This window comes from Phlebotomus papatasi, chromosome 1, assembly GCF_024763615.1.
Source record: "Phlebotomus papatasi isolate M1 chromosome 1, Ppap_2.1, whole genome shotgun sequence".
In the NCBI taxonomy this organism is placed as follows: domain Eukaryota; kingdom Metazoa; phylum Arthropoda; class Insecta; order Diptera; family Psychodidae; genus Phlebotomus; species Phlebotomus papatasi.
In genome coordinates, this window is record NC_077222.1 from 109999805 (window position 1) to 110056409 (window position 56605).

Here is a 56605-nt window from a genome sequence, read left to right on the forward strand (position 1 = left end):
ACTCGGAACATTAATAGTTTACAAAACATTAAACCAAATACAACTAGATTTGGATTGAAATCAATAAAGTTTTCTGCAATTAATGCCTACAATAAGTCTCTAATAAAAAATCCTAAACTAAAAGATATTAAAGGATTAAATGCTTTTAAAAAAAACTTTTAATTGAAATAATGAAATAAGCTTTCCTGTGTCTAAACAACTCTTGTGCTGCTTGCTTTTTTTATTATTTTCAAACTTAATCGTTAAAGTATATATTGTATAGTCCTGTTTGTTATATTATGTAAGCTGGGCATCAATCAATAAATTATTATTATTATTAGCCCCACAACTCAAAGTAGCTCCACCTCCCCCTACGCGACTTATTCGTTTTATATTCTGAGCTGGTGATCTCATCTTTATCATCCATTTTCCCAGAACGGAATCGTTTACACCACCGATTTACTGTTGCACCAGATACTCTATTAGGTCCATTGAAGAGTACCATTTTTTTGATCGTCTACTTCGTCTTTTTATCTTTGTCGTAGCAGTACTGAACTGAAGCACATTATAGAATTTTCTCTTGTTTTACCTTGATTTTCGAAAAACTATCTATAACTTTGGAAAGCCAATGAAAAATGAACATTTTGTGTTCAGAACTTTACTGTTCTCAAGTGTATTATCGACATTTTTTGTGTTGGTTCCTGTCTCTGTTATTCCTTCGTGTTTGTCGTCCTGGTTCCTTCCTATGTTTGTGGTGGTTTTAGAACGCGATGACGATTGGAGAAAACAGTCGAGACAGAAACCAACACAAAGAAAAGTCGATAATGCAGAAGCAGTTGAGAACAGTGAAGTGCTAAAGTAACTGTTCATTTTTCATTGGAATATCATCTTTAGGGGGAAGTGGGGCACCTTTGAAATTGGGATTTTTCACCTATTTTTAAATAAAATTGAGCCTTATCGTGATATAATTTAGCTACACAAACAAATTGAGAAATATTTCCCAAACGTTACGACTTTTTTTCGAAACAGACAGAGTATTAATCTGTAAGAAGATGATTTCGAAATATAAATGCTTTATCTTTAGTATTTCTAGTACAGTGACTGAATGGGTTGAATCAAACTCAATCAAAATGCCGGGATGGTTCATAGCTTCTTCATTCTACACAGAAAAATATATTTTGTAGAACTGTTCGTAAATGTTTGTGAATTCCTATGGGGGAGTTGCGAAATGCTCGTGAATCGTATAACCCACAAAAAAGTTCGTAAAAGTTTGTACTTTTTTCACAATCATTGTTCGTAAGATAATCACTTGATTAGCATTTTTTGTACTTTTACAAACATTTGTTCGTAAATGTTCGTAAACACACAAAAAATGTTCGTAAAATGTTCGACAGGAAAACAAATATTTACGAGCAAATGACAAAATTTGACGAACATTTACGAACAAATGTTTGTAAAAGTACAAAAAATGCTAATCAAGTGATTATCTTACGAACAATGATTGTGAAAAAAGTACAAACTTTTACGAACATATTTCTAGATTATACGATTCACGAGCATTTCGTAACTCCCCCATAGAAATTCACAAACATTTACGAACAACTTTACAAAATATTTTTTTTTCTGTGTACCGTTGATTTGATCTGTTTTATTACAGCCATTTACTTCACAAAATTTACTGCAAAAAGTTTTTATCAAGAGTTGAGGATTTTAGTGAATCGTGAGAGGTACACTTAACCCTTTAACGATGAGGCACTTTTTACGGACTGAAAATCAACAATAAAAATTAAACTGAGAAACATAATCAATAATAAGTCCTACATCTAACCTTGGAAAGTCCAACAGAGTCTGATTCGGTGTATTTTGTGCTTCTATGAACGATAGGGACAAAAATAGCCCAAAAATTTAAGTAATTTTTCTGACAATACCAATAAATAATATTTTTCGCTTTAATGAAAAATATTACGTATGAGTATTGTAGTTTCTATTACCAAAAGGGTTTTGCTTAAAAAAAATTGGAAGTATGAAAAATAAATAAAATAAATTATTAATATGAGAATTTAAAAATTCGTCATTTTTTAGCTTAAATATTTACTACTTAGCAAATAGCTAGAGACTTGCAAAAAATATTCTAGATTCCTTCAACCTTCTACTTTACAATTATGGACAAACATAAGAAAAAAAAGTCTTAGGTAGTCAGGAAAAATTATTTTCTTTATGGGACACCGGTGTTCCAATCGTCCTTAAAGGGTTAATCACCTCTTTAATAAGAATGTTCCTAAAAATGCTAAATTTATTTTATTAACATTTTTTTCAAAATTCTTAAATTTCTCCTGAAAGCTCCTTACCTTTTCTTCTTTCTCTCCTTATCATATTCGCTGAGAAGTTGATAAGGATTGATAAGTTGATTTCGCTCTGCTATGAGAGATCACACTGAGAATCCCCTTGATTGAAGCTAAGGTCACAGGTCAAGCACATCTGATAAACGACTGTTTGTTTTGAGCCGATAAAAAAGCCAAAGTAATTCTCTCAATTAGCTTGATTGAGAGATATTAATAGGCTACCCGAATGCCTCTATCAGAAGACAGCGACACCAAGAAAGATGCAAAAGAAGAAAAAAAAAGCATCCTGAAATCTCTTTTACTCCATTATTTATTTGCCATCCACTTAGTAGATCAAATAAACATAATTTTGCGTGCTTAAACGTTATGAGAATGAGCCAAGGGGTGGCTGCTGTTTATAATTTAGAGAGAGAGGGGGCTCACTAGAGGATGTGCCACAGCTGAGGAGAGCAGGGAAGTGTCCTCTGGGTGGGAAAAGGGGTGCCTGGAGGACGATGCTGGTCTCACCAGAAGAATGACGAAACCGGAGTCCTCTGGCGCTCCTTGGGGATGATCACATCGTTAATCTCGTGCAAGACGCCGTTCTTGGCCACGACATCACATTTGGTTATTCCGGCATTGGCCACAACAGGTCGCCGGCCGCGGTCGATGCGCAACGGACGGCCGCTCAGGGATTCAATCGTGCGCACAAATGGCCAGTCCGATGGGACAATTCCGGCACAGCAAAGCACATCTGTTGGACAGAAAAAAATGCAAATTCCCTTTGAGAACAAGTCGAAATTAAAAGTGATACTCCTCAAAATCATTTGCATTGGCTGATCTGGCTCTATTTTGAACCTCTTCAGCGACAGGAAATTCTCTGCAACGCTCTAGATCTCGCGATTGAGAAGAATAAGTGAATATTTTAACTGAATTGTCTATCTAAATAAATGCAAATTGCCTTGGGGAATGAATTGAATTTAATCAAATTAAAAATTACATGATCATCTTGAGCTAGATAAATTTTTAAAGTGGGTTTAGATTAGTTTGTGCTTGAGATAAAATTTTAAGGGCAATCAATTGAAGTTTAAGTAGTTTTAAATTTTAATTTTGTTATAATTCCTTATCAATTTGCTGTTAATTAAGCGAATTTGGAAAGGTAATTTAATGTTTTCCAACTTTCCAGAATATTGCAAGTTCGTGTGATCACCGCTAGTGGCGCTGAGCACCCAATCTAGCAGCCAATTTCAAACCAAAATCGTGATAATTACTTTGATGAACAATTATCCCATTCTTCTTCAGAAATTCAATTATTTCAATGTGAAAACCATATGCTAATCAATTGGGATTCCTCAAAGAAATTCAATGATCCCCAATAGAAACATTAGCGCAGTATTTATTTTGGTTTTAGCATCTTCTAAGTAAAATTCTCTGTTTATCGCAAACAAATAGCTTTTGAGGTGAACTACCATGATCTTGGACATGCTAATTAGAGAAAGAATTTTCTCTATTAGTAATCCCTGCACGTTTTGTATTATTGCTTCCCGCGTTTGTGACAATAATTCCATTTTACGATGCGAAATTGATCAATTTGCATTCTCCTCTGTCATCAATAAAATAGCTTACGAATTCTCATTCAATTGACCCTCTCATTGAGCATTTGGTTAGCTGAAAGAATCTACGACTGAAGCTTTGGAAGCTACGTTTGAAGTCCTAGGAAATTCTATAGAATTCCTATGGACACTCCGCATAATCCATAGAAAACTCCCACGATGTTTCCATGGAAAGTTTGAGAAGTTTCGTATGGCAAATTTGAATGAGATCATATAGAAAAATTAATTAATTAATACTTTAATTAATTAATTACTTAATTAATGAATTAATTAATTTTTACAATCAGTTTAAGAAAAGAAAAAGAAAAGCAAGAAAGGACGAAAGAAAAAAAAGAGAAAAGCAGCAAGGCCACACAAGAAGGAAAGCTGAGTCCCCAGAAAATGCATTTTAATCGCCTCAGGCGAAACTTTAGCTTTTATGATTTCTAATTAACAGGGAATTAGATCTTTTAAACAGGATTTCAATAAGACATCCTATGGAATTTTTATGGAAAATTCAAATAATCTATCGGAAGCATCGGAAGTGTCCTATAATGCATCCATGGAAAGTTTGAGGAGTTTAGTAATGAAGTTTGAATGACTATTTTTTCAAGAGATCTTATAGAAAATTTTTTGATGTAGAGAACATTTCTGTAAGAAATCCTATGGAACTTCCATGGAAAATTCGCGTAGTCCAAAGAAAGTTCCCACGATTACTCCATGGAAAATTTGAGGTATTTTATATGAAAATCTTTCAAGAGATCTTGTAGAAAAACTCACAGGAAACTTAAACTACCATGGAGAATTTCCGTTAGAAGTCTGATGGAATTCCTGTGGACAATTTGAAGAAAATTTCCATTAGATCTCCGTGGAGAGTTTGAGGATTTTTTATTCAAATTCTCAACGTAATCCTTTAGCATATTTGGAGGATTCTTTGGAGTCAAATTCTCTTAAGAGAAAGAATTTCTGTACGAAATCTTATGGAATTCCTACAGAAATTTCGCACATTCCATAAGAAATATCCCACAATATTCCCATAGACAGTTTGAGGATTTTTACACTGAAGTTTGAAAGACAATTTTTTACGAGACTCTATAGAAAAAGTCACAGAAAATGGTTTCTTCTACAGATTCCGTTAGAAATCTGATGGAATTCTTATGGACAATTCCCAAGGTTCAAGGAAAATTTCCACGATGTCTCCATGGAAAGTTTGAGAAAAAAATCTGAGAGAAATATTCAGGAGAAATTATAGTTTTCCCATAGAGTATTTTCGTAAGAAATCCTACAGATTCTTATGGAAAATTCGCATATTCCATAGGATATGTCCCACAATACTCCCATGGACAATTTGATAAGTTTTGCATTGAAGTTTAGAAGACTATTTTTCATGAGATTTTATAGAAAAATTCAGAAGAAATCGAACCTTCCACAGACCATTTCCGTTAGAAATCTGATGGAATACCTATGGACAATTCGCAAGATTCGAAGAATATTCCCACGACATTTCCGTGGAAAGTTTGAGGAGTTTTGTATTAAGATTTCAAACAAGATCCTTCAGCATTTTGAGGATATTTTAGAATCCAATTGCCTTCACAGACAGGATTTCTCTAAGAATTCTTATGGAATTCCTACGGAAAATTCGCACATTCCATAGAAATTGCTCTACAATTTTCCCACGGAAAGTCTGAAGAGTTTTGTATAGAAGTCTGAAAGACTAATCTCATAGAAAAATTCAAATGAAATGGGTTCCTCTACAGACCATTTCCGTTAGAAATCTGATGGAATTCTCATGGACAATTCCCAAGGTTCAAGGAAAATTTCCACGATGTTTCCATGGAAAGTTTAAAAACTTTTGTATTGAGTATTGTATTGACCTTCACTTAAAATTTCTTCTTTCACTAAGCATTTCCGTAAAAAATCCCGCGGAATTTCCATGGACAATTCGTATAGTCTATGTGGAAAATGTCTGACATTCTTCCATAAAAAATTTTAGGAGTTTCATATGATGATTTTCCGGAAAATAATATACAAATATTCAAATGAAATTTGTTCATCCATAGAACATTTTCGCAAGAAATCCCATGGATTTTCCATGGAAAATGTAGGTAGTCCAAAGAAAATTCCCAAGAGGTTTCCATGGAAACTTTCCTGTGATTTGTATAGCAATTTCCAAGGAGATCCTGTAATGAAATGTTCGTAGGAAATTTGCCCTCCCATAGAGCTTTCCGTAAGAAATCCGTTGGAATTTCCATAGGAAATGTCCGTAGGAAGTTTGGGGGACAGGAATTTTCACTGAAAATTTGTTCTTTAAGTGAATTCTTACCTGAGAGCATGTGATTCTTCACAATCATCTCAGCCTGCTCGGGATTCTTCAGTTTCTCCTCGTACCATTCCCTCTGCTCCCTGAAGACGTCATTTGTAGGCACCATGAGCGTGTAGTCCTTCTCTGTGTCCTCCAGTAGGCTCGTCATATTGGCCGCTTTGACGAAGTCCAGCCACATGCTGTACCTCTCGGTGATATTAAGGTGATCCAGGAGGGTCCTCATGGGCGGTTCCAGAACCTTGTCCACTTGATGCAAAACAGATCCGCAGCTCTCGTCGTCAAAGTGGATCAGTCTGGCGCAGTTGACTGTAGCTCTGTTCATGACGTCCGAGAACACAGGATGAGTAGCGTAGAGATTGACCCTAAGGCTCTCTCCGGATTTGGTCTGGAGCATGTCGTAAGTGAGATCACAAGTTTTGGTCAGAGGAGCCACAATGTGGTAGTTCAGGAAGTTCATAAATTCCTCATTGTTCTGCAGCAAAGATGGTTTCTCCTCCAGAACATTGACCCATTCATTCCTGGCCAGAGCCTTATCCGTTGGCACAAAGAAGGTCACATTGGACATCATCTCGAACTCTTCCTCGCGTCCTGAAGCTTCCAGGAGACGCTTGAAGGTCGTGAGATTCTGCGAAGCGAGCATGGAAGTGATGGGCATTCCTGACTCAGTCGGGATCACAGTGTCGATCACTTGGATCACTCCATTTGTTGCCATGATGTCTGCTTCGGTGATCTTGGCCATTCCGTTGACTGTGATGTCCTTGGAGGCTGTCAGGTCAGCAATTTCCGTTGCCTCTTCTGGCTTCTCAGCATCAACGCGCTCAAAGGTCATTTTCTGGTCCAGAAGATTGTACGTGTTGGTCATGACAGTGTTGAGGACGGCACAGGAGCAGAATGTCAGGTCCAGAATGTGATTCTTGAGAATATCTAAAAAAAAAAAAATAGACAATTGCGTGAAGTTAACAATTTCTAAGTTAAAATAACAAATGTTTGTTGAGGAAATTAAACCAAAGTACAGTAGACTCTCTCTCAATCGGGCATTTGGGGCAAAATGTCATCCGGTTTATCGATAGATTTTGGCGTCAAAGCCTTTGTAAATTCCACAAAAAGCGCTCAATTATAAAGATTATAAAGAATCACGATAAAATAGGAAGAACTACAGCGAATTTGAGCAAATTAGCTTTATAATAAAACGTGAAAATTGTCAACAAAATTTTTCGACCGATTGAAAAAGAGCCAATTGAGCGAGAGTCTACTGTAATTTACTAAAAAGCTGACCAACTGTTTTGGAAAGATGGACAACTCGCCTTAAAACTTGATAAAATTTGTGTGCAAAGTGCAGGGAGCTCGCACAAAGGACCACTACCAGTGTGAGTCGTAAGTGCTTTGTCGAGAGAATTTCGCGGTTCCGGAAGTCTGGGAGTAGATTGGGATGTTTCAAACTTTCATAAGGCGAAGACAAATAAAACAGTAAATATTCATTCAGGTTAAAAAATAATTTAAAAAAAAGCGTCCGTTTCCGTTTTCCAAATTGCTCTAAATTGTATGCAAAAACTTTAAAGGCGATTATCTCCTAAACTATAAGAAATAGACCCTTATATACTCTGAATAAAAAGTTATGTCAAATTAACAAGAAAAGTTCGTTAAAAATATATTCCTCCAAAATATAGTAAGGTGGGATAACTGGATCGTTTTCCGAAGACTGCTACTCAAAAGCTTGTTTTTGGACTGATGAAATTCTTTTTTACTTTTTCTAAATCCATAGAATTATACACTGTTTCATTCAGAAACATAATATAAAAAAAATTATCAAAAATATTAAATAAAATTTATAAAATAATGATAATACTGAAATAAGTCAGCATGCACTAACTGGGTCGCCTTTTCGCTAATTCACTTTTAATTAAACCTTTGGATTTAAACTATTTTTTTCACAAGGAAAAAACAATAAAGTTTTCAATCAAGCAGCTATCATTAGCGAAAATATCACTTCTAGAAAATTTTTAGTGAAGAACCCAGTTGACACAAGATTGAAATGAGTCGATTACACTCACTTATTTAATGGATAAAAATATTATTTTTGCTTTTTTTCAAAGTTGAATAGTTATATTATGTTACTGTTGTTACTATATTACGGAAATAAAAATAAAAATATTATTTTAAGTGAATTAGTCATAAACGATCCATATAGCGAAGCGCCCGGATTAGCACACTTGACTTTCAACTTTCAACTTTCGAGTTGAAGCTATGAGTGTATTACATACAAGTGAAATTATTTTAAGCTTAAGTTGTGCGGGATTTGTACATACAGTAAACTCTCGCTAATTCGGCTCTTTTAAGATCGGGCTACTTTTTAATTCGGGCAGGGGTTACATTTGAAAAAAGTTTGTTGTCGTTTTTAAATTTTGATTATGATTATCAAATGAATCAAATGGTTGGAAATGTCACATCAAGATGAAGAATAAATACAATACAATACAAATATGCTCAAATTTGGCATGGTTTGTCTTAGTTTTGATGTGATTTTGCATTATTGAGGGATTTTCATGCAATTCATGATGTAAATGAGTGTGTAAACTCAATATCTATATGCACATGAATAAAAAATCGTTGCATTTCAAAAAGTTTGTTGCCCGAATTTCTGTCTAATTCGGCTGACATTTCGGTCCTATATGCCCGAATTTGAGAGAGTCTACTGCATTCTGAGAAATTTATAAATTAAAATTTGTGAATATGAATTGATTTTCACTTTATTTGGAGTAAAATTAACTAAATAATGAAACTGAAGTATAGGAAATATATAAATATAGTAATCTAGTAGTGTATTTATCATGAAAACGTTGACGTTCCCATTTGGAGTAGTGAAAAGTTTCAATTTAGAACATGTTTTGAATTAGCTTAATTTACCCTAAAAGATTCAAAAATGCTTAATTTTCCTCTTTTTACGTTTTACATTTTTTTACATTTTTAAATATTTTTTACATGTAAAATGTGAAAATATTTTTTACTATGTAAAGGCACAACCATGGCAGTCACCTTTGACCGTTCCCTCTTCTAGATCTAAATTTAAATATTTATTCAACTGTTACCTTTCTATTTTATAAACCCAACAAAATGAACAATTTTGGCAATTTAAGGGTTTACAAATGTTTTGTAAATACAGCAAATAATTTTTTTCACTGTACTTTTTTGACCGTTTTCCCTTGAAATAGCAATTATGCACTAAGAAAAAAGCTAAAAAGTTAAAACAACTCTATAGCGGAGTTGAATCGTTGATTTAACTCTACGAATATCAATGTAATTGTTATTCTTTTTCGTTGTAAATTTTAGTAAAAAGAGTTGAAACAACTCTTCGTGCGAGTTGAAGTAATTCGTCGGATATCGATGTAATTATTACTCTTTTCCGATGTAAAATTTCATCTCGACTGAAGTATATGCTTAAGTGTTTTCGTTTTAAGAATATACTTCAGTCAAGAAGATTTTCGTGTGACAAAGCTCATATGGAACATCAACTAGAAATATGCCTAACAATGTTTCATGAAGACATATGCGTGCATCATACGTGATATTTCGCTTGGAATATGGGGAACTTGAGATCAAGAAAATATTAAAAAAGAAATTGATAAAATAAAAAAAAAACATAAAATTTCAAAATCTATAAATTTTATGATTTGAAAGAGCTATTTTAACTCCAAAAAAGATTTTTTTTTTAACTCTTGGAACGAGTTATTTTAACTCTTAAAACGAGTTATTTTCAGTCTTAAAAAGAGTTATTTACACTCTTTTGTCATGTAAATTTTAGAAAAAAAGTTAAAACAACTCTTCTGAATATTACAATAGAAGTAAAATCAACTTTAAAATATAGTTAATAGAAAATCACAACGAAAAAGAGTCAATTCAACATCGATTCGAGTAAGTTTTACTCGAATATTTTTCTGAGTGTGGAAGAAATTGTCATTACTTTCTCAGCAATTTCTACCTTACCCAATTTTTATGAAGCACTAAATTGTAACTTTCTTTACCCTAAAAACCGTAAGAAACTCATTTAACCATCCCATCATAATCTATGTCCAGGCACGAGTTATCAAGCAATTATTATGTTAAAAGTATAACAGTAAAGTAATTAAAATGATTAAATCTCTATTCTGCAAATGATTTGTTAGACACGATGTTGTACTTATTCGAAGTACACGGAAAGTACACTATCTTCCAGTGATAAAATCAGTCGTTAAAATTAGAAGAGCAACTGCGTGAAGAGTTTTTAGCAATAAAATTGTGGTTTTTTTTATGTAATTTCAAAGATTTCAACGGTATAAAAGAAGATATTAAATAACAATAATTCAGCGATGTCGTGACAAAATTTACGACTTCTGCAGAATTGGAAAATAAAGGCAAATATTGAATGTTCAGTGCATCTTCTTTTTGGCGGGGGAATGGGGGGAGCAGTAGCCGGTATTTCTGTGTCGCGTGACACGAATGCGTAATAAATAGAGACCATAGAGGCTTCACTTACTTGTAGCACAGCCATTTCCGTCTTTGATGGTGCGTCTGAGGTGGGGCTCCAGCTTCTCGAAGGCAGCATCTGTGGGCGCGAAGAGGGTAAAGGATTTACCTTCTTGGCTCAGGAACTTGTCCAATTTGGTTTTCTGGAGCACAGTCCTCAGGATTGTCATGTCACTGCGACTCTCCACCAATTCCATGATGCTCTGCGTGACTGGAGGCAGAACCTTCTCAACCACGTGAACAATCCCATTGGTGGCCACTTTGTTGACCTTCAGGAGGGGAGCACAATTGGCTGTGTAGCGGAAGTCATGGCTGTCGAAGGTTGGAGGACGTGGGAAGATGTTCATGCGAATGGTGGAGTTCTCAAAGGACGTGGTCAGGAGTTGTTCATTCTGAACATCCTCAATCCTCACGAATCCATCGACAATGTGAGCCAGAGCAAGTTCCCTCGTTGTAATCCCCGAAACATCCTTTGTAGCCCTCCGACTCCTCGACAGAGGAAGAACCACGAGATTCTGCAAATTCAATTAATTTCTCCATTGACCTTTGACTCGAGAATTCTTTATCTTGATTATCATCTTCAGAATATTCATCAAATTGTCTCCAAAGCAAATTCAAAAAGATTTTTGCATCTCATTTTTGGGCATTTACATAAAATTTTTGGATGTGAATTGTGAATTGTTCAAAAATCCACCCCCTCTATATGCAAATTTTTAAAAACGAATCTTGTAAATCGGAATAATCTGCATAAAACAAACAATTTCAGGGATTGATGAGAGAAGATTTAAAAATAAATAAATAAAAATCACATTCATCGCATATTCAGCACAGAGAATGCTTCATAAAGACGTCAGCGGGTGATAATAAAAATATTAAAATCTCACTTTCAGCATTCATAAATATTGTGATTAATGAGCATTGACTCATAAAATGATGCATATTCTTAGGGGAAAAATGGTGAATGCAAAGAAATGCTTTATGATTTAATTATCAGAACAATTGACAAGATGGATAAGGTAAACAAATAAAGAAAAAACCTCCTGGAAGCTTAAACAAATTTCATGATCGATGAAGCTTAAGCTTAACCCACAAACAAGTTCGTAAAAGTTTGTATTTTTTCACAAATATTGTTCGTAACGTGATCACATGACGAGCAGTTTTTGTTTTTTTACAAACATTTGTTCGTAAATATTCGTAACATTATGTCACTTGTTCGTAAAGTTTTGTAAGACAAACAAGATTGTACGAACAAATGTTTGTAAAAGTACAAAACTTGCTTGTCAAGTCACCATGTTAGGAACAATTTTTAAGAAAAAGCACTAACATTTACGAAATTTTTAGTACTCTGACAAATAAAGTTTTGTTAAACGAACAAATGGACTTTGTTGAAATATTGTCAAAAGGATGTTATTTACCAATTTGACAAAACTTTTTCTCGCATTTTATATGGGAAAACACACTTTCGACAAACTTTTGACAAGATCCAGTTAGCCGCTGATTTGACAAAATAAATTTATCTGAGTTACATGATTTACAAATATTTTGTAAGTTCCCGGAGGAATTTTACAAACAGTTACAAAAAATCTCACGAAATTGTGTGTAAACCAGGAATTTTCGCACATAACAAAAACTCGTAGTTTAACTTATTTTAAACCAGCATAACTGTGTTATCACACTTGCACATTAAAATTTTAATATGATTCACATTAACTGTCGCTGGTGAGAGTCCAAATGTGTAATTTGTGTGTTTGAATCATTTTATATTCAAAATTTGATCTATTTGTTGATAAAAAGGTAGACTTGGCCCACAAAATTTGATATAAATTGATTTATAGCAATAATACGAAAAATTAATGCGATTTTCTCTTTAATTTTTTAATGTGAAAAATATTTATGCTTTAGGTGAATTTAAACTTATTTTTGCAGGCCAAGTCCACTTCTTTAACAATAAATAGAAAAACCCCAAATATTAAGTGACTCAAAGACACAAATAACATATTTGGACGCTCACAAGCGACAATTAATGTGAATCACATTAAAATTTTAATGTGCAAGTGTGATAACGCCGAAAGAATCGTTGAGTAAGGTCGTACCCTGCCTCACCAGAGAACCCTCTTCCTTAATGTTAACTTATAAAATAGAAGTTCGTGAAATTTGGGATGAGGATCTTGGAAACTGTGACTCTTGTCCGGCAATTCCCTTTAGCACAAAAGACTTGTAATCCATCCTACTTTAATTCTGCACGAGGAATGTAAAATCATTAAGTAAGGCTTTACTGATCCTGATCTGGAATAATTTTTGCCCTACATTAGAGTAAAAATGGAACTTCTGGAAAATTATGATGACGATTCTCATGGTTTCTGACTATTGACCGTCAATTTTCAAATACAACAAAATGCTCGTAATTTATCCTACTATTAGCCTGCACATGAATTATTGAATACGGTTTTCCTGTTCCATGTCAGGAAGCAGTGTGGAAAATGGTAACACGTTTTGAACAAGGAGTTCTCGAGTTCTCGGTTGCCCAAAAAATATATGAGTTCCCAGAAAAAATAGATGAGTTTCCTGGTTTCCCTTAAAAATATATGGGATCTCCTGGTTCCCAGTGAGTTCTCTGAAAACTGTATGGGTTCCACGGATTCCCTGAAAACTGTATGGGATCCCCGGGTTTCCGTGAGTTCTCTTAAAAACGTATGAGTTTCCAGCGTCCCTTGAAAACTGTATGAGTTCCTCGGGTTCCTTGAAAAATATAAGGGACCTCCAGGTGCCCACGTTCCCAGTGAGTTCGCTGAAAACTGGGTTCCCCCGGATTTCCTGAAAAACTTATAGGACCACCGGGTACCCCTTGAGTTCCCTGAAAAATGTATAAGTTCCCAAGGTCCCATAAAAACATAGGTATTTTTTCCCCAGGTTCCCTGAAAAATATATGAGATCTCTGGGTTCCCAATGATTCTCTGAAAAATGTATGAGTTTCCAGGGTCCTTTGAAAACTGTATGGGTTCCTCGGGTTCCTTTAAAATATATGAGATCTCCGGGTTTCCGGTGAGTTGCCTGAAAATATATGGGTTTCCTCGGGTTCTTTGAAAAATGTGTGGAATCTCCCGGTACTCTGTGAGTTCCCTGAAAAAGGTATAAGTTCCCAAGGTCCCATGAAAAGGGTATGGCTTCCTTTGGATTCCCTGAAAAATGTATGGGGTCCGCGGGTTCCCCGTGAGTTCCCCGAAAAATGTATGAGTTCCCAGAGTCCTTTAAAAACTGTATTAGTTCCCGGGATACCTTGAAAAATGTATAGGTCCCCCGGATTCCCTGAGAAATGTATGGGATTTCCGGATACCCCTTGAGTTCCCTGAAAAATGTATGAATTCCCAGGGTCCCTTGAAAAATGTCTAGATTCCCCGGGTTCCCTAAAAAATATATGGGATCTCCGGGTTCCCAGTGAGTTCCCTGAAAACTGTATGAGTTCCCAGGGTCCCTTGAAAATGTATAGGTTCCTCGGGTTCCTTGAAAAATATATGGGATCTCCGGGTTCCCCGTGAGTTCCTTTAAAAATGTAAGGAATCCCTGAGAAATGTATACGTTCTCCGCTTTCCCTGAAAAAATATATGCGGGTTCTACGTAATTTCCTTGAAAAAAATGTATGGGTTTTCCGATCCCGAGTGCCACAGGTTTCCCGTGGGTTCTCTAGTGAGATAGACTCGAGTTCCCCGAAATGAATTACACCTTGAGTTTGGCAGTTTGAGCGCGATCGAAGGACATGAGATTTTATTCAGATTACTGTAGGTTCAAAGGAACACCTCTTCGCCAGGAAACCCTTATTGACACTTTTATCAAAATCTTGAAATTTATTTCAAGTAGAGTAAATATCCTAATTCAAAACCATTTCCAGACGCTCGATCGATGAAAAATTCGATGGTGAAAATTTTTCTTTTAATTTTTCTGAGAAATTAACAAATTAAAATTTGTGAATATGAGTGGATTTTCGCTTTATTTGGAGCAAAATTAACCAAATAATGAAACTGTGGTATAAAAAATATATAAATATAATAATTTAGTACTGTATTTATTATGAAAAAAATTACGTTTCCATTTGGAGTAGCGAAAAATTTCCATTTGGAGCAGGATTTGAATTAACTTAATTTACCCTATCTAATAAAATGTAAATAATATGACGTTTTTTCCTTAGTCTTGTTAGTTAGTTCTTAAGATCTTATTTAGTTTCTTAGCCTTCTTAGTCTTCATCCTAAGTGAGATTATTATTAAGGATCTCACTAAATTTTCTCTATCAGGAAGACCATCAAGTGAAACGGCTCCCCAAAGTATGGTTTTTAAGGTTTTTAATAACTAATCAATGCTGAACTAATAATAAAAAATTTATGACAAGTTAATTGGAAAACAAAAAATGAATTAAAAAAAAACAATGCGCTTCTAATGAAATCAATCAGAACCTCATCTATCATTTTTCCCTGAAGTTAATTATTTTTTTATTGCAATCTTTCTTAAGGAAATATAAAACTGTTTTAAAGTGATAATGGGAAACATTTTCTCTCTTAATTCCTTTGTAAAATATTCAGCAAAAAATGTGCAAATTATAGCTCTTCAACTCAGACACTTCGATCTGCATGCCAAGTAGACAAGTTCAAGAGATCATTAACAGTTTAGCAATAAAAACAGGAAAAAAGGTACTCACCGACTCAAACATCTTCTCGGAGAAATCTGTGAATGCGGAATCAAGGGGGACAAACATTGTGATATTTTCGGTGATTCTCTCGCTGAGTCCATTGTTCTTGACACTCTTCATGAATTCCTTGGCTCCCAGACTCTCTGCCGTCTCCTCAATGGACTGAAGATCGACCTTTTTGCAGGTGGTACCGCGTCCTCCGTCCCTGGCTCGTTCGTATCCATGGCAGCACTTGTGAGTAACGGTCACCGTGTACTTCTGGCCATTGCGATTGGAACTGCCACAAAATCATATATAAGAAGTGTTTGACGCTGCCTGACTTTAATCATAAATCGCATATTTTGCAAGAAGATGCTACTGAACTTACTGTTTAAACTTCGTAAAAAAATAAATTTTAGACCACGCCCATTTCAGGAATTTAGCTTTGTTTGAGGATATAATAGATTATCCACTTATTCATTCGTTTTCAATCGCTTATTTAATCAGTGACGCGGAATTAGGATTAAGACATCTCCGACGTTTTTTCCCAATACCTTCCATGGCTTTTTTGGAGTATATTTAATCTCAGAGCTCCACCCCTTAACAATTAAGCCAGCTTTTTTCAAAATTTCCTAGATCTTTGGCTTGAACATTTAAAATTAAGTGTCAATGTTATCACGAAGTGCTCTAAAGAATTTTTTTTTAATTTTAAAATTATTGTAACCTCCAAAAGTACTGCATAAAAATAAGGTCCGCCCTGTTACAATACTTGACAAACTTAAGAAAGAAAAAAGAGCAGGAAAACAAATTAGAAAATAATATGACATTAAATAAAGGAATTATTCAGTTACAGAATATTTCACTAAAATTACATGCATATAGTGCTATCGTAAGAATGTTAGTATTGCAAAAAAAAAACTGTGCCACGCCTTTCAGAAGCCCCGCCTATTTGTTTACACAATCTCCACAAAGGATCCTCAAATTTTATCCATTGTTTTGTAAAATTACTACACGCAGAGAAATTATGCTCTAGATTCAATCGCAAAATGGGATAATTTTGGGATTGAAAAGGCTCCAATACCATTTTGCGATTGAATTCAATCCCATTTTGTGATTGAATTTTAGAGCATATTGTGATTGATTTTATCCCATTTTTGCGATAGATTTTTCGAAAATATTGTGATAGATTTGATCGCATTTTGGGATTGATTCTATCCCATTGTGAGATTGAAATGGCTCCAATCACATTTGGTGATTGAATCCATCCCATTATGCGATTGAATTTTCGAAAATATTTCGAATAGATTTATCCCACAATGCGATCAATTTTATACCATAATGCGATCAAATATATCGCATCATGGGATTGATTTTATCGCATTTTCAGATTGATTCTATCGCATTACAGGATTGTTTTTATCGCATTATGGGATTGTTTTTATCCCATTTTGGGATTGTTTTTATTCCAAAATGCTATTGAATCTATCCCAAAATGTGATTGATTTTATCACATCGTGAGATTGATTCTATCGCATTATGGGATTGTTTTTATCGCATTATGGGATTGTTTTTTATCACATTATGGTATTGTTTTTATCCCATTATGGGATTGTTTTTATCGCATTATGGGATTGTTTTTATCCCATTTTGGGATTGTTTTTATCGCATAATGGAATTGTTTTTATCTCATTTTGGGATTGTTTTTATTCCAAAATGCTATTGAATCTATCCCAAAATGTGATTGATTTTATCACATCGTGAGATTGATTCTATCGCATTATGGGATTGTTTTTATCGCATCTTGGGATTGTTTTTATCACATTATGGTATTGTTTTTATCCCATTATGGGATTGTTTTTTATCACATTATGGGATTGTTTTTATCCCATTTTATGATTGTTTTTATCCCACTTTGGGATTATTTTTATCACATTATGGGATTGTTTTTATCGCATTTTAAGATTGTTTTTATCGTATTCTGGGATTGTTTTTAAGGTATTCCGATATATATTTTATCCCATTTTGGTATTGATTTCATCCCATTTTGCTATTGATTTCTGCTATGTTCATCCAGCCAGGCATTCACATTTTTTCGCTCCGGCCAGGATTCGATCTCACAACTTCTTGGCATATCTCCACTTTTGGGTCGACGATCTTACCAATTGCGCCACCAGACGACTTGACTCCCAGGGCTAATAGTTTCTAATTTTATTTTATTTAATTGATTTTTAGAAATCCACATTTTAGGAACAAATGGGATTGTTTTCATCGCATTTTGAGATGGAATTTTAGAAACCAGTGCGATTGAATTTATCCCATAATGTGATTGATTTTTGGAAATCCACAATTTAGGAACAAATGGGATTGTTTTCACCCCATCTTGAGATTGACTTTATCGCACTATGCGATTGAATTTATCCCACAATGCGATTGAATCTATCCCACAATGCGATTGTTTTTATCGCATTTTGGGATTGTTTTTATCGCATTTTGGGATTGTTTTTATCACATTATGGGATTGAATCCATCCCACAATGCGATTATTTTTATCGCATTTTGGGATTGTTTTTATCGCATTTTGGGATTGTTTTTATCACATTATGGGATTGAATCTATCCCACAATGCGATTATTTTTATCGCATTTTGGGATTGTTTTTATCGCATTTTGGGATTGTTTTTATCACATTATGGGATTGAATCCATCCCACAATGCGATTATTTTTATCGCATTTTGGGATTGTTTTTATCGCATTTTGGGATTGTTTTTATCGCATTTTGGGATTGTTTTTATCACATTATGGGATTGAATCCATCCCACAATGCGATTATTTTTATCGCATTTTGGGATTGTTTTTATCGCATTATGGGATTGTTTTTATCACATTATGGGATTGAATCTATCCCACAATGCGATTATTTTTATCGCATTTTGGGATTGTTTTTATCGCATTTTGGGATTGTTTTTATCACATTATGGGATTGAATCCATCCCACAATGCGATTATTTTTATCGCATTTTGGGATTGTTTTTATCGCATTTTGGGATTGTTTTTATCACATTATGGGATTGAATCCATCCCACAATGCGATTATTTTTATCGCATTTTGGGATTGTTTTTATCGCATTTTGGGATTGTTTTTATCACAATATGGGATTGAACCTATCCCACAATGCGATTGTTTTTTCGCATTTTGGGCTACTTTTTATCGCATTATGGGATTGTTTTTATCACATTTTGGGATTGAATCCATCCCACAATGCGATTGTTTTTATCGCATTTTGGGATTGTTTTTATCGCATTTTGGGATTGTTTTTATCACATTATATGATTGAATCTATCCCACAATGCGATTGTTTTTATCGCATTTTGGAATTGTTTTTATCACATTATGGGATTGAATCTATACCACAATATGATTGCATCTATCCCACAATGCGATTATTTTTATCGCTTTTTGTGATTGTTTTCATCGCATTATGGGATTGATTCTATCGCATTATCAGATTGCTTTCTTCCCACAATGTGATTGAATCTATCCCGCATTGTGCAACAATCCCATAATGCGATAAAAACTAACCCAAAATGCGGTAAAACAATCCTAAAATGCGTTAACACCAATCGCATTGTGGGATAGATTCAATCACATTGTGGGATAGACTCAATCCCATAATGTGATAAAAACAATCCCAAAATGTGATAAAAATAATCCCAAAATGCGATAAAACCAATCGTATTGTGGGATAGATTCAATCCCATAATGTGATAAAAACAATCCCAAGATGCGATAAAAACGATCCCAAAATGCGATAAAAACAATCGCATTGTGGGATAAATTTAATCACATTGTGGGATAGATTCAATCACATTGTGGGATAAAAACAATCCCATAATGCGATAAAAAGTAACCCTAAAATGCGATAAAAACAATCGCATTGTGGGATAGATTCAATCACATTGTGGGATATATTCAATCCCATAATGTGATAAAAACAATCCCAAAATGCGATAAAAATAATCCAAAAATGCGATAAATACAATCGTATTGTGGGATAGATTCAATCCCATAATGTGATAAAAACAATCCCAAGATGCGATAAAAACGATCCCAAAATGCGATAGAAACAATCGCATTGTGGGATAAATTTAATCACATTGTGGGATAGATTCAATCACATTGTGTGATAAAAACAATCCCATAATGCGATAAAAAGTAACCCAAAATGTGACAAAAACAATTCCAAAATGCGATAAAAACAATCGCATTGTGGGATAGATTCAATCACATTGTGGGATATATTCAATCCCATAATGTGATAAAAACAATCCCAAAATGCGATAAAAATAATCCAAAAATGCGATAAATACAATCGTATTGTGGGATAGATTCAATCCCATAATGTGATAAAAACAATCCCAAGATGCGATAAAAACGATCCCAAAATGCGATAGAAACAATCGCATTGTGGGATAAATTTAATCACATTGTGGGATAGATTCAATCACATTGTGTGATAAAAACAATCCCATAATGCGATAAAAAGTAACCCAAAATGTGACAAAAACAATTCCAAAATGCGATAAAAACAATCGCATTGTGGGATAGATTCAATCACATTGTGGGATAAGTTCAATCGCATAGTGCGATGAAGTCAATCTCAAGATGGGATGAAAACAATCCCATTTGTTCCTAAATTGTAGATTTCCAAAAATCAATCACATTATGGGATAAATTCAATCGCACTGGTTTCTAAAATTCCATCTCAAAATGCGATGAAAACAATCCCATTTGTTCCTAAAATGTGGATTTCTAAAAATCAATCACATTAGGGGATAAAATCAATCACATTGTTTCTAAAATTCAATCCCATTTCTCCTGGATTCAAGAAATTTTAGGATATTTTTGAGATAAAAATCGTGGGATTGAAACAATCCCATGGGGATTGAATCTGGATACTTGGAAATTTCTCTGCGTGTAGAAATAAAAGAACGAAGAAAAATGTAGGTGAGGTACGAGAACATAAATTGGAGGTGGAGCTTGATAAAGCTCCACCCACTTGTAATTTCCTACCCAAAAGCCATTCATATTTATCCGTTGTTTTGTAAAATTGTTGAAAGTATTAAAATATGCAAGATATTTAAAAATTGTATCTATAAAGTCATCGTAAGTTCTGTTCTTTCTAGAAGACCTTCTCTAAAGGGCGTGGCCTATATTTTTATAGACAGAAACCTAGCTACAATGCCCAAGATCGCTTTCGATTTACTTAGATAATGTTGTATCATTTCGCAACACATTAAAAATACAAAACAAATAACTGCTACTTGTTCACAATTCCTGAAATGGGCGTGTCCTAAAATTATTTCCTAATAAACCTTGTTCAAGGATATCAATACTATCTTCATGGAAGATATTTCTTTAATTTCCAAGTTACCCTAATCTGCTGTTATGCCGAATCAGGAAATTGCTTAAAATTACTCACATAGTTTTGCAGACATGCTTGTTGGGCTTCTCCACGCACGACTCAAAGTTCAGTGACAATCCAGAGAGCATTTCTCTGTCCCATTCCTCAACATCTTCCTCCTTCTCTGTGCATACATTGGGTCTGCAAAGAAGACGCAACTTATGGCACTTATTTTTTTCCTCATCAAACAAATGGAATGTGAATGACTTGGTGACTTAATGACTTGGTTTGCTCACTCTCGAATTTTCCTCGCATACAAAAAATTCCAAAACAATGATGTTCGAAGAAAATACTTTAATGCACATACTGACACCTAAATAACCCCTGATAAGGCTTTTAACTACGAAAATGATGAGAGAAAAATCCACTTTAATGCTTTTATCAGTCAACTTTTCAGTGACCTTTTTCGAGTTTGGGATTCACAGAAAGTTCCAGACTCCGTGAAATTATCAAGACTACAAAAAAAATGATTCGCTAAATATCAGTTTGATTGTAAAAAAAATCGAGGGTAATTATCTAGCTTCTAGGAAGAGAAAGAGATTAAAATAATTAAATTGAGATTCTTTCTCTTCGCAGAAAATATAGATTTTTTGGATTTGATCGTTGATTTTTAAACGTCGCGTTGTTAGAATTTGAATTAAAGTCCTTGACTGCAGCGCCCCTTGAGACTCATCCCATAACCTTTAGTGTTCTAAAAAGTTATTGAATTAGAAATTGGAAGAATTAGAAACTGAAAATCTCTAGTGATACTTTCCCATCAAACCTTTGATTTCATTTTAACAAAATTATATGGATTTCCTTCCGCTGCTGAACACAAAGTTCAGTGAAAAGTGTTCTCAATCGACGAATGAGTCGGATGAGAAAATCAAGGTAATGGGTACAGGTGAAATGTGAAATCTCATCAGTGAACGTGGAAGCGTGAAATTGACTCAAGCGATTGACAAAGTGGTGACAATGAGTTGGTAATTCTCGTGGAGAAATATTTACTTCTTAATCTCGTGCTCCAGAGTAAGGGAACGTTCATGATCATCCAATGTGCTTGTGGAATAAAAAGTTGCAAGAGTGCTTAACGGTAAATACGCGAATGTCTCTGACCCGGGAATAAGACAAAGAAGAAGTGCGATCTTCCGTGAGATCAACTGATCAACCGTATGATCAGCTTCCCGGCTGATCAGTGTCATTGGTTTATATGCTTAAGCAAAAATTTAACTAGATCATTAAAATACTTCTCTAGAATTTTCTTCCATTATTTTTCAAAAAAAAAATTAAAATGATATATTTTGAAATCAGAACGATGGATTTTCAAGCACGGCCCCGTTTTGGAACGGTTTTGGATTGACTTACAACTTATCAAAAAGTAGTTATAAAAAAAAATAATTGAAAAAGAGAGAAAAACAAAGATTTAAGACTAATATTTTTTAAGTACTCTGGCATAGATAGTAGGGATAGTATCCCAGGAGCAAGCTAATCATTAGTAGCAGTAGATCTCCTAGTAAAATACTCAAGTAACCAAGAAAACGAGTTTTATTTAAAAAAGATTATTAAAAAAAATATATATTTTGGTTAAAATCACTTTGTGATCAATTAATTTAACAAATTTTGTTGAATAAATAAATACATTCTAAAACATAGGGGAAAGTGGTCTGCCTTTGAATGCATCCAGCCTTTGAATGTTTCAATTTTTCTCTTATTTCTCAAAGCAAAAATTCAATTTTGTGAACTATAATACTATTAACTATTTTCTATTAACTATTATTTAGTTTTGGGTAATAAGAGAAAAATAGAAGCATTCAAAGGCCGCCGCATTCAAAGACAGGCCACTTTCCCTTATTTATTTTATTGTATGATTTTGTCTTAATTTTCAGTAGTGATTTAGTGATATTTAATACTTGAAAACCCAAGTAGCAAAATAAAGTCAGCATATCGTCATTTCAGCCATATGGTCTTAGTAAATAATTGGACACCTAGATGACATCCTTTCGAAGTGGGAAATAACCTCCATGTTATAATGAGGTAATAGTTACTCAAAAATTACCATTTGGGCTGTAAGCTCAATTGTACGCACGATAACACTGTTAAATCTCTCAATTCCAAGAGTTTTCGATTGAAGTGCACAACGCAATTGGTCCAGATCGTATTCGAGGTCAAACGGAAATTGTAACCTCACTAACTCAATAGGTAAAGCACTAGTCTAAATAACAAGAGGACCTTATTTCAGTTCAGCATTGAATTTACATACAGCTAGCATACTATCGAGAGAACTCTTTAGTAATTATCGAAATTGAAAAACACTTACATTTACGAAAATTTTACATAAAAAAAAGTGTTAAACGTGTAAACATAGCTTTCGAAAGACTGATATTATATTTTTCATCAGTTCTGATGTAACTATTTCAGGTAAAAATAATGTAATATGAGGGTAAGAGAGTTTCTAAAGCGCAGTAATATCTTAAGTCATTCCAGTGCAGTGACGTGGGAATTACCTTTATTTCAGGTAAATTATAAAATAAAGTGCATGGTGCCCACTAAGCAAAATAGCTGTCTTATAGAACCAAGACTTTGACAAATCTTTTAATGCACCTTTGACGTATCATTTAACACAATCAATGGCATAATAACTTTCTATAGTAAAAAAAATCGTTTTTATTTTAAAACACCATGGTCAAAACGCTACCAGAACTTCAAACGTTCAAACGGTTCTTGCACACCCCTGTCCTAGTGATAGGCAAAGATGCATAGGGGGAAGTAGGGTACCTTTAAAAATGGGGTACCTTTGAAATTGGTAATTTTCATCTATTTTTAAATAACATTAAGCCTTATCGTGATATAATTTAGCTTCTAAATCTGTTTGTCCAGCTAAATTATATCACGATAACGCTCAATTTTATTTAAAAATAGGTGAAAAATCCCAATTTCAAAGGTTTCCCACTTTCAAAGGTGCCCGACTTCCCACTAGATGTGTGTGCATAATCCCTTTTATACATAATCCCGAGACCCTCTGTATCTAAAACGTAGAACTACCCCTGGTGATTCGAGGAACGTGTGAATTACTCCTTTATGACCTAATTATTACTCTTTCCAGACTAAATGATGAAGTATAGTCATTACCTGAGTCACTTTTTGACTGTCTTAGAAGAAATAGGTGGTCAGGGTGGTTAGTCTGTTGATCGAGATCACCTCTAGTTGAGGTTGATTGTTTAGTGATTGTTATCATTGGCAAAAGCAGGGGAATAACCAGAAGAGGGTTGTGAGACAAATATGCCCCACAATGACTCTAAATTGAGGAAATGGTTTAATGGGTGTCACTCTGGGTTGAATTAGGAGTGACGCATCATTTTCGAGTGCTCAACTTTGAAGTCATCGTGCATCACAATTTCTAATGCAGAGACCCAAGAGGAAAATCTCCGTGATTAGAGACACTCTTTCGAGGTCACAGAAAATCACACAAGCGTGCAATTGATTCATTTGCATCCCAAGGAAAATTTTCTTCCAAAAAGCCCATTCTTTCAGTTCTTTGTAGGTCTCTGTCGCGCGATCTCTTCACACCCAAAATTGTCTTTGTTGGACCAAGTCTGAGGTGTTCATTGTCTCTTTTGTCTTCAAAATAAGATGGAAACTTTGCACTTAATTTGTCTTGATTATCTTTGAAGAGGTAGAAAAGAGAGAAACTTCATCATTATCGCCGATCGTAATATTTGAAATTATTGATTTTCTACGAAACACTTTCGCGTATTTTTTTTTTATTTCTTTTCTTAATAAATAATTTCACTTGAAGGCACTTCTTTTCGGTGGAGATGTCTGTTAGAGGCCAATGCAATTCACGGTGATTTGCTGCCAAACAAGCATTTTTTTCCTTAATTTTAGCTGTTCCATTCCTTGTGATCGCAAATTGATGGATCTTACGAAATACTTTTCAGCACGCTATTATTGGCAATTTTGATTCAATTATCCCTGGGAGCATTTTTTGCTATAAAAATTCTAAATCTGCGAAGATTCAACAACGGATAATAGCTCTATTGGCACTTGTATTCATTGTTAAATACTTCAAATTCTTTCACAATATCTCAACAAAATACCCATTTAATAGCGATTAGGGAGTTGAACGGTTGTTTTCTGATCGTAAAAGCTCTTCCTATTTTGCAATACAATTTTTCTATTTCTCAAAAAACACCTTATCAGCACATCAGCAGACGATCAAGTGAAGGAAATTGAACAAAAAAACAGTTTAATATCACTTTAATAAGCATTTCCGCGACCAAATTGAAAGTCAATCCATTAAAATCATGAAAAATTTTTGCAACTTCTTGCAAAATTCATAGTTTTACATGCTTTGGCTGAATAAATCGTGGCATTTGAAACCCTAAAGAGGTAATTATATGCTGCACAAGACATGCAATTTTTTAAGCTCTTGAAATATTTTGTGCAGAGTAATTATTTCTTTGAGTGAATTAATTCAAGTCTTGGGTTAAGTGCTTTTTACTGTTACAGTCATTCATCATTTGGGGCTCTTTCACTTTGGGAAAATACAAATTTTTGGATGGAATTAGAGGTTTTGCAGTAGAAACGGGCTTTTAAGAATAAGCGAGGTTCGCGGAAGCGCCTATAGTGGCGCTGATGTCACAAAAGAGTTCATTTGAATCACTAACGGCCCATTTAAAGAGCGATTTCATTAAGTTTCTTGGGAATGAAATTAATTGGTCTTATTTTTATTCTTTAGAAAATATTTAGAATCTGTAGACCTAGGTGATACTAAATAATACTGCAAAATTTGAAGATATAAGGGAACTATAAAACATTTTTGGTAGGCTTTCAATTTCGTCCATTTCCTTTGTTTCTCAAAATTCCTTGATTTTTTAGTTTTAATCGTTCTGATAAAAAAATGTCGCCTCTACGAACGAGATGATATGGATTCATGCACCCTCCTCATGCCAAATGATAGCCTCATGCTACTGGTTTTTCATTTTTCTCTCTTAAGTTTATTTATTAATTGCATAATTGTACTGCAAACTACTAGATTGTATGACTGGCATATACGGTATATTGAACCAGGGCTTCTGTCGTTTACCTGGGGAGGCCGGTAATGGTAAGGCGGCAACAGACTCAGGTTACAGAGTCGGAATAAAAATTTATTTATCTATAATCCCCAAGAAGAGTTCCGGAAGGGCAAAGAACTACGACAGTCAGGTTGTCCGAAATATCATCCAAAGCAATGTATATATTTTTATTTATTTAAAAATATATTAAGAGTAATTTTAGAGAAACCAAAGACGATAATCTATTGACAAGATTCCATACAAAACTCCTGTTAAGAAAGTTTCAAGAAATTTCAATAAGTTATGTACCTATTAAAAATATTAGTTTGCAAAAGTTTGTATTTTTTAGAAAACATTCATCCTAATACGATCACTTGACGAGCATTTCATTGTTCTGTTATAAACATTTGTTCGTACATTTTTGTTTGTCTGCAAAACTTTACGAACAAATGACATAATTTTACGAACGATGTTTCTTTGTTCTTAATTTTTTCGTAAATACATTGAAAGAGGTACGTAACATTCTATCATTTGTTCGTAAACTTTTGTCAGATAAACAAAAATGTACGAAACTAATGTCTATAAAATAATAAGAAAAAGCTAGTGATAAGCCTAGATCAGCTTATTGTAGGTGAGATTCTTAACGTGAGCGAACTCGGAAATAACAAATGACAAAATTTTACGAATCTTCTTCTTTGTTTACAAACATTTAGAAGTAAATGTTTGTAAAAAGAAATAGAAAATGCTCGTCATGTTTGCATGTTACAAACAATGTTTGTGAAAATTACAAATTTTACAAACTTTTTAATGAGTTATACAAAATAGTATTTTGTAAGTCTCCAGGCAATGAAAATTCACAAACAATTACAAACAATGTTACAATTTTTTCTGTGTAGAAAGACAGCTCAAAAATATTAAAAAGCAATCTGAGGACTACCTATAGTTTTTTAATTTAAAATTTTTGAACCTTATTTAGGCTTTTTGTCACTGAAATAGTTTTTCAGTTACATAGAAAATTTTAAAGTTTTCATTGGTGCAATAAAGTGTGACAGTTTTTCTATTTTTGTCGAGACACAATTGGGAACATTATAACAGAAAAATTAGCAAATTTTAACATAAATCACTAGAAGGATTTGACAAGATACAGAACAGGGTACTGGGTACTGTGGGTGCATTTTGAGATACTCACATTTAAAATAAAGCAAGAAAAACATTAATTAAATAGTTATTAATTAAAATTGGAACAGAAATACTTTCAATATATATTGCACTTTTTGTTATTTCGTTTTAAGGAGTGTTGCTTGAAACGTTGTAGACAGTTTATCGTCTTTATTTTCTCTAAATGAATAAAAATGTAGGCATAGCTTTGGTGGCCTATTTCGGCCATCTTCATTCTCATAGTTTCTTTTTCTTCCGGAATTTTTCTAAAGTCTTTTTCACATCATCTCGTACGTCGAAGCGACATTTTTTGTTATTTTTTGCACTGTATCATCTCTAGAATATGCAAAAACTAAAAGTTCATGGAAATTTAAGGAACAGAAACAGTGACCGAAATTGCAAGCCGGCCGGAATTTGGTACCCTTACCCTATTTGATTTTTATGGGGTGTTATATGGAAAATTTTAGATTTAAAAGCTTGGAAGAATTGCTGGGACCTCTAATAGAACGACACTTAACTAACATAAAACACTTCAATGAAAATATAGTTAATAGTCACGCTTTATTAAAATAATAGCGGTTTCATTACACTCGCTCAGTAAAATTTTAATGCGATTTATATTAATTGCCTCTAATAAGCGTTCAAATGTGTGATTTGTATCTTTGAAATTTTTAATACTAAGAGTTTGATCTATTTTTTGATATAAGGCAGACTTAGCCCACAAAAATTGGTTTAAATTGATTGATAGCATAATGGTGCTACTCCAATGTGAAATGAAAAGGGGTAATCTCTCTACTGAATACTTTTTTTTAGCACATGACTGTTCTCAAATGCTTCTGCATTATCGACTTTTCTTTCTGTTGGTTCCTGTCTTGCCTGTTGTCCCTAGTTCTCTGCGTGTTCTCAAACCACCAAACAGTCTCGTGACCGTGACATCAACAAACACAAAGAAAAATCGATTACGTAAAAACGTGGACTTATGTCAACCGTTTCTTCAGGACAAGGATCCCCATAGTATCTATAAATTCATATAGGGCTCGTCCTCTGAAGTCTAATATCTATTTTTTTTTTAAATTTCAATGTTTACAACTACCCCGTGTTTACTATTACCCCATTTTTCCCTAGGTACCTATATAACCGACACCAGAGGCGCTGTACCCTTATATATGTAGGAATACGTAAAAATGTTGCATCTTTAGCAACTTTTATGCCTCCGGCATACCTTTTAGATCAGTAAAATTTCACGAAATTAAAATTCGCGTCCCTTTTTTCTCAAAAAAATTAGGTCCCACTTTTTTGTGTTCAAAATTGGACTGAACTAAATTTAGTTTGGTATGATGTTCAAAAAAAGAAGAAGAGTACAAAAGAGTAGGACAGACATATAGAAGAGTTTTGAGAAAGAAAAGGATGTGAATTTTGACTTTACGAAATTTTCCTGATCTAAAACGTTAAATATCTTTTGCAAAATCGAGCACTCAGCCAAATAGAGACAACTAAAGACAAAAGTCAAGATCAAAGATCATTAAAAAAATTCTTCTTGAAGTCCTTCAATCATTTTCCAAAATAAAAAGAAAGGTGTACAAGGCACTGAAAATTATGCAAATGAGAAGATCCCTGATCTTACAATTGCTGCCAAGAGGAAGATCACGCAAAGATCAAATAATTGAATACCCAAAAACTTATACAATCTCCCTTGAATGTGTATTATCTCTATTATTATAGTAGTCTGAAGTCTAAAGTGATACCAGAGGATCCCCTGATCTTAGAACGTTCGAAAGAGCAGTGCAAGATCACGTAGAGATCGTGAAGATCACCTTTTTTTTCAAATGCAAATTGGCCCTGGAAGACTTCACACCGTTGGTTGGTTGAATAAAAAAAACTGAACTCTATCTCCCACATAAACTGAATTTTCTCTTTGTGCCCACCAGCAAACAAAAGAGAGTTTCCCTCCCAAACTTGTGCGCAATTCCTCAAGAGTTGGAATAACAAAAAAAAAATGCTGATGGCATCTGATGTAATTGCTGACTTTTCATGAATTATTCTATCAAATTCAATTGAATAAGTGTCTCTCGACCAGCCACGCATTTTGCACTGATCTGGAACATTCTGCTGGGGACTGTATTCCAGGGGAAGTATGCTCAAATGATAATACTTGAGTGATAGAGAGCCGGGTGAGGATTTATGAGGTGATGTGGGCAAAAGCAAAGCACCATGACCCGATCTTTCCGCCATAGAGTCACATCCACCAGAGCGAAATTGCGACATAATCATCAATTTGAATTTGGAATTGAGTAAAAATTCAAACGAATAATTCAATGTCGACGAAGAATTCAAGCAATTTAAGCGCATGGGGACATTCATTCCAGCAATTCAATAAAGTCTCCACTCTCTTGCAACTAATTAATTGTCTGAACAACACTTTTGTCTTCCTTTTAGCTCGAAAAGGTCATGAAATTGCTTGTGATCTTCGCACAAGAAATCGTGTCATGTCAAAAAAAGACCCAAAAGATCGCGATCCCTGTCCAGTTGAGGGTCTTGCAGTGGCATTTTTCTAAATTATTATTGCACTAACTCGATGAGGAGAGTATATTATAATATTATAATTCCATTTAATTTATTTTAAGCAATTCTATCTCATCGATTTGAGAATCAGGCGCAAATTGAAAAATCAAAAAACACGTTTTATTTCATTAAAAAACATTTGATATCCTTAATATAAACTACTTAATTAAGGACTTTAACAAAGGACCTAATTAAGTACTTAGTGTTAAGGCTGAATCATGCGATATTTGACTGCCACAAAGCGCAGATCTTACTCTCATTTTTTTTTTAAAAATATTTTTAAGGTAGTTTGACGTTCTACAACTGATCAAAATTAAGTTATTGAGTTAAGAACTTACTAAATACTTAATAAGTACTTAATGAATTATCAAGGAAGAATTGCTTCATTATTCCTTAATTATGAAATATTGTTAACTAAAAGGATACATATTTAAAGGCAATTTTGTCTTGAAGATCAATTTTCTTACAACATAACCCCAAATATCTTGAATGTGTATTGACCGATTTTGACTACAGTAGACTCTCACTCAATCGGCTCTTTTTCAATCGGGCACAAAGTTTTGTTGGCAATTTTCACGTTTGATTTTAAAGCAAATTTGCTCAAATTCGCTGTAGTTCTTCCTATTTTATCGTGATTCTTTATAATTGAGCACTTTTTATGGAATTTACAAAGGCTTTGACGCCCAAATCTATTGATAAACTGGATGGCATTTTACCCCAAATGCCCAATTGAGAGAGAGTCTACTGTATTTTAAATGAATTTCTTTTATTTTCCAAGAAGACCCGGAGAAGTAGATATTTATTAACCTATTGGAGTAAGTTTGTATTCATTTGAAAGGTCTTTGAACCTATAAATATTTCAATCGGTTCTAATCGGTAATTAACCGATATCAAATCGATGAAAAACCAATGGATTTTATATCCATTTCTTTACTTTTACGCTATTTTGAACGTGTTCTAAGTTATTAGATATCGGTTTTAAAACATTAAGTTTAGAACATTGAAAAAATTTATGTACATCCCAATAATTAAAGCAAAACCAATTTAAAAGTTATATAAACTAAAGCATGACTTCAAGCATTCCGCAAAAACTGGGATACTCTGTCTTCATCCAAGTGATCTTCCCATGAAGATCATCCTCGCGATCGTTAAGCTGGTACTTTTGGGCGGTTTTAACAGTTTTTTATTCATCTTGTAGAAATGTTAAATGAAACAATGAAATTATTGAGCAAAAACAAAGTCTTGAAACCCCTTCTCACGGTCTATTTGGACACATGATCGAGAGATTATTCACCAAAACTAAACACAAAAACTCACTCAATGGCACTTTTGAAAGAAAAATCAACCAAAATAATTAAATTTCTCCTCATCTTCACCAAGAAATGGAACAAAACCTCAACATTGTTGTTAGTCTTGAGACGGAAAAGATGCCATTGCACAACATATTGATCGCGATGCGCTTGTGATTATGCATGAGGAAATGAAATGTGCATAAATTTGCAAATGATGAGTGACTCACCCTCTCCACCAGAGTCCAAGCTGAGGGGTGTTGAAATTGAAGCCGGGGAAGAAGTTGTTGAATCCCGGGAAATTGCTGAAAGTGTGCTGGAAGAGAGTATCTCCGAAGCCGGCACCAAAAGAGGGATAGGCCTGCACGGGAGGACGATTGTCAATCTGAACTTGAGTATCATCAGGATTGCCAATTGATCCACTGATGAACTCAACATCTGCAAAGATAAATTCCAAGACGGATTCAAATGTAATGGCCAGTTCAGACCCGGAAGTTTAGTCACATAACCAAGTATATTTCAATATACACATTTTTTAATCAGTTTTCAGACCAAAATTTACACCAAAATATCAGCCTGGAAAAACTGAAATAATGGGCCCTATTTTCTTTTGCTTATTATAACCATTTAATAAGTTTTAGGTTATGTTAAACCTAACCTCCAAAATCCAAGAGGCATTGTATTTGACAGAATAAGTTTATTCTGCCTGGTATAGATTTTTATCAATTTTTATTTATCAAAAAAAAAGTTATCCGAGAAAGTTTTTTTGATCTTAAATGTGTAAAATTCTAACCTCAAAAATGAAAGAGATATTACAGGCTTTTAAAATGTATCAGAAGTTATTATTAGTTTTTAAAATTAGAAAGATTATATTCTTTAATCGTAGGTGAAATTTACATGATTTACTGTACTTGGAATCCTGCTGCTATGGGACTAGCAGATTTTTATGGATCAGATACTGCATAACCTCAATTTCTATTTCTAATAACCTTTTTGTTGAATAAGTGAATAAATCCAAATAAAAATTAAATTTGAACAATTAAAATCGCAACAGGGCCAATAGTTAGAGCCAACAGTTTGTGATTTTGAAAAGTGTCCCATTCAATTTAAATAACAAAAAATTCCATATTGGCAGTAACTTTACCTTATTTAGTTTAAAATTGATCAAAACTGACAGAAAAGATCTAGACAATATAGGTAAGCAATTATATTTCTTAGCTAATATCAGTTAAGGATAGACATAACCTAAAATTCACGAATTGTAATGTACAAAAAGTCCGGGTTTTCCTTAAAAACATACTATTTGTAACACTATAAATTCTCAAAATTATAATATTAGCAATAAAAATTATTAAAGGTTAATAAATTTCCATTATGTGGATGGTTAATGACTTTTCTATTAATTCACTATTCTAGGTTATGTTTATATTTTTAAAGCAAACGTCATTTTACAATGTAAGATTACCTCTATGTTATGTACAGAACCCGCTCTCTAATCCGGATCGGCGTAATACATTAACTCGACGGTTACATTTATAATCATTTTGAGGTTATGTATGCACGAGTATTCAGCAATGAAAATGAATTATCCTGTGATGTTTTTGTTTAATAAATGAAGTATAACAGCATAGAATTCTCTAATTATGTCTTTTTAATCTTTTTTAAAACTTTTATACTAATACTACAAAAAAAATCTCATATTATATTTTCGAGACGTAGAACAAATTCAAAAAATCCATCCGGATAACGAAGCGGACATCTGTTATATTGTCTCCCAATAATCAGAATTAAAAAGCGGGCACTGTAGTTTATTTTTAAAATTCCTACTTCTGATTTGTGAACTCTGAAAAATTTTTAATCACTTAAAAAAGTTATTCTTTAATTTAAGGTTATGTTTAACGTAATATCGAAACGCTAAAAACAAATGAGCAGAAAAAATTAAAAAAAAATCAAATTTACTCAGAATCAAAATTTCATTTTGAAAGCAGATCATATTTTATAACAACAAAAAATAGAAGATTTTTTGAGGTTACATTATTCAAAATAACCTAAAATTTTCGAATTAACGATATAGCTAAGCAAAGTGAGAGATCAAGCATTTTAAAGTCATCGAAGAAAAATTAACTTTTTGGTTTCTTTTTTTTTAATCTTTTAAAGACTTTTTAATATTTTTATATTCACATTTTCATATTTTTTACTAACCAAAAACAGACAAATATAGAAATTTCTCACAAGTTCTTAGGGGAAATTGAGTGATTCAATTTCGAAATCATTTGCAAATAATTCACAAAATAACCGATATAGTTTGTGTTCCAAGGCAAATTGAGGAAATAATAGAAAAGTTTCACATTAAAAAAGCATGTTTTCTAAATGGAAACCTCATGCAATTATCACACAATTTGCACTATAATGAATTAAGTTATTGAAAATTTGAAGTGCTTCAAGTAAAGATCATTTGGATAGATCATTTTTATTTGAAGAAAAATTTATGGATCGTTGTTTAGGTATTTCCTGTAATATGATCTTCAAAGAGTTATTTCAGGCATCCCAGCAAAAAGCCATGATTTATTAGATGCAAAATTCTTCCATGTGATCTCACGATGATCTTGCGATGATCTCGCATCTTGCGGAAGTTATTAACAATCTTGAGAACAATTGATCAATGTTCTTTCATATTCTCTAAAGAAGCTTTTCATTATGAAGATAGTGATTTTGACAAACTTTTAACAAAAAAAAAAGGAAGGATTAACTAGTAACTCACCAACGGGTTCAGAATCGCGATCAGGCTTGCCATCCATGGATTCTTCAGCCTTTACAGGGATGTGCTCAACAGCCGGCTGCCGTCCACCAAAAGGGCTACCATCGCGGAATTCAGGGCTCAACTGGTGAGGCCAGTAGAGACCCTGCGTTCCGGTGAAATCTAGCAATCCCGAGTGCCACTGGTTGAATCCATCGGCAAATCCAGGTGATGCAGCTCGAGCCACATCGCTGGGAAAGCACACAATTGAATTACTCTGGGTGGCTTTCACACCAAAAGATCACGTAATGATTAGAAAATGAACTGATGATACTAACTCAAACTCTTCACTGGCCACAAATGCAACGAGGAGACTGGCCAGAAGAAGCAGAGAAATTGAAGGGAAACGCTCCATATTTTTCCCTCGAAACAAACTTTTCACCTCTCACAAAAAAAACAACAATTCACACTCTTATGCTATCAGCTTTTCCTTCGGATTCACTTGAGATGCTACACACAATAATGCCACAATCTCACCAAACACTCCACTTGCAGCCTGTACTCTTGATCACTTGGCTGTATCGAGAAAGCAAAAGAAATTTAAAACACTTGAGCAAATGAAGAAGAACTATAACCAGTGTTGCCTCGACCAACTTCTGGGCTCAACTGCTTGGGACTCTGGGCCTGGAGCTCGTATTTATAATCACAGCTACACACTCACAGCTCTTTAGCGTTTGCTGATCCGCCTGGAGAATTCAGTGACAAGAACGATCGTTTGGCTGATCTCCTATCGCGATCGTTGTGTTATTTTGATTTATACCACAACATATGACGACTTCTGGCATCTTTTTTTATTGCTCGACCTCTACGGGGGCAGTTATATTAGTAATCCTTTGCTTTGATCGGTTCCTACATATCACAGATCATTGTTCTTACATCTACACGATATTCAAACCTTAAGCGGTCTTTAGACTAGACGTTTAGCCCAGTTCCCGAAGGTCTCAAAATCTTAAAATAAGGAGCAGTTTCATTGCTTTTTGAGACCCTAGGTCATTTATCTGTAATAATCCAATTCTAAGTTAAATTTTGCCAAAAATCGCAAAATTAATATAAAAAAAAATTAGAGCAGTTAAGCGATATAGCTAAGCCAAGAGCCTTGACAGATTTTAAGATTAGCCGAGACACTGCTTAGCATAATAATATTTGAAATAATGCTAAGGTCCTTGACAGACTTGAGGATTAGCCGAAAGACGGCTTAGCGTAATTTATTCGAAATAATGGTTAAACCACATTTCTTTCATTTTTCACTAAGCCGTCTCTTGACTTAAGTCCTAAGTGTGTTAAGGACCTTAGGCTAGCTTCAGACCTGAGACTTAGCCATATGGCTTAACTCCCCTAATTCCTAATCAGGCATGATTTTTTAGAAAATTGTTGTTTAGGTTTGGTTTATAAGGGCAAATGATTCATTAGATTTTGAAAAATCAATGAAATTTTTGTTATTTAGATTTTTGAGACCTTCGGGAACTGGGCTAAACCTTCAGTCTGAGGCTGGCATTACACTCAGTCCCGGCATTATGCACTTCGGGATTATGTACCAGACGGAATTATGCACATACAATAATGCAAATTTGCCTACCATTGGGAGTCAACACTGGTAAAAATAAAAGGGTCAAATTGACCCTTTTTAACAAAAATGGATCATATTTGGTCCTTTGAAAGGTTCACTTGAATCTATTGAAATTTTGTTTGCCACGACAAATTATGTTTTATCGTAAATTTATTACATTTCTCATATTTATCTCATCTGAGCAAACACCAAAGATGTCTTTTTCATAGTTTTTATTCGTTTATTCCGGAGTTAAATAGGCGTCAAAACAGTGACCCTTTTAAAAGATCATCGATGACCCTTTCATTTTTACCAGTGAATTTATGAAATCATTTTTAAAATATGCCTGAATGTATGCTATTTTGTGATGCAAAAAATTTGAAAACACTGTTCTTCTTTTTCAGAATAAAACTTTAATTTCTTTTATTAAGGTAAAATTTTTAAATATTCTAATCATTTATTGAAGAACTATGTCCAAAAAGTACTGTTTGTTTATGCATTTCTATTAAACAGTTGAATCTTTTTTATTGACTACTTTTACTCCGCGCGAAATTTGTTCTACGGCCGAATTATTTAAAAGAAAGCCCCTGTGAGTATGCAAATTTTCTCGATGCGGAATACCAATTGGGAGTTGTTTTCGGTCCCGAAAATATGCATAATCCCGGGACTGAGTGTATTAATTTCCATCATTTTCCACTAAGTCGTCTCTCGCCTTAAGTCGTAAGTGTCTCTAGGGCGTTATTAGATCTGAAGCCGGTATAAAGCTTAGCCATATGGCAAATTACTTAATTCCCTATCAGGCAAAATTCAAGATTTTCAATACCCTAGCTTCGAACTATTACTAACACGATATTCAACTATATTTGACACTACATCATTTGGATATCGAATGTGATAAGGCTGATGAATCAATTTAATAAATAAAAGAACCTCCACACAAATGTGAACAGAAGTCCTGAAATTAAACAAATCATCCTATATATATGTAATTAAATCTATTAGGACTCCCTTTCTTGTCCAAAAATTTTTCAAAAAGTTTGAGGTTATGTAAGCCATAACCTCAAAAATTCCAAACCTATGTGTTCAGGAGTATTTTTTACGTAAAAATTGTACTCCCCATCCCCAATACTGAGATAAATCTTTAAGACATAAATATTTTATTATTATATTTTTTAATTTAGACTTTTAACTTCGCTTTTAACCCTTTAAGGATGAGTGAGACACCGGTGTCCTAAAAAAAGACATTTTTTGACTATAGAAAGTTATTTTGTTCTCTATTGGGGTGTGCAATAACCGTTTGAAGTCACATAAGCGTCAAAATAAGTCTGTTCACGTAGCGTTTTGAACACTGACGCACAATTTTCATTTGACGTCTGTTCGGTTTCAAACAGTTCTTGATCACCTCTGCTCTAAATAGTTCAAAAAAGTAATTTTTATTTAAGAGGCACCGGTGTCCTATTAGGTGAGATTCTTAACAATCTCACCTACTATAATCCTAACAAAATTTCATGTCGTCCGATCGACCTCAAATTTGGCCAAAATGTGTTTCAGCACTTCCTGATCACGAATATATATGTGGCTAATTTACGTTCCCGGCCGGCCGGCCGGCCGGCCGGCCGCTCTTTGGAGCTTAATAGCTCCTAAACTAAAAAAGATATCGACTTGCGGTTTTCGGCAAAGGTTATATATCGGGTGAAAATTGCAACTTGGTGCATAGACCCCCCACCCCCCACCCCTCCTTCCGCCATTTTGAAGACCCCCCTTTTTTTGTTTTCTCAATAGCTCAGCCCCTATGGCATTCAGCGGGCTCAAATTTTAGTATGTTATAGCTGGGCCTTAGAGCTTTCCATCAATATCAAACTTAAGGTCCCCCGACCCCCCTGACCCGAGCTATAAGGGTCCAAAAAAAATTTCTTTAAATGGCCATAACTCCGGTTCTAATTGTCAGAATTTAAAAAGTGAGGGCTTTTTGGAAAGCTCTCGTGAAATGCCACTTCTCCTTCTAACATCGCAAGTTCATAAAACCACCGCTAGGGGCGCTTTTTTTGAAAAGAAAATTTTTAAATCTTAAAAGTTAAATAACTCAAAAATTCCATTGTGCATCGGGCTGAAAATTTAGTATGTTGTAGCCGTTGATTATACCTATCAAACAAAAAAAACCTTAAGTCGATCCATAACCCCTGACCCGAGCTATAAGGGGTCAAAGTTCGAACATTGACCGGCCTCTATCTCCGGTTCTAATTAACATAGCGACCTAAATTTTACCTTTTTGGTTTCGTCTCGATGAGCACTTTCAGATGGAAGTTCAAAAAGTCACCACAGGTGGCGCTGTGATAGCGTCAAAATTCATCGAAATTCAAAGTCACTTTTCTCAAAAACGGCATTGTGCAAGTTAATGAAATTTTAGTATGTTGTAGTCCAGTCTAGGACGTTTCCAAAATGGTGCGTATGTGCGCTGTGGTTTCAATAGAACCGGAGATATGAGGGGTCAAAGTTCACGAAATTCAAAAAATCATATCTCCGGTTCTATGTGACCGATTTTGATGAATGAGGGCTTAAACGAAAGATCTCACCAAATACTACAACTTTCTAAAATATTTGAACTTCGTGGGACCAACACCAGGGGCGCCACAGTCGAAAAACCAATTTCAATATCACATAACCTCAATTATCTCGACTGTCGCTGAACCGATTTTGATGATTACTTCAACATGATTGTAGAGGACATTTGTCTCTACATTTCGTCCATACATCATTTTCCGCTCAGACTACGCTATCACTCCGATTTTGCCGTTTAAGTGTGAAAAAATTGATTTTTCCCATAATAACGCTTTGAAATCACTCAGATGCCAATTTGACTGCCTCTACTCCACCGAGATACTTAAAATAGGGGTTTAAATGGAAAGTCCCACAAAATACAACAATTCTTTGATATAGTTGAAGTTCAACAAATGAACACTTGGGGCACTCTGGATGAAAAAACGAGTTAAGAAACAAAAAACCTTGCTTATCTTGGCTTCTGAGTAATCTATGAGTTCAAGTTCTACGGCAAAATTATAGAGAACATTCTGGTCTACATTTCACCCATATAACACTTTTCTGTCAGTTCATCCAAATCCTTGACATTTTGGTTCAAATACAAAACTTGTATAATTTCACGAATTTTATTCAAGATAACTGAATGGCGTCTCCCTACTTCAGCATCAAATCGAATTTGCATGCACTCCGAGTTAGCTCACGTTAAGAATCTCACCTACATAAGCCGGTTAGGATTATCTGTCCCTTTGTTCTTTAAGTTGAAATGTCACAAACATTACAATAATTAAGCTGAAGTGGAAATGTCGAACTTTTTAAGGTTTCCTTAATTTTTTAGGCTATTTGGTGGACTAGAACTATAATATTTCGAGCCTGAAAACATTAAACACGAAAATTTGTTGTTATGAAATAACGCCATTTTTGAAGTTATGTCATTCATAACCTCAAAATCAAAACAGATTAACTAAGAAGAGAATTAGGCTAGATAAGCTATTTTTCTTTTTGAAAAGATTAAAAATATCAATCTGCATATTCATATTCTTGTTTAAAACTGAGTATAAAAAAAATTCATTTTAGTTAAATTTGATATTAAGCACATCGTGTCGGCTGCAAACAAGACTATTGTATAAGTCGAAAAATGTATTCTCGTTTTGGGAGAGAGGTTTAACAGTTAAAGGTTTAAAGTTTAACAGCTAAGATTGATTTTGGATTTTTATTAATTTCACTGCAATTGGTACAGTTTTAACTTCTAAAACTAGTTTACGACGATATGCTTCATGTATTTTCAGCGCCCTTATCGTTTGTTTGACGAACTATTTTCGCTATGAAAAGTTGTAGGGCCTTATTGCTTTTCCATTCGATCCGAAATCCGTTAATTGCGTCACTCGTCATCAATGATAATAACAAGGTGTAGTGTATCTTTCATGAACTCCAGAGTTGGTAGTAAAATTATTAGATTGGAAGTTCTTATTTAAATTAGAATTGTGCAAAGTCCATAATCATTTTATAGAGATAATGATCTCGAAAATAATCTCTAGGACTTTTCCTGTACAAAATTCCATGACATTGTTTTGAAATTCTGCATCGGTATTTTTACTTCCTTGAAAGATCAAGACAGTTTTTTCGCAACTTTCAACTTTAAATAATCAAAACAAGAAAAGCAAATATTTTGACACCCAAAAAAGCATTTGATTTAACATAATCTAATCCATCCAGAACACAAGTTTCTCTTTGGACAATGAATAGCATCGCACTTTGAATAACAGCTCCATTTTTATAAATTATTTATAGAGCAAAATAAGAATCATTAAATTAAATTAACTAGAGCAGAGAAGTAATTTTAATCTTCTTTTTTCTTTCAAACAATAAATATTGCTAATTCTTCCTCTCCATTTTAAAGAATTTTCCACCTTATAACGATGTTAAAGAAAGTATTTTAGATTGAGAAACACTGTGATACAGAAGTCATCAGCTGGATAAATGATTTATTCAGACTGGGTGCAGCTATTGAAATTTAATGTTTTCATTGCATTCTTCACCGAAGAGGAATTTTATTGTATAAAATAAAATCGATCAGACGCCTGGAGAAATATCCAACAGTCATTTCCGTCAATAATTCAATTGATTTTTAGATTGGAGACCGTAAAAGAGTCTTGATCTTGATGCATGCATAAGAAATATGACTTGCCAAGGCAATACGATCACGATCTCGAGAGAATTTTGTTGAGGCTATTTCAGAAGGAAAATAGTATTCTAATAGAGATGTTCAACATGTGTCTAAAAGAAGTTGTTTTAACTAATTTTAGTTGGTGAGTTTTGCGGTTTCAATTGTGAACTTGATCGCTGCAGGGAGAAAGATCATCTCAGCCACAGCAGATGCTTTGCATGACTCATGGTGGTCTTTTAATGTCTTCTATTCATTCTTCTTATATACCGAACATTTATAATGTTACTGACTATGCGGAAAAAACTTCGCTAAATGCTCGAGTTGTTGCATTAAACGATAAGCCCTTAAATCTCCCTCTGAGAATAGAGATTTCTCAAAAAAATATATATAAGGGAAGAGCACCAGCGATCGGCAGTGTTCCTCGGATCGTCAGGTTAAAACCGTATAGTTGCTCCAAATAAAATGAATTTTTAAAAATTATTAGCTACTTTTTACTATTTAACTCTTACAAGAATTCATTGCATTAGTTCAGATTTAATTTATAAAACCAATTTTCTGTGAGACACCTGATTCAATTCGTGACGATCCGAGGTACAGAGTGCAAGTTTTCATTAACACCTATTTTTTATTACTTGATTGTAAATATTTAAAAATGAAATGCACAGATATAGTTAAATGGATCATTAATAGACTAATTAACAAAAACAAAGATATCAAAAAGTGTTTTGGGGCTTATATTTACAACTAAATATGGAGCATGTCTGTAAACATTCCGATCCGTGGTGCTCTTCCCTTATTTTGAAAAAAAAACTATTTTTTGAATTATTTACAGTCGATAAAAATTCGATTCTTATGGATTACAAGCTAAATATAAATACAGTGCCTGCTTTTTAATTCGGATGATTGGGAGACAAAATGACAGATGTCTGCTTCGTAATCCGGATGGATTTTTTGAATTTGTTCAACGTCTCGAAAATATAATACAAGACTTTTTTGTAGAATTAGAATAAAAGTTTTAAAGAAACTTAAAAAGACATAATTAGAGAATTCTATGCTATTATTCTTCTTTTATTAAACAAAAACATCACAGGATAGTTCATTTTCATTGCTGAACACCCATGCATACATAACCTCAAAAGTATTTTAAATGTAACCGTCGAGAACTTGTCCGGATTACGGCGAACCGGATTACAAAGCGGGCACTGTATGTCTTAAATCGGTTAATTTCTGATCCTGTGATGAGTTTTTGATTAAAAAATTATGAAACTTTCTCGTTGGATAAAGGGGCATCTCATTCCCATTTTTACTGGCAAGACTTTCAGGTTTCACGATTCAAAGTTTAGATTTCTTGGGTTTCGTGATCGAAAAACTAGGTTTCTCAGGATTAATAATCTAAAAATTAGTTTTCTCGGGTTTTGTGATCCAAAAATTGGATTTCTTGGGTTTCGCGATTCAAAATTTTTGTTGTTCAGGTTTCGTAATCCAAAAATTAGGTTTCTCGGGTTACGCAATGCAAAAATTGGGTTTCTCGAACTTTGGGATCCAAAAATTGGGTTTCTCGGGTTTCGTGATGCAAAATTTGGCTTTCTCAACTTTCGCGATGCAATTATTGTTTTTTTCAGGATTCGCAAAGCATTTGTCGGAAAATTAAAAAGTGATTCAAACCTCAGTGTGCTCCAGCGTTTCCAGTCTAAAGTATTGAGACAACTCGCAGGGGTTCCGTGGTATGTTAGGAACGAAGTAATTCACAACGACTTACAAATAAACACGGTCAAACAGGAAATCCAGAAAATAAGCCTTCAATATAAAAGAAGGATTCAGCAGCATCCAAACAACCTCGCAGTGGAGTTAGCAGACAAGCCGTTTTACAACCGCCTGAAGAGGGTAAATCTTCGTGATCTGCCCTCAAGATGGGAGTGATGACCCTATGTTTCGAAAACCTTAGGAAAGTCGGCGATGGGTGAAGACATTAACATTTGGTTAATGTCTTCAAGTTTTTCCTTAAGTATTTTATAATCAGTTTATTGTCTATGTAATTATTGCAAACTACATTTGTCTTGAATTCTACTAATTGTCATTAATGTAATATAAATCAACATGACAGATAGTGAATAAACTCGTCCTATTGGCAGTATTAAAAAAAAAAAAAAAAAAAGGGTTTCTGAATATGAGTCACTCGTTGCGCTGGATAAATTACTGTCCGGAAACAGTTAAAGTTCGATTCATGAGTCTTACGTTCTTGCTGCTCCCACCTAGCTGATGTTAAGCTGGAGCAATTTCAATCCAAGTTTTGGATTTTGGGATCGTCTTTTAAAAGCATTATAAACCAGAATAAAACTTAGTAATAGCCTGTGTGTTGCAGTTGATATTAGGCTTAATAAAAATAGAAAAATTTCTCCTGTATTCGAAGGATAACTGATGTTGGGCAGAATTCTAGAAATCAGGGAGAAGAACACCTTCCGGATGCGTCATAAGTGTTTTTCTTTACAGAAACAAGAAGACAAGTTTTTTTTGCATAAGTTGTTGGCGGTGCAATGACTTAAAAACGCGCACTGCAGAACCGAAAGCTTTGGCAAAAGAACATTGTGTTCTTCTACATCCCTGAAAAGAAAAACACCACTAACGCACTCGGAAGGAGTTCTTCTTCCTGATTTCTAGAATTATCCTATAATTTTATTGGACTGTTGTGGGAAGACGATTTCTCCTGAACAGCATTGCAGGATTCATGAAAGTCCCCCAGCATGGGGTAATTTGCATTTATTTGGTAACAAAAATTTGCATTTATTTTAAACTAGAAATACTAATATAGCTTTAATTTTCAGACTTTCAAAGATTTTAAGACACAAAAATATTATCGAATGAGGAAAAGAGTATCTAATCCAGAGGCGTGCAAGAACCGTTGAAACCGAATAAACGTCAAATGAAACATGAACGTCAATGATCAAAACGCTACCAGAACAAACTTATTTTGACGTTTATTTGATTTCAACGGTTCTTGCACACCTCTGCTCTAATCGGTTATCCAAAACCCTCAGTGTATAACAGTTAGAAGTAAATCTTTCGAAATAACATTTTGAATGCCTTTGCAATAACATTTTAATCATAAATCGCGTTTTAAAATGTTTCGGCATAAGTTATAAAGCATACAGACAAATACAAAAGTAAATCCGAGATAGGTATAAAAATAAATCATTAATGGGTACTTTACCGATTCATTACTGATTGAAACTGATGCAGCCGAGTTGGAAGTTTCAAGGTCTTCGAAATAAATCAAAATTTTAGCAAATCGATTGAAAAATAGGGTTCACAAAGTGGTTTAACTTTGACTTTCGCAAATTCGATATTGAAATATTTTTCGGTTATAAGCGTATTCAAAATATTTTCGAAAATGAAATAATCCTAAGAGTCGTTTTCGAAATATGGTTTTGTAGAGATAGGACGGATGAGGGAAAAATGGAACAAAAAGCCTGGAGATAATGTTCACTTATGTGGGGGGTCATCGACCGAAAGTCGATATCCGATGACAAGAACCTTCATAAAATCGCCTCTTAACCTAATTTCAGGACTCACAGCAACAGTTTCTGACCATCTAAAGATTCATATTAAATACCTTATTATTATATAATCGTAAAACCATTTTTAAATTGTACTATTACAATAGTAAAATATAGATAATGGTAATTGTTTAGAAAATTGTGAAAATTTTGATGCAATTTTATAAAATCAATTGCAGAACTCAAACGGGTAAGCTTTACTAAATTAATGATTTTTGTGAATGGGGATTCGGTACCGCTTTAGTAAGACAAAGACTTTATCCCATTCTTTTTAAGGAAATAATAAAATATGCAAAAATTGAAACTGCCTCGTTAAACTAGTCTATTCTTCCTTAAGGCCCGTACACATGGAGCAAATTTTCGTCAAAAATCGTTTTTTTTTTTTAAGGAAATCGTCTGTTACTATTTTGGGTGGAAACGTCATAATTCTGTCAAAAATGCATTTTTTTTTGACAAAAAAGCTTTCAATGTGTCAAGGCCTTTACTTTACATATTGATGATATTGATGTAACAGAATGCGTATCTATAATGGCCTCTACACACTAAGAGTAATTTCTTTAAAAATGTCTTTTTTTAAATTTTCCCTATCCTTGTAGGCAGAAACGTCAGAATTTTTTAAAAAAGGCAATTTTTGACGGAAATTGCTTCTAGTGTGAAGACACCATAAGACACAGGAGAGCCGTACAGGATTCTTTAACACGAGGGAGGGTCACAATGTGCTAGAACAGAGGTGTGCAAGAAACCGTTGAAACCGAATTAACGCCAAATGAAACATGTACGTCAATGGTCAAAACGCTACTATAACAAACTTATTTTGACGTTAATTCGGTTTCAACGGTTTCTTGCACACCCGAGTGCTAGAGCCTTCGAAATTGAAATAGAATGGAAAAAACGAAGGCTATTCGTATGCTCTACGAACATACCCGAAGAATGTCCGATATGGTTAAAAGAGAATTAGAATTACAAGTAAATTTGTAGGGCACCACTCCACTTTTTCTGTATTAAAATTAATATATAAATTATACTTATTTGTTAGTTTTCAATAATTTTTTTCTGAGATCACATGAACCGCTGGAAGCCGTCTAAATGATCCATATAGATAAATAATAATATTTTGCTAATAATAACATCATGACTCGCCACTACAATAATCTAGTTTTCAAATAGATCTGTGGCCCTTGCCATTGATTTCCCTCATCGAATCAATTTAATCGCTTTCCGATCGCACAAATTATAGAGCTATTTTTTTTCTAATATACCATTTAATAAAAGCAGAGTCATTATAAAGCACATTCCAAAAGTGTGTTTTGTATGCTTTATAGAATGTGAATAATTAAGCACGACACCTTTTGTCACTGAAGATTCTTCTGCTGAACCGAATTAAATCGTCACGAGTATGAAGATATTGTCATGTCTTTTTTACCCCATTTAATTGCCAATCTAGCGCTTTTTTAGCCCGTCACACTCATTCTACTTTAAATTATCTTCATATTTTTTTTGCCATCTAAAGTCCGCTATATTTTATTCTACCATGAAAAAAAAACAGAAACATTCTTTTGCTTATTAATAAGTGAATAAGGAAAATAACCACGAGACTTCAGAGTCAAGGTCAGCTGTAAGTTTTAGTCATTTCAATTCTTTTCCTTTGAAAACTCATTGGTCTATTTCTATTTGCATACGAGTTTTGGGCCATCGTACTGCAGAGAATAGTTGTCACAGCATTTGTATTTCTTAATTGTCCGCTCAGTTTTACCATCTTTATTTTCACTGAAAGAATAAAAACACTTTTCTAGTGGAAGAACTTTTTAGGGCTGAGTCACATTTACCGTCAAAATCTCTCGCCGATTTTTTCATATATGCTTTCTTGGGAATTCTCAAACAAATTTATTATTTATTAGGCCTCAAAATGTCGTCTGAGATCTTATATTTTAATAATAAAATTTTAGAAAGAAATTCTACAAAATAGTTTAGTTTACACTTTGTTAGATACATTAATTGGGCATTTTCACCCAAACTGGTTTAAAATGCATTGTTGGATCTCATGGAGCTCTCCAAAAGGTCCCAAAACATTTAATTTGAAATACAAAACGATAAAAGACAAAAATTGATGAAATATATTAAAAGATCTGTATAGTAAATCTAATTTTTAAAATTTTCAAAATAGGTTTTTAAGAAAATTTTGATGACATTTTTGATCAATTTTTCTTAAAGAAAGCTACAATGTTGTCTTGGAAGAAGTTTTTGGGGTCATAAAGAGCATTTCCTATTAAATTTTAGTAAAATTCTCGGCATTTTATGCAAAGAAAAGTTTTCTTGGTGGTTTTAGCAAGTTTTCAGCTTACAAAATCCGGCAAAAAATTTAATTTAAATTAAATTTTATACACATAAAAAATAAATTTTCTCTTTATCTGAATTTCCACCCAAGAAAAGCCAATTTTGGAAATGTTTTAGACGTTTTGGAGTTTTTTTTATGGAAGTGTTATGGTCATTGCAAATAGTTTGCGATCATAAAAAGCAATATATGGTCCAACTTGTGATGAATCTTAAATAGAAAACTTGTTGAAATCTTTCTTAGGAGATTCAAAAAAGAATATTGAAGCTACTTTCGATCCTAATTTCATAAAACAAGGAGAAAAGCTAATATTTACTTTTTGCAAACTATTGGAAGACTGTTTATGAGCTATTTAAACCACTTCAAATCATCAAACTCGGATTAAAATCAGATTTATGTCGATAAAGAGTGTGAAAACTTTTTTAACCTAAGAATATCGTTTTGAGATAATATCCTCTAATAAAAGACACTCAGAATGCTCAGAATAGAACAGTACAAAAGAATAGGATTAGACATATGCATTTTAAGAAGGAAAGCGATATGAATTTTCACTTTATGAAACTTTTCTGATCAAAAAAGTATGCCGGATAGCCATAAAGTTCTAAATTAGTTACTGTTCAAATCTGTTTTTCCTGATTATATCTATTTTTACTACTCACATTTTTACAGTATTTAAACAGAAAACTTTTTTAAAACGACGTTTTTCCACATAAGAAAAATTTTCGTTAAATTGGGAAACAACACACCTTTGACAAAATCTTATAAAGATCCAATTGGTCCACTTTATAAAACTCTCATTTACAAGAATTACAAAATATATGTAAAAAGATATTTCAATTCCCAAGTTTGCAGAATAACTTACAAATTTGGAGATAAATTTTGTAAATTGATAAACGTCAAAGTTAAAAGTAAGAACTTTGACAGATAAATTTCCAATTTGACTATTGTATTCCGAGTTTGTCCAGCTACAATTCTTGAAAGTTGAAAGTAATATTTTGTAGGGTATTTACAAGTTGTTTGCTCTTCAACAAACAATTACAAACCAATTTAACAATACAACTTTTTTATATTCAAACCCAGGGGCATGACATTTCCTCTGTTTCCCATATGTATCTCGCGAGTCGAAAAAAACTTTTGGGTTTATTAGCTGTTTTCTGTCAGTGTAGAATGAATTAGCAAAAAATATAAATATAAAATAAAAGCCAAGTTAATATTGAATAGGCAACCGGAAACGACAAATTGGCAACCTACGTAGTTTTGGAGATATCCTGTGAAATGTGTACGAAAATAGGGAAAAATTTACGCTAAAATCGGTCTCATTTTTTAGAGCTAATGTCACCCCCCTGTTCAAACCTATTCTCTGGTTCTTTACCTATTCTCAGGTGATCTTTAAATTGAAGGCGAAGGGGGCGGCTACAACGATTTACGCTGTACCTTCAGTGAGGCACTTCATTAATTTGCGAATCCTCCAATCGTCAATTCATTGCCTAGCAGTGCTGTATGTCCCCTTGTCTTTGTCCTCTCAGGGCTAATAATGGTCTTACGGTCCTTCAGTCGCTTAATAAAATAATAAGTAAATTTTTTAAGTTTACTTCTAAATCTGCAAAATATCTTTTGACACTTTTGAAAAACTTTTCTGAGTATAGGGGAAACTGGGACACCACCGAACATTGCGATTTTTTAAATAGATATTAGGCTTTAGAGGACGAAACCTTCGTGAATTCATAGATACTATAAGGATACTTGTCTACTTAAGAAATTATCGACATAGTCCAAGTAGTTTAGACGTAAAAATCAGTGTTCGGTGCTACCCCATGTTCGGTAGTGCCCCAGAGTCCCCAAATTTTACCTGAATATTTGCAAAACATTTAAAAGCAAATATAAAAAACGATCAGTCAGACTTTTGACGGTCAATGTGCTTCTGCCCTTAAGCAGAAATATTTCAAATGACTCACGTTACGACACAAATAAATTCTCCATTGGTCTCGGAGCAAGTGGAAGAATATCCGTAGAAAGGAAATGGATCTGATAGTTCCAGAACTTCTTCTGTGGAGCAAACATTGGCTCTGCAAGACACAACAGCTCAATCATTAGAATAGAGTACGAGAGTCTTCTATGGAAAGGAACTGGCACTGCTCATTAAATAAAATTAACTAAGACTATCCGTTAGACGTTAGAGTATTCTTCTTTTTTTGCTAATCTCTTTAGTAAATCTAAATGGTTTTTTTGCTACAATGAGAATTTTATGAGCCTTGTGAAATTATAACAATATTGTTTATCGCGCATGTTAACAATATATGGTTAAAGGAAATTGGAATTTTGTTACACTCACCCTTTGTACCACATCGCGTTTTCAATGTGAGTTGTAACACTCTGACTAATTGTGTCTCCAAAGTTACTAAAATCTGGCAAATATTCTGGATAAATAACCAACAAAAATTATTAAATTTTCTTCAAAGAAATGTGTTCAATTAAAACTCACTCAAGTTCTCATTAACGGCCCTATTTATCTGTTCAGAAAGTGTTTGCCTGCAAAATAAAAATTCATAATTGGGAAATTTTAAATTCTTTTCAATATTTTAAGTAATCTCACCCAAAATTCGAAAAATCATTCGGTATAGGTTTAGCTGTAACTGTAATTACGATAATCGAAGTGATTAAGAACTTGAGGATCACTTTAGGACAATAAACACCCATTTTGCAGAACTTTTAGCTTCTGGACTAAATGGAAGATACTTCTGGAATGAAGCAGGAAAAATGGGTGAATGAAGCTAATCGCCAGTGAATATTAATTGCTTTCCCGTGCAACTACGTAATACATATCGTTCTAAGTCGCTTTTTGTTCAGTTTGTCACATATTCTTTTTTTAACTCGTAAATTTATTTCGCCAATTGAGATAAGTGAACTCCCATATTTGTATTTTTTTTTCTAAATAAAAATAAAATTAGAGAGAAATATAACACAATATTCTAAGAAAGAAGAAATGTGTTTTTATGCTTGTTTTTCGTTATCTTTTCAGAATTATCTATTCTAGTTTTTTTCATTTTGCTGAACGTCTTATTTTTTTTTTAAATGATCGTTTCGAAATTCATCTTTGTCAAAATTGGCTTCAAGACCTAAAAACTATATTAATAGTAACAGGCAAGAGAAGAAACAAAATAAAATCAAACAGTGATAAGCCCAGATAAGGTTAAAGTCGCTGAGATTCCTTGTAGGTGATCTTGGAGTGCTTGCAACTCGGAACACATTTTCGATTAATCTTTTCTCCGATAACAACGTATGAAGTTTGAATATTTTGTTGAATAGTAAGATTTATCAAGACCTTTCCATAAGAACATTAAAAGCTAAAAATTAGAACCAGAGCTATAATCATTTTAAGATGAAATTTTAGTGCATACACTGAGAGAAATCCGAAAAAGTTAAAATAACATTCCGGAAATGTTAATTTTACCCTGCAGTATCGATCCGAAATCGGTGTAAATATTACCCTTTTTAGGTGCATTGGGGGTTAAATTTACCCTTTTTTCATGTTGATTTTACCCTCAAAAGGTGTAAAATTAACATTAAAAAATGTTGATATACTTTTACACCTAAAAAGTGTTAAAGTTAATAGCACCCTCTTTTATTTCTCAGTGTACCTACATTGCTCAGAGAGTCAGAGGTGTTCGATTGGGTCGAGCTTTTTCTTACTCAAAAGGTTTAAGGCTAAGCTATACTAGAATTTGAGAACGATCTATGCTTACTTAACTTAGGTTCAATTCAGGAGCGATTTTGATGATTACTTTGGCATAACGAGGTCAGATTACGTCATCTTTCCGATCTTTACATTTTTAGTTTAAAAAAAAAAACATTATAACTCTGTGAAACTACATTGTGCCAATATAAATCGCTTTCACTCGAACACGTTACTTAAAATAATGTTTAAAAGAAAGGTAGCACAAAGTTTAACAATTCTTTGGGATAGTTGAAGTACGTCACAAATCCGTGGATGGACACATGGAGCGCTCTCAGAGGCGGATTTAGAAATGTAGGGGAACCCAATGTTAATTTTGTATGGTCCTAAAAATTTTACCTTTTCCAACAGCGCCACAATCTTAAAATTATATATATAGGGTAAGTGTACCAAATTCCGGCCAGCTTGTAATTCCGACTACATTTTCAGTACAAAAAAAGGAAACGAAAAGTTATAAGAAAAATACTTAAAATTACAATACCAATTTTAAACAAACCTTTTCCAAAATCCAAGACGTTTTAATACTAAACCTACTACCGACCGTTTTTGATCGTTTTTCCTAGCGAGCTCGGCCAAATGACAGACCGCGGTAGGGTGTAGGATGGGGGACTAGGGTAGGATACTCAATAATTTTTTCTTGGAAAAGAGGAAAAAAATTAAATTTTAACACTGAAAAATATATTACATGCATATTTTAAGAAATTCATAAAGTTTGATAGCGCCATTGTCCCGTTTAAATGTGTTGATTTTAAAAAGTTTTTAAACCGGTCAATTTGATAGGGTTTTAGTAGGTTTAGTGCTAAAGTATTTATATATTGTTGGGCATTAAATGCTCTACTAATCGCTAATATTAAAGCAATTTAATTCGTAGGTTTTTTTTATTAATCCTTTTTATTTTTCACATTTTTTTTGGTTTATACGACCTTGGGCCTGGTCAAAAAACGAATTCAAAATTAAACGTCCTTAATTATATCTGATCCTGAGAAACTTTTAAGATAGTTCAGGTCAAATTTAGGAAATATATAGAAAACATTTTGATCTATATTTCGCTTATTTCCGGTTCAAATAAATCCTATATATTTTCATTTAAATACAAAATTTGTAAATTATTATTTCACGTATTTAACTCAAAAATACTGCTTAAAATTTCCCTCAACTTAAGCTTTGCATATGCATTCCGAGATAGCTCACGTTAAGAATCTCATCTACAATAAGCCAATCTAGGCTTATCAATAGCATTCTTTCAATTATAAATATTTTTCGATATAGCTTATTAACCATGTTATTCACAAAAAAATATTTATGTAAATATCGAATAATATTTAAAATAATTAATTTAAAATGTTCGCCACTTCTTTTGCAATCGTGCAATATGAAGATATAAGTCAAGAAAAAACGGAAACTTTTTTTAAAATTATTTTTGAATCCATATCGTTAGATAAACCATTACTTACTTTCCCGACTGATTCTGAGATTTTTGCGAAGCCTTATAAATTTTAGTAAATGTTCCTGAATTACCCCGTTTTCCCCTATAATCTCTTATCGTAAGAGCTCTTAATATAATGTGCTGCAACACACTAAAATGCCCTAAAAACCACTTAATAAACATTTTCGTGAAAATTCATAAATTAATTACACGAGATATTAAATTTACAAATACATTAAGAGCACCTTCAATGCTCCAGAGAGATTTTTTTTTGCTGACCCAGTCCACGAGCTTTCCGTCAATTTGATAAAAATTTCTCCTCTGACGAAAACAAGTACATTTCTCGAGAAATACAAGAAAAAACCGCCATCTGAATTATCTCTCTCTCTCAGCATGCAAATAATGATCTTTCACTCAAAAAAATTAAATATGAGTCAACATGTTTGTGTACACAAAAGATTAAAATTAAAAGAAAACAGATACACAAAAAAGTGTCACGTAAGAGAACCCGCACATAAATTAGGAAGATTATCATAGAATCTCCCAGTCATTGAATATCAATAGAAGATTGCCGAGAGTACACCCACTGAATTCATAAAAAGAATCGCTTACCAGTTACTCAGATTCTCCAGCTTTGGTGACCACCTCCGGAGACTTCCAGATCAACTCTAGACTCACTTTCACGGAGGATCTTTAAGATATTCCTTCTGGAGCAAATTAAATATTCAATTTATTCTAAAAGTCCAGCAAACTGAATCAACAGCCTGGAGAAAAGTTTTAAATACGAAAACAATAAAAATCTTCTAACAATTGCGACCCAGAAAATGAGTTTATTGTTTGAGAAATGGCAAAGGACAATTCGCAGAATACTCGAATTTTCCTTGTGGTTTATCTCTGAATGCGTACCAGATAAGTAATTTAAAGTTTATAGTGTTTTGGGTAATTTATTTCTACGCAATTAATATTTGAATCGCGTCCAGAAAAGTTACATTACTTCTTCAATAACTTGGGAAAAATATCCCGACAGGGATAAAAATACATTTTTTGTTTTCTTCACTCTTAATAGAAAGAAAGAAATACAAAAAATTATGCACAAATTTGACAACGCTTCGATTTTGATAATATTTTCCTTTATCTTTTTTCCTGATGTGAATTCTAAGTGAAAAATTCCTTTCTCATGTAGTTACACTATATAAATAAATAGAATTTGTAATGAATTAATTTAAAAAAAAATTTAAACCTACTGACCGTTAAGACACATGTTTAATAGCGTCTCCACGCGCCCTAGTAATATTTTTTTTTCTTTTCTCTTATTTATAACTCTGTTAGAAATTAATTCCAAAACATGATCGCTCTCTAGTATTTCTAGTACATTATCTATATGGCTTAGCTGTGGTCGAATGATAACTTTTCGACACTATCGAATCGATAGAATCGATAAAATTATATCTGTTAAATTTAGTGAATGACGAATAATTAAACATTATTGAACAATTTATTGTATCATTCTTAAAAGAATGTGACTGGTGGCAAATATTTTTATTAGCTACAAAAAGTGCAGCTATCATTTTAATTTTTCAGAATCGACAGTCGATACTGCCGAAAAGAATTATAGTGCCCGCTCTCTAAGCCGGATTGGCGTAATCCGGAAGAGTTCTCGACGATTACATTTAAAATAATTTTGAGGTTATGTATGCATGTGTGTTCAGCAATGAAAATGAATTATCCTGTGATGTTTTTGTTTAACAAATGAAGTATAATAGCATAGAATTCTCTAATTATGTCTTTTTAATCTTCTTTAAAACTTTTATACTAATTCTACAAAAAAACCTTGTATTATATTTTCGAGACGTTAAACAAATTTAAAAAATCCATCCGGATTGAAGGGGATATCTGTCATATTGTCTCCCAATCATCCGGATAACAAAGCGGGCACTGTATTATGTAACCCCTAAATTAATTTAGCGGTTCATTACAGATTTATTACCAGTTGAAACCGATGTTGTTGCATTTGGAACCGCAAGACCTTTCAAATAAATCCAATTTTGACCAAATTGGACGAAAAAAAAATCTTTTAAAGCGGTTTAAATTTGTCTTTGACAAAAATTCAAAATGGTGAATTTACCGATTTCCAATTATTGTACCAAAAAATATGATATTGAATTCTTGCATGGCCGGCCAAAATCCGTGAAAAATTCCACCGTTCCGAAAAAAGTCGTATTTTTGCTAGTACATTTTGTAAGAAAATATATACACCTTTTTTCTTAACAAAGGGATAAATATACAAGCAATTTAATGAATTAATTACCAATGTTTTACCGATGTAATATTGGTTAGGTTTACGCAATGCTGAATGTATTTAAGGATAGATTACTAGATTATCGATTCATTACCGGTTGAATCCGATTTTGTTGCATTTGGAACTGCAAAAACCTTTAAAATAAATACAGTTTTGATCAAATAAACCTCATAATTTATATTTGTTTTTGATATAAATCTAAATTGGCTATAGTTTACCGATTGAAATTTGTATCTACAGTAGAGTCTCGCTATAGTCCATATTTGATTTCAAATTTGACACTTTGGTCGCACTATAGTGTCTACTGTATATAATAATGATATTGAATAATTGAATATTCGCAGGACCGAATACATTGTGAGACAGTTAACGAAGAGGAAATCGGTGAAATCGACATCATCTCTCACCGTTTTGCCTCTGTTACTGCCGTTACTGCAACCCAAAATCAAGTAAAAAATAATATTCAAGCAAATCAATGAATTTCGATGTTTTTTTTACCGATTTAATATCGCTTTTAGGTTTAAGAATGTCCATGTCAATGCTAAATTCATTTAGCGATTGATTACCGATTCATTATCGTTTGAGACCGATGCTACTGAAATTGTAATTTCAAAACCTTTCAAATCTTATCCAATTTTAACCAAATAGGATGAGAAATAAACCTTTAGAGTTGTTTAAATGTTGTTTGTTGTATTTTACCATTTTACCGATCAGTTCAGTTTAAAAATGTCAATGCTAAACTTATTTAGCGTTGGATTACCGATTGATTACCGACTGTTGTACTTAGAACTGCAAGACCTTTCAAATAAATTCAGTTTTGACCAAATCGTATGAGAAATAAACCTTTCAAGAGTAATTTAAATTTGTCTTTGATAAAAAAAATATAAAATGGTTGAGAATTGTACCAAAAAGTATGTTATAGAATTCTGGCGAGCAGTATAAAACGAAAACATACTTTTTTAAGGGGTCATCGAAAAACAGAAGTCGATATCTCGACCTCTGAAAAAAATTAAATAATTACCTTTGTTTTACCGATTCATTATCGGTTTAGTCCGAAGAGATCCTTACTATAAATTCCAAGACCTTTAAAATAAACTCACTCTTGATGAAATCAGATAAGAAATAAACTCTCAAGAGCAATTTAACTCTGTCTTTGAGAAAAATCCAAAATGGCGAAAACACAAAAAAAAAGTCTTTGTTTTTGAGAAAAAGATCATCTATTTCATACATGACTTGTAGCTTCCACTTTTAGAGGGATTGGAATCACAAAATTTACACTGGAAACGTTAAAAGAATGTCGCAGGACCAGAAAAAAAGTAAACCAACAAGGACCAGAAGACAAAAAAAAAACCAACAAAAAAAATATAAGACACCATCATCCTAGATAAGAAATATTCCTGGAGCAGATTCCTGGAAGTTTTGCAATTATGTCCTACTGAATCTGGGGCAGTGTGAATATTTTGTATCGATGATGAAGAAACCAGGCAATGCCTGAGAATAGAATGGCCGCTGTTGTGAGCAGAATTCCCCGAAGTTTCCAATGATGATTGCTCTCCTGCAGCATCTCCAGGATTTTGAGGGTTTCCGCCTGGGTATCGCGAATAGATCCCGAATTCTCAATGACAAAATGAGATTTCTCACATTTCTGCTGAAGTGGCATCTGAGCTGCAATTCTCTTCTTGGCATCCTCCTCGGAGAATCTATTCCTGTCCATCAGTCTTGTCAGTTGCATGTCCTCCTCGCTGAAATCCAAACAGACCCACTCTAAATAACCAGAAATCTGCACAAAAATCCCCTGAAAATCCCATCTAACCATGTGACTGTGATGATTTTGTGGATAAACTGGAGCATGACTCCAGTCTCGAAGAGCAATGGCAGATCCAGCACCACAAACGGATGCCCCAGGAAGAAGTACTTGATGATCTGTTTGTACATAATCCGATGAATCTCTGGATGGGTGATCTCATTGAGAATCTTCCTCTTTTCAGCACTGTTGAAAATCAACCGCCCCAGTGCTTCCCGGTCAATCTCTCCGCCCTCCTTCAGCACCCCATCACCAAAGACCATCTTGATCTTCTGCCAGGCAGGCTTTCCCGGTTCCACAACTACAAAATTAACCCCCCTCACAATCTTATCATTCTAATCACTCCTTATCGCAAATCCCAGAGGAAAAAAACATCCACTGAGATTGCTTCTTCAGAGGTTATCCTCCTGTTTTCTACCTGATCGGGCTATAATATCTGCATCTATCACCGGAATTCCATTGTCCCTGAACACCTGAATCACTGTGCTCTTTCCAGTGGCGATTCCGCCAGTTACAGCCACCAGGAACATCCTTTTTCACTGGGGATTTGGGGATTTTCTGGCCACTAAATGCACTTCACTGAACTTTCTCCAAAACTATTTTGACAAATTATTTTACCAAAAAAACAACAGAAAGTGGAATTCTAAACGACAAATCCAACGAAAATAACGGACATGTCCCTCTACCCAGTTGCACATGTGGCCAAATTCCGATTTAAAATTCTTTCAGTAAAACACTGTTGAATAAGCAGTTCGTACCAATGTTAAATAGCACTTTAAAACCCGAGCCAAAAAATCACGTACAGTAGACTCTCACTCAATCGCCTCTTTTTCAATCGGGCGTCAAATTTTGTTGACAATTTTCACGCTTAATTATGAGGCTAATTCGCTCAAATTCGTTGTAGTTCTGCCTACTTTATCGTGATTCTTTATAATTGAGCGCTTTTTGTGGAATTTACAAAGGCTTTGACGCCCAAATCTATCGATAAACCGGATGACATTTCGCCCCAAATGCCCAATTGAGAGAGAGTCTATTGTTGAGAGATCTGCACTGGCATAAAATGCCAGTGCAGATATTCTCAACAAAAAAGCAATTTTTCAATATTTTTCTATCCGTAGGGCCTCGACAGACCTGAGGATTAGCCGAGAAATAGCTCAGCGTACTTATACAGTGCCCGCTTTCTAATCCGGATCGCCGTAACCCGGATAAGTTCTCGACGGTTACATTTAAAATACTTTTCAGGTTATGTATGCATGCGTGTTCAGCAATGAAAATGAACTATCCTGTGAGGTTTTTGTTTAATAAATGAAGTATAATAGAATAGACTTCTCCAATTATGTCTTTTCAATCTTCTTTAAAAGTTTTATTCTAATTCTACAAAAAAATCTTGTATTATATTTTCGAGACGTTGAACAAATTCAAAAAATCCAACCGGATTACGAAGCGGACATCTGTCATATTGACTCCCAATCATCCGGATTACAAAGTGAGCACTGTATTAAAAATAATCGTCAAACTACATTTCTATCATTTTCC

At 33.8% G+C, this 56605-nt stretch overlaps 3 protein-coding genes across 3 annotated transcripts; all 3 read right to left on the bottom strand.

Annotated features, from left to right (window-relative positions):
• Positions 1-2613: 2613 nt before the first annotated feature.
• LOC129799237 (transforming growth factor-beta-induced protein ig-h3) lies at positions 2614-34397 on the bottom strand. Its single transcript, XM_055842953.1, has 8 exons — positions 33952-34397; positions 33638-33864; positions 31107-31314; positions 20853-20975; positions 15403-15670; positions 10726-11230; positions 6216-7139; positions 2614-3054 (listed from the first exon to the last, which is right to left on the bottom strand). Exons 1-8 carry the CDS (start codon positions 34026-34028, stop codon positions 2825-2827), a joined length of 2562 nt encoding a protein of 853 aa, XP_055698928.1. The 5' UTR covers positions 34029-34397; the 3' UTR covers positions 2614-2824.
• Positions 34398-44966: 10569 nt separating this feature from the next.
• Positions 44967-51653, bottom strand: LOC129799244 (uncharacterized). The gene is made up of 6 exons (XM_055842960.1): positions 51579-51653; positions 48401-48545; positions 48290-48336; positions 48140-48224; positions 47763-47873; positions 44967-45242 (listed from the first exon to the last, which is right to left on the bottom strand). The coding sequence occupies exons 2-6, from the start codon at positions 48502-48504 to the stop codon at positions 45143-45145; spliced, it is 447 nt and encodes a 148-aa protein (XP_055698935.1). The 5' UTR covers positions 48505-48545; positions 51579-51653; the 3' UTR covers positions 44967-45142.
• A 2806-nt stretch (positions 51654-54459) lies between these two features.
• Positions 54460-55688, bottom strand: LOC129799245 (dephospho-CoA kinase domain-containing protein). Its single transcript, XM_055842961.1, has 3 exons — positions 55488-55688; positions 55079-55370; positions 54460-55007 (listed from the first exon to the last, which is right to left on the bottom strand). The coding sequence occupies exons 1-3, from the start codon at positions 55597-55599 to the stop codon at positions 54698-54700; spliced, it is 714 nt and encodes a 237-aa protein (XP_055698936.1). The 5' UTR covers positions 55600-55688; the 3' UTR covers positions 54460-54697.
• Between the last annotated feature and the right edge of the window lie 917 nt (positions 55689-56605).

Coding starts and splice junctions, on each gene's coding strand:
- LOC129799237 (XM_055842953.1), bottom strand. CDS start 34,028: ATGGAGCGTTTCCCTTCAATTTCTCTGCTTCTTCTGGCCAGTCTCCTC. Junction 33,865..33,951: donor GTGGCCAGTGAAGAGTTTGA/GTTAGTATCATC, acceptor GTGCTTTCCCAG/CGATGTGGCTCGAGCTGCAT. Junction 7,140..10,725: donor CGGAAATGGCTGTGCTACAA/GTAAGTGAAGCC, acceptor TTTTTTTTTTAG/ATATTCTCAAGAATCACATT.
- LOC129799244 (XM_055842960.1), bottom strand. CDS start 48,504: ATGGGTGTTTATTGTCCTAAAGTGATCCTCAAGTTCTTAATCACTTCG. Junction 48,337..48,400: donor AATGATTTTTCGAATTTTGG/GTGAGATTACTT, acceptor TTTATTTTGCAG/GCAAACACTTTCTGAACAGA. Junction 45,243..47,762: donor GAATTTATTTGTGTCGTAAC/GTGAGTCATTTG, acceptor TTATTCTTTCAG/TGAAAATAAAGATGGTAAAA.
- LOC129799245 (XM_055842961.1), bottom strand. CDS start 55,599: ATGTTCCTGGTGGCTGTAACTGGCGGAATCGCCACTGGAAAGAGCACA. Junction 55,371..55,487: donor AGATATTATAGCCCGATCAG/GTAGAAAACAGG, acceptor TTAATTTTGTAG/TTGTGGAACCGGGAAAGCCT. Junction 55,008..55,078: donor AAAATCATCACAGTCACATG/GTTAGATGGGAT, acceptor TTTGGATTTCAG/CGAGGAGGACATGCAACTGA.